The sequence below is a fragment of the Mixophyes fleayi genome, chromosome 11 (assembly GCF_038048845.1).
Source record: "Mixophyes fleayi isolate aMixFle1 chromosome 11, aMixFle1.hap1, whole genome shotgun sequence".
NCBI classification, from domain to species: Eukaryota; Metazoa; Chordata; class Amphibia; order Anura; family Limnodynastidae; genus Mixophyes; species Mixophyes fleayi.
Window position 1 is genome coordinate 29,809,991 of NC_134412.1, and position 72,089 is coordinate 29,882,079.

General features: G+C 42.7%; 1 protein-coding gene across 6 annotated transcripts; it reads left to right on the plus strand.

Moving 5' to 3' along the window:
• Nucleotides 1–12,077: 12,077 nt before the first annotated feature.
• KMT5C (lysine methyltransferase 5C) lies at nucleotides 12,078–49,881 on the plus strand. Of its 6 annotated transcripts, none has more exons than XM_075190934.1 (11): nucleotides 12,078–12,230; nucleotides 14,931–15,107; nucleotides 16,762–16,905; nucleotides 18,520–18,627; nucleotides 18,752–18,911; nucleotides 19,124–19,233; nucleotides 32,876–33,039; nucleotides 34,156–34,175; nucleotides 40,059–40,195; nucleotides 45,405–45,568; nucleotides 47,723–49,881. In XM_075190934.1, exons 3-11 carry the CDS (start codon nucleotides 16,796–16,798, stop codon nucleotides 49,336–49,338), a joined length of 2,589 nt encoding a protein of 862 aa, XP_075047035.1. In that variant the 5' UTR covers nucleotides 12,078–12,230; nucleotides 14,931–15,107; nucleotides 16,762–16,795; the 3' UTR covers nucleotides 49,339–49,881. The 6 variants fall into 6 exon arrangements, with proteins under 6 accessions (XP_075047035.1, XP_075047033.1, XP_075047038.1 ...); XM_075190933.1 differs by lacking the exon at nucleotides 12,078–12,230 and adding an exon at nucleotides 12,340–12,470; XM_075190932.1 differs by lacking the exon at nucleotides 14,931–15,107.
• Nucleotides 49,882–72,089: the final 22,208 nt, after the last annotated feature.

Below are 72,089 nucleotides of genomic sequence, written 5' to 3' on the forward strand. Positions count from 1 at the left end.
ATATATCACAGTCTCAGCTTATGTAACACTGCAGATGTGTCACTGTCTTAATGTTTCACGCAAGCATGAAGTGTTATTCACAATTTTGCCTAAGAACACAGCCATGAATAAAGAATGGTACCAAAACATCCTCCAAGAGCAACTTCTCCCAACCATCCAAGAACAGTTTGGTAATGAACAATGCCTTTCCAGCATGAGACCTTGGCATAAGGCAAAAGTGATAACTAAGTGGTTTGGGGAACAAAACATAAAAATTTTGGGTTCATGGCCAGGAAACTCGCCAGATCTTAATCCCATTGAGAACTTGTGGTCAATCCTTAAGAGGTGGGTGGACAAACAAAACCCCACAAATTCTGACACTCCAAACATTGATTAGGCAAGAATGGGCAGCCATCAGTCAGTATGTGGCCCAGAAGTTGATTGACAGCATGCCAGGGCGAATTGCAGAGGTCTTCAAAAAGAAGGGTCAACACTGCACATATTGACCCTGAGCTGCGAGCAAAAAGCTGGCGTTAGAACTACCGTAATAATGGTATTTACGCGCACTATTACCGTAATAACGGTAATAGTGCAGAGGCCGCAATACTTTTAACTTAATGCGGCCAATTGAATACCCCCCATTGACTTTGTAGATGCTGTCTATAAGGTGTATAAATTATACAAGACCAAACTTTCAAGTGTAAGGCTTGGCCGATATATATTGGCGGAACGATCAATTGTGCATTATATATATATATATATATATATATATATATATATATATATATATATATAAAAAGAACAGATGTGGTCATAAGGATTCTTAAGATCTATCTAAAGACGGGTATGATAATGGTATACGTTGGTGTTCTATATATCAACTGATGCAAAAAGTATGAGATACAGATGAAACGCGTTGAGACGCCCACAAGACACAGAACTTCCGGCATAGCACGTGCGTTCCACTGAAATGTTGACCTGAATTATATCTATCTATATCTATCTACATACATACACTCGCATTTGCTCTCAGAACACAGTTGCTGTAGATGTTTCGGCTGCACATTCGTGCTGCACATCTCCCTATCACATTTCATAGGTGCTCTATTGGATTGGGATCTGGTGACTGCGGCCATTGGAGTACACTGAATTGTCATGTTCATGGGACCAGCTTGAGATTTTGTGTGCTTTGTGACATGGAGTGTTATCCTGCTTGAATAACCCTAGAAGATGGGTAGACTGTGGCCATAAAGGAAAGCACATGACCAGCAACAATACTAATGTAGGCTGTAGCATTTTAACAATGCTCAATTAGTATTATAATATTGTAAACAATTCAGCAGTGCACCTGACATTATTATTAGTAGTATTAGAGACTATTTAATACAATCCAAACACACAGCTCCAAATCTTTCAAAGCACATGAAACAATCAGCTCACATTTGTAAGGTCCATTTACTGCATAATATCAGAGCTGCAAAGTTAGTATGAATGATGCATGGCCGCAGCCAAAAAAAGGTTTTCACATTGCCATATGTAACCTTTAATTCTGTGTATTACAGGAAAACATAGTAAATCAGCTATGGTGTTTTAAACAGCCTACAGAGACAGATGCATATTTGTTAGTTAACAATTTTCCAGACCGCCCTGGCCTGCTATATATATCTCTTTTATATGTCATCACATAGTGATGATCTGAGATTTGTGTTTGGACTAATTTATCTGTATTACTCAAGTATTTCCAGAATCATTTAGTGCAAAGATTGCAAGGTCTGAAGGTCAGGGATCTCAAGGTTATCTTTCTTGTTGGAATTGTTGCCAAGTTATATTCGTTTTTTATAACATTGGAAAGCATTGTGTATGTTGTGTGGAGCCAAATAAATACCTTGCTTTTTCATTTGCACCCAATTTTGGAGATAATGGGCCCGATAAGTCAAGGTACGTAATCTGAGAACAACTTGTGCTCAGTATTATATGCATGTAGGTCTTGTGCACAACCGAATTCATCAAGGCACGAATACGTTGGCAGATGAATTTGGTAGCAAAGCAAATTAGGGAACGCAAAAACTGGCATGGCGTACCACCGCGTCTTACTGTGGAAGTCTTCCGCTACAGACTACATGCCACCTGTACGTTTGAGTACACTAGGCATTTGGATTGCCTGCTTGTTATAAATAGGATGCTTGAACTTACTTTGCAGGGGAGCTCTTAGAAACTGATTTTGCATTATCTACAAGGAGTTTGGTATTATTTGAATCCCAAAATGTATTTCAGATGAAATACCCTTGAAGTAGGTGACCAATAAACATGGTCAAGGGTTGTGTAGGGGCACATTTATGGCATTCTTTGTGTTTTATTTACATGCTTCGTAGGCACACTACAGGTCCCAGCATAGGCTTGTAGCCATGAAGTATGCTTATGCTTGTAGTACTACACACCCCAGCATACCCAGATACTTAATGGCAGCCTGGTAATCCTGGAACCTGTAGTAAACCAAGGATAAAATACGTTGATGCATTATACTATTAATATTACCCCACACACCACCCAAGGCTGTGAGAAAAGCCAAGCTGCTTTGCCCTCTATTTTTGCTACTTGCTATCTAGGCTGGCAGCACTACAGTTGGTTAAGGTGTTTTGGGGGGCACAATTTTTAAAGTTTTATTTTTAAATTTGTCTGTAAAAATGTAATGATTTATGGCAATATTGTGACTGTATCCTAAATGATAACAGTGTATGTGGGAAGTAAATGATTACCTCATTCATTACAGTAATAGGGGATGATGTCAAAATTTTTGGAGCCCTGCTACCCTCTTCACAAACTTCCTTATGGGAGCTAATATTCAGTAGAAGGGGACAAATGTATATTAGATATTAGTTTATGTTCAAAATGTCCCTTCATTATGGTACCAATTTACATGAATACACATTTAAAATAAAAATAAAAACATGAACTATTTTTTTACTAGGAAACAGGAAACAAAAATTAACCACCATAACATTTTTCAAGTACTTTTACATTTTTCTTAATTTGTTTTTGGCATTTTTTTCATTTTTATTTGTATTTTTGATTTTTTTCCCCGCATTTTTAGATTTATTTTTTTTAAATATGAGGCATGGATGGGGGATTGTCAACTGGATGATGGGTATGGGAATCCAGGTCAAGGGGGTGGGAATCCAGGTCAGGGGGGCGGCCAATATGGCTGTCTTCTTGAGCTGTAAAAAAGAGAAGGGAAAAAAATTAGATTGGCAAGCTTATGTCATTTTGAGAACATATATTACTTCTATGGGTGTACTTTGTAAACCCATTTGCTGGGCTCAGCAGACGTCTGAAGTGTTAAATAACCTGAAACTCTATGAAAAGGTTCACAGTAGCAGCCAGAGGACTAATGCTTTTTCGAGCACATGCAGATATATCTGTGGGGTGGCCAGGAGGGGATGGGGAGGTCAGCGGGAGTTGATTGACAACAAACACTTATTTGGCCCATCATGTCAGACACCTGTGGAATGGCAAACATTGCCTAGGTCTATGTAAATGACATGTGTGAAATCAAGGCTTTTTGATGACTACACTTTAATGATGTCCGCCCAATCCCCAAAAATATTCAACATTATTACATGAAGATATTTACATTCTTCAAAAGCCTCCTCCTTCTGGCCCTTCTCAGACTCAATGGACTCCTCAGCCTCCCTCAGACTCAATGGCCTCCTGCTCCTGATCGGCCTCCGCTCTCGCCATATTTAGTCTGTGCCAGAGATCTATGTGGCGGAGCACGGTCAGGCCATCTGTTGGAATAAATTGCACATTAGCTGTTTTCAAAGGTTGTATGTTTCACACTTACATAGAGATGACAAGATAATGTTAGGTTGCATTGTGAAATATCCTCATTCACACATAGACAATTAAGCACATCTTAACACCACTTACAGCATTGACGAGAAGATTGTGCAAGGGCCGGGGCGCATAGACACAGGATGCAACCCACCCTTAATAGAACCGTTGTCCCCCATAGGTAAATTTTTTAAAAAATAATACATTGCTTCAGACAATAACATGTCTTTAGTTTTGATAACTACACTGAGGCCACACAACATTAATGTGCTTATTTGCAATTTCTATGTCTTTTTAGACTTAGCTATTGGCAATTGGAATACCCAAAAACAATCCTTGACACTGATCCTGCAACATAGTCATCCTAGTATACAATCAGACAATGTTGTTTAAGATAAATGATTATGTTCAAAATCAAACATATCTTTTTGGTCACATTGATGAAGTTAATGCAAATAGTTGTATGTTCTCAGATAAACTTACAGTTGTGTTTTTGATCTATTGACAGGTGAGGATGATGATCCAGATGTTTGTGATGAGGACCTGGTGTAGGAGGCCTGTGATGTGGAAGAGCCGCAGTTGCAAGAGGAAGCAGGGGTCATTTGGCAGAAGGCACTTCTAGATTTTCATCACAATCTGCACCAATCCAACTTCAGCAAACTACCCAGGAGATAAGCACTACCCTCACCTATATGTAAGTTTGACACCTCCCTCACGACACAGTATCACACTTTCCACAACATAAAAAATATCCTTTCCCAACTCAAGCTCCTAGTTTCCAAATATGTCCATTCAACCATTCCTGTCCAAATGTCATCAGTTTTATCTCCTTATCCAGTGCCACAATTCCTCACTACTGTCCATCAACCTAACTTTCCCCCACAAGACCCTCTGCCACATAAATCAGCACCATTTTCCCCTTGTTATAGTCCCCACTTTTCAAATGCTGCCCAGCCCACTCTGCCTAACCCCCAGCCACATCTATCTCCCAAGCCCACTCAGCCTACCACCCAGCCCATTCTGTACACCCTCCGTCACTCTCTTCTGCCCTAATGACCTTTGCTTCTTCTACACTAATGCCTTCCACAACATGGGTAACCAGAAGCTAGGCCCAAAAATGTATAAAAATACAGCCAAGGGCAAAGCGGGCCTGAAAAAGGAATCATTTTTATTTTAAAAATGCTTTGCCATCACGTGTGGTTTGTTCTGATTGCTTAATACACTAGTTTGAAAATGCAACAAACCAAGGGGTAAATGTATTAACGTCCGGGTTCTTCAACACCCGCGAGTTCGGCGTCTTCAGCGTTTAAATTTAAAGCGGCGCTGCCTTGTAAAGGGAAGTTTCCCTTTACAAGGCAGCGCCGCTTTAAATTTAAACGCTGAAGACACCGAATTCGCGGGTGTTGAAGAACCCGGACGTTAATACATTTACCCCAAGTGTCTGTTTTTTATCTAATCATCAACATTTATTTATATAGCGTCAGCAAATTCCGTAGCCGTTTAAAAGACTCTAATAGACTATTAGGGGCATATTCAATTACGATCCGCGTAATTGGTAAGCATTGGTAATGTGGAACATTGTTATAGCACAAATGGAACAAGCTCCCTCCCTCCATCAGAACTTCCCCTAATCTGTCCAGTTTCAAACGGGCCCTAAAAACCCACCTTTTTCTTAAAGCCTTTCTTTCTCCCACTTAACTTCCTACCTTATCTTCTGCCTCCGTCCCCCTACGTCTCTCTGTCCACCCCTCCCCTTAGATTGTATGCTCCTCTGAGCAGGGCCATCTCTCCTCCTGTTTCCACCACTTCTAACTCTGCTCTCCAGCTACTTAGCCCTCCTCCTCGAGGGTCCTCCACCCCACGTCCACTCTCGCTCCCTCCTCCCCCCTGGGGGTCTCCTTGTCTTCCGCGCCCTCCTTCTTGGGCCCCGTCGTTTGCGGATCCTCCCTCCCCCTTCCCCACCCTCTCTAGCTGTGCATTGAGCTTACCGAGTTGCTGTGCTTACTGTTTACTGTACTGTGCTGTCTCCCATTGTATTGTAATTCGTTTGTCTTTGTACGGCGCTGCGGACGCCTTGTGGCGCCTTATAAATAAAAATTAATAATAATAATAATAATAATGTATGAACACACAATTTGCCACAAATACCATTCACATTAGTATGCAGTGCATGACAGATATAAAAACATACCTCAAAAACCAAAAAAGAACTCTGGTGATCTCACAAACGCACAATCTCAAGTACTCAATAAGCTCCCCAAAAGACACCCACAATAGTAATTTTTCTCCACAGGTTACATATAATGGTATATAATGAGATGGGTAACTGCTGGAGGATGGTTCAAACTTGCATCACTTGAAGCTGTTATCAAGCTGTGTTTGTTTAGAGCTTTTAGCAAGGACTTAGACTAGACCCAGAGGAGGTGCAGGCCTTGCGTCTAAAGATGTGTGAATTTCTGCGCGCGCCAGAGTATGGATCGCTCATATGTGCAGGTAAACACCTTCTTTGAGTATTTCTTATGGGTGTCCGCCCCTTTCCCACCCGAAGTTGAATGCTGTCGTAAGTGCTCTTTGTGCTCGGAGCAAGACAGCGTTCACGGCTGTATCTTCTGGTTCTGGACATGCGTAAACTGATTTTGCGAACGATACGCCCAATAAAAACAATACAAAAACAACCTAGGCTGATTACCTGTCACGATCTGCCTACAGCTTATGCATTACATGCTGCTTTGCATGGGAGCTCCTGCCTTTTTGTCCTTATTATTGTATTTGTATTGGTAGTACCTCCATTCACCAGAGGTGCTGCTATTGTGCCTTATTGTGTGCATTAGGGGTTAACCTTCATGTTCACCAATTATCCCATGCACCTGGGTGTGGTTTTTCCTTTATATACCTGTCACTCCCAGCACACATTGCTGGTTATTGTTGTCCCATCCTGTGATGTCATATCCTGTGGTTACACCGTGATTCTTCCTCCTGCATTGTTCCTGTGATTCTACTGCATTAGGATCTCATCATTCATTCTGCTGATCTGTTTCATATGTGAACCTGGGACTTACCTGTGCATTTCCCTGTATATGCTGCCTGGAATCTTCCCTCACCTTCCATTTACCTGCAACTGCTGAATATCTGGTATTTCTGCAAACTTATGATTTCATCACCTGTTTATATTTGCCAGCAATAAACATTGTTTGTTTCTTCACCTATTCATGGCTCTTTAGCTGTATTTCTACGTTGTATCGTGACAGTATAACCAGCCCACAAGACAGCTTTGGAGTCAGGTGAAAGTTTTGTTTTATTCTGGGACCTTTTTTCTGCAATCAAGTTTTCATTTGTTTTTTGCAACATGTCTGTTTCACCAATCATGGAATTGCCACTGCTACAAACTTTACAGATGGACATTATATTGCTACGTTTTCAGCTTGCTAGATTTTCCTTTTTACTTGTGGACCCACTCAGGAGACTGTCAGATTCTGTCTCTCTTAATTCAGAAGCTGCTGAGCTGTCTTAATCCACCTTCTCTGCTGATGAACCTGTGCAAACAGCACCTCTTAAAAGTACTTCTACAAATTTGCTGTTTTCTATGAACTATGGGGTAACAAATTCCCAGTACACAGGTGGTCCACGCCCCCATTTGACCGAAGAGGAACGGCGGCGCAGGATAACATACAAGTTGTGTCTCTACTGTGCCAGCAATGCACAAATCTTGCAGGACTGTCCTGTCCGTAGACCACGTCAGCTTACTGAACCATCTCCTGTTATTTCCTCTCTGCATTCCAAAATTGTTTATGCTCCACCATTTCTGTTCTCTGGGAAGAGACCCAATCTGCCAGCTCCAGCCGCCTGTCCTGAGGCGCCAGCTCTAGCCGCCTGTCCTGAGGCGCCAGCACCAGCCGCCTGTGCCGAGGTGCCAGCCTCTGTCTCCTGTGCCGAGGTGCCAGCCTCTGTCTCCTGTGCCGAGGTGCCAGTCTGTCTCCTGTGCCGAGGTGCCAGTCTCTGTCTCCTGTGCCGAGGTGCCAGCCTCTGTCTCCTATGCCGAGGCGCCAGCCTCTGTCTCCTGTGCCGAGGCGCCAGCACCAGCCACCTGTGCCGAGGTGCCAGCCTCTGTCTCCTGTGCCGAGGTGCCAGCCTCTGTCTCCTGTGCCGAGGTGCCAGCCTCTGTCTCCTGTGCCGAGGTGCCAGCCTCTGTCTCCTGTGCCGAGGTGCCAGCCTCTGTCTCCTGTGCCGAGGTGTCAGCCTCTGCCTCCAGCTCTGAGGTCACATCATCTGCCTCCAGCTCTGAGGTCACATCATCTGCCTCCAGCTCTGAGGTCACATCATCTGCCTCCAGCTCTGAGGTCACATCATCTGCCTCCAGCTTGGAGCCTGCTGCCGCTGTGTCCGGTCCCGAGCCTGCTGCCGCTGTGTCCGGTCCCGAGCCTGCTGCCGCTGTGTCCGGTCCCGAGCCTGCTGCCGCTGTGTCCGGTCCCGAGCCTGCTGCCGCTGTGTCCGGTCCCGAGCCTGCTGCCGCTGTGTCCGGTCCCGAGCCTGCTGCCGCTGTCTCCGGTCCCGAGCCTGCTGCCGCTGTCTCCGGTCCCGAGCCTGCTGCCGCTGTCTCCGGTTCCGAGTCTCCAGCCGCTGTCTCCGGTTCCGAGTCTCCAGCCGCTGTCTCCGGTTCCGAGTCTCCAGCCGCTGTCTCCGGTTCCGAGTCTTCAGCCGCTGTCTCTGTTCCTGAGCTAAAGTCTGCTTCAGAGGGGGCGCTGCCCTTAAAGACTTCTCCAGAGTGGGCGCTGCCCTTAAAGACTTCTCCAGAGGGGGCGCTGCCCTTAAAGACTCTTCCAGAGGGGGCGCTGCCCCTCCAGAGTGGGCGCTGCCCTTAAAGACTTCTCCAGAGGGGGCGCTGCCCTTACAGTCTGCTCCAGAATAGTTGCCAGTCCATGCGGTCCAGCCCAAGTTGCCAGTCCATGCGGTCCAGCCCGAGTTGCCAGTCCATGCGGTCCAGCCCGAGTTGCCAGTCCCTGCGGTTCAGCCCGAGTTACCACTTGGTGCTGTCTGCCCTCAGGCTTCTCAAAGCGCTGTCTGCCCTCAGGCTTCTCAAAGCGCTGTCTTCCCTCAGGCTTCTCAAAGCGCTGTCTGCCCTCAGGCTTCTCAAAGTGCTGTCCCTGCCAAGCCTGCCGCCCAGTCCGGGCCCGCTGCCCAGCCTTCTGCCCAGTCCGGGCCCGCTGCCCAGCCTTCTGCCCAGTCTGGGCCTGCTCCCAAGTCTGCCGCCCAGTGCTCTACTGAGGTTTTGTGCTTATTTCCCCTCAGTACCTAGCCTTGTCAGTGACCCAAAGAGGCAAGTTTTGTTTTTGTTAACAAACTTTAGAGGAGAGGCTATGGAATGGGCGAACCCTTTGATTGAGACTAATCACCCCACCCTATCTGACTTACCACTATTTGTCGAGGCAGTGATCAACAAGTTTTCACCAACACCTCCCGCTATGCCATCTTACGGGGCCTCCGTATTGTCAGCAGTTCCACCCATCTCACCTGGCCTAGAGATTCCTTTGTGCTCCACCCAATTGGTTCAAACTGCTGTTCCAGGGAATTCTCGCAAGAAGAAAAAGCGAAAGAAGAGGGCAAGGTCTACGGAGCTTGAACTGGCAGCTGGTATAGTCTCCTTTGCCCGTCCACACATGGACGAGGACTTTTACGCCAGGCTCCCAATTCTGGCCTATGATTCCGATGAATTCAGACATTTTTGGTAATTGGGCGTCTGGAATCCACCCTTAAAGGAGGGGGTACTGTCACGATCTGCCTACAGCTTATGCATTACATGCTGCTTTGCATGGCAGCTCCTGCCTTTTTGTCCTTATTATTGTATTTGTATTGGCAGTACCTCCATTCACCAGAGGTGCTGCTATTGTGCCTTATTGTGTGCATTAGGGGTTAACCTTCATGTTCACCAATTATCCCATGCACCTGGATGTGGTTTTTCCTTTATATACCTGTCACTCCCAGCACACATTGCTGGTTATTGTTGTCCCATCCTGTGATGTCATATCCTGTGGTTACACCCTGTGATTCTACTGCATTAGGATCTCATCATTCATTCTGCTGATCTGGGACTTACCTGTGCATTTCCCTGTATATGCTGCCTGGAATCTTCCCTCACCTTCCATTTACCCAACGCCGGTGCTAGGGTTCATGGCGCCCTAGGCAAAATTTTGCCGCCCAAACCCCCCGAGAAAACACACTAAATTTTTTTTTACTTACCTTTTCTTTCTTTTCTCTAGCTGATCCGCGCCTTCTTCTCACAGAAGCGGAGTGATGCATGCTGGAAGGGGAGGGGGGCGTTGGGAGAAAATTTTATTCACACTGTCCGTCATTGACAGTGTGATACTTCACTGATGCGCCGCGGACACTGAAAAACAGCGGCGGCGCAACCCTTTCCTGAGCCGCTGACTAGATTAGAAAATCTAGTCAGCGGCGCCCTGCAGGTCCCGGCGCCCTAGGCAACTGCCTAAGGTTGTCTAATGGGAGCGCCGGGCCTGCATTTACTTGCAACTGCTGAATATCTGGTATTTCTGAAAACTTATGATTTCATCACCTGTTTATATTTGCCAGCAATAAACATCGTTTGTTTCTTCACCTATTCATGGCTCTTTAGCTGTATTTCTACGTTGTATCGTGACATTACCAACTGCCCATAAGAAAACGTCAGTGATGCTGTATGTCAAATGTGATATAAAGGGCAGATGCACATTTAAGGGGCATTTTCAATTAGCTTCCGGTATCACGAGGCCATGCACATAAAGTACAATTACGGTACCGCCACATCACAGATTTCTCTTTGAAACCCTATGGGGTGCGAAGAGAAATCTGCTGTGCAGTGGTATCGGGAAGGAGGCGGCCACGCGTAGCTGCGATCCATTGAATATGCCCCTAAGTGTTAGTTTACAGTTTCCCAGACCGCCCTGGCCTGCTTTACGTCTCCTTTATATGGAATGGGGATGAACCAGAGGTGGGTGGTAGTGCGAGTGAGTGGACCCTGAATTACCAGGGAGAAGAAGGGTGAAAAATGAACTGTGGTCAGTGAGAACATTAATTAAGCTAGGTACACTACAGAAAATATCCCCCGCTCTTTAACGATTTTACAAATGACTGAGAAACCCAATCAGCATGCCGATCCATCAGTACAGTTACACGATTTACCTTCAGATCTGTGCTCTTAATCTGTCATAACCATTTGTTGAAAAGATTGTGATTCTGTAAACTCTATGGAGATCTGCCTACACTGCTGGTTGTGAGCGCATACCATCATTTATGGAGATTTTTAGTACTGTTATAAAATCAAATTAACAATATGATAAGCTTTGGTACATGAGTACACACTCAGACCTAACAGGCGTTTATCGTGTAACTGACACAATAATCGGGTGAAAAACCTGTAGTGTGTACCCAGCTTTATACAGAAGATTGTGGTAAATGAAATACAGGGGAAGGGGAGAGATTTTTTTTACTCAGTCACACTGTACCACACAGGCAGGACCTTGTCCTGACACCAGGTAGGTACGCTCCTCTGCAATGCAGGATAACATATAGGGGCATATTCAATTACGATTCACGGCCACACGGGTCCCGGTACCGCAACATTGTGGATTCCTGAAATCTGCGATATTGCGCTACCGTAATGACGCTTTATATGCACAGCCGCGAATCGGAATTCAATATGCTCCAAAGAGCGAGCAACACGCAGTAAATGGGTTTATGCAACAGTATAAGGGAGAATGGAGGGGAATGGAAGAGGACTAGTAGCATTTGTTAAGTGAATCACACTGCTTCAACATTCTAACATTTGGAAATCATCACCTCTAGAAATCCTTAGCGTTCTGGTGACAACACCAAGATAAAGACATCATACTACAAACACCAATGGCTCTGCAGGCAGACATAGGACATACATGTGCTATAAAGACCAGACAAAATGCTAAATGGCAACTGTTACAGAACAAACTACACTGATATGTTCTATTAGGATAGTAATTCACTAATTTAAACTTATTTTTCAAAATGTGTAAACCTAGAATATTATGCGAAACACCTAAACCGTTAAGACCCTTCTGCAGCCGACAGTTAAACAAGTAAAATGTCATATCGCGAGAAGAGGGGTTTAAAATAACGAACACACCACCCTGCCTAGTGGGCGGGCCTCAAAAGATCACCCGTTGAGCGACTTCAGCTTCTACCAATGACACGTGTCCTATTGTTTTGAACGACGGCCGCTCTGGCCTATCAAGAAAGGAGTTCAGAAAGCTTAGCCCCAATGAAGAGAAGGGTTTAGCAAAAGTATCAGTGACGTATTCATAGAAAAAAAAAAGAAGAGGCCGTGGCAGCAGAGAAGGGCGGAAGTGGGAGAGCGAGTAACGGGTGGAAGAGCTTATAACGGACACAGTGGTTCGGTAAGATTGCCTGGCGCTTTGGGGAGTAACGGACATTTTTTTTTTTAATATGGTCCGGTCTAGTGGGCTGCAAATGTAGCTGGGGTCGGTTCAGGAAAAGCCCGCCTTGCAATGCATTCTGGGAGCGGAAACAAGGGGCAGCCAGGCGCGGGAGTGTACGGGGTTTCCTGCTAGCAGGGATCTCTCCATGTAGTGACTGAGCTCTAACCGGTCTCCAGCACAGCTGTGTGACAGGCTGAAGTAAGACAGAGTATAGGGCTGTAGTTGTACCCCAGCTAGCGCAGCACACAGCTGTCTACAGTCTGACACAATAACCACCCTTACAGCACTTTTTACAACCAGTCCTGCTTTGTGTTACATGGACACTAAACTTTTCCTTACTCCTCCTATCCTGCTTTGCATACCTCGACCCTAACGGCCAATAGATGCTCTGTATTGCTTTTGATTTGCATAACTCCTGGCACTAAACTGCTACTAGACCTAATGTGTTATTAGGTCAATATTTCATATATGATCTTAACTTTTCAACCAGATGCATTTTTAACAGGTTATAATATATATGTTTGTATATATGTCAACAATATTATAATCTAAAATGGTGCAGGTGGTACCAATTTCTAATAAGCTATCATCACCATTTATTTATATAGCTCCACAGGTTCCGCAGTGCTGTACAGAGAACTCATTCACATCAGTCCCTGCCCCATTGTACCTATACACAAATTTAACCATATATGAAGTTTGTCTTAACTAAACTGACAGTAAAAAGTCTCCCTTGACCATGCTAACTACTAAAATACTTCCATTTACTAAGGGACAAACAGATTTGAGATATGTGTGTGTTTGAGTAATACAGATAAATTGGTCAAATCATTAAGTACAAATATTGCAAGCTCTAAAGGTCCGGGATCTAAATCCTAATGCTTTCTTGTTTGATTTGTTGCCAAGTTATATTTGTTGTTGCAACGCTGGAACTCCCTGTTTATACTGTGTGCGGCCAAATAAATTCATACGATACTGTACTTTCCCTTTGTTACCAATATTGGAGAACATGCCTTTAGTAAAAAAAAAATAAACCCCCAACCATGTCTGGTTACCCACTGGCTTAAAGAAATGCCAATGATGCTATATGTCAAATGTAAGCCTAATATTATTTGGTAGGGGGAGGCAAGTGAACACAAATAAGTGAAACTTAATCATTTACATAATCTTACTAGTTTAAAGAAAAAACAAACAAACTGGTGTTTATTTTTAAAAGCCCTTGTTTATTTAGATTCAACTAAGTTGCACTTTCAAAGTAGCTTTTAAAATCCAAGTTATGTAGAATGGTAATGATGTATATTGCACTTCTTATTGAATTGCAGCCAAAAACACATTCAAACTGTTAATATATATCTTGATTATTGTACAAGACATTTAAACCTCGCAGGGGTGAGACAATGCCTACTGCTGCACATCTTTGCCAGATGTTTATTGAAGCTATTGGTCCTTAAACTGTGATCACTGTATATCACTTTAGGCCACATCATTCTAATACTGCCTGCTCATCAGAAGGTCACTCTGATTGCAGCATTCTTTAATGGCTATACTCAAAAACATCGTAAGTGGAGAAGTGAATAAACACTTGATTTATCGAGAATTGTGCATTTTAAATACATTGTCATTTGCAAACCTTGATCTGAACTAGAGAGAAAGATTGTCTGTAGTCTAATTGTATGTATGCACTATGCACGCCCCTGCATGTGTAGTACTGTTTTGATTCCTTGAGGAATGTAAATCGACAGCAGGTGTAATAATGGTTTATTAGTCCACAGAGTTATTTTTAATGAGACGTGTCTAACGAGATGCAGTGGGTGCTGAATTTAATTGAAACCCCAGAGTTTTAAAGGACAAGTAATAACAAAAAATACCCTCCTGCTCTCCACCAAATAAAATATCAGACTGCCTTTGTAATAATAGTGCGGTATGTTTAGATTGATATTTAGGGTGTACATATTAGACTTTGTGTATAAGATCACTCTTGCAGTGACGTAATACTGATGCACCTTGCATCAAACATGTAGTAACACTGCTACAAATTTGTTAGGTTTGAGAATGAGCATCAGGATCTGTGGTTGTGGCAACAATGGAAGTCAACGAGGTGACAGAATTCTATGCAGAGAACATCCACTGCCCAACTGAGACTTCAGGGCTAACGTGACACACAATACAGCTTCCCACGGCCACTTTTCCACTCTTACCTGGGTTCTAAGCAGTGTTACTGTATTGCTTTAATCAGTTTACTCACTACTCTGCTGAGACATGGCCCCATTGTGAATATGTTCAGTCAACATAGCTGTGTGTGTCAATTGGCAAAATGATTATTTTTAAAACTGTAACAATATGTTGTATTCTTTCTACCCAGACGATCAATGTCGGCATAGACTGCATCATTCTGTATTGTTTCCCTCATCTGAAAGTGCTCTGTGGCACCAATGTCTTTGTATTTAATTAAACTTGCTGTATAATTTGTATATTGTTTGCTATGTGGAGGAAGAAAGGTACAAAACTCATAATCTCTGTTGCCAATAGGTTAAACAAATTTGGCAGGAACTTTTCTGCACTGCGACAGAGCAGAGGAGTTAGGGCTTGTTTTCAACCTACAACTTTTTCCTTCTTTCTTTTGTTCAGTGAGTAAGACCTACCTTATTCTTGTTTCAGCGCCGTGCTGTTTGATGATTGCGCTACATTGATGATGCGTTCATGGTGTTGTGTGGCTCATTTGACTGTCTTCACTCTTTCATGACATTTTTCAATCCAGTTGAAGGAAAAACACACTTTAACTTGGATGTTTCATGTGAAATGATTACTCGACATGGTTTAAGTTGGAGATAGAAGGTTAGAAACCACTTTAAAAAGAACCTATTCTTAGTTTTAGTAGCGCTTCAAGATAATCATTACTTTTATCCTGTTTCTTAGAGTACACAGTAAAGTACAGGTAAGAAAATAGCAAAACACCAAATTGTTTGACCAATTGTTGGAGGGGATTTTGGAGTGACTTACATATGAGAGCACAGTCTCACAGTGCATGTCCTAAATATGGTTACTACACCAAAAACATTTTTGGGTTTGTTCACACCTGTTTCTAATGTGCTTTTCATGCCTTCATAGCAATGAAAATTGCATTACAATAGGAAAGTCCACCCATTTCTTATGTGTAATGGCAGTACATTTGATTGATTTGGTAAAAGCACATCACTTGGAAAATGGGTTAATAAATGCATAATAGTAGTTTTTGTGCATTTTTATTATTTTTTTTCCTAGTCATTATATTGGAATGAGCCTTCGCTGATCAGCTTTTCTGTGTAGATCATATTGATAAATATAGGAATACATTTTTTTGTATTTTTTTTTATGTAGGGATGGGTGCTACAGGTGTTGCGATTTGTCTGTAATTCCTTTATTACAGTAAATGTTTCCACTTTCGTATACTGGCAAGGTATTTTTGGTGTTGTAACTGCAGACTTGTGGTCTCTAAGTGTCCTTGCTCTTTTATATATGTGGGCAAAACAAAATGTCCATTTTAAAGCATTTTGTAAAACATAGATACACAGTTAAAATTAAGTCACAAAACACCTCTGGGAAATATTTGTTCGTGGTTCATTTTGCCTGTTGTAAGACAGCATATTAATGAATTAAATGGTATGTCAATTAAAATTATATGCCAGTTTATACCCCATTTACACTACCTATAAAACCCGGGTTTTTGTCGGAGTGAGCCCTGACTACCCGGGATGTGGCTCAGTGTGAAGGGGGGGTCAGTTCAAAATCCCAGGTCATCATTAGACCCTGGACTTTTGCGGGGTTATTCCTGTGTCAGGCCCGGGGCGCCTGCAGTGTAAACGGTGTGCCCCGGGTTTTTCAACCCAGGTCTCGCATAAAGAAGCTGATTGGGGGGATCTTAGGGATGCTGGAGGATGACGTCATTTCAATGCTGTATATAGGAGAAAGCATAGCACATTGACACCATAGAACATTTCCAATGAGTTGTGAGCTTTTCCCTGAAATTAGTCTGAAAAATCAGAAATACATTTAAAATAATAATTTTTCAATTAGTGCAAATATAGCTCCAAAGCAGCTAAATTGAGATTTTGTTTATTGGTAGCTATTGATAGCGCTAGTTAATTAGGGTTGTGTAAGCTGTTTAAAGGATAACTAAATTTAACCTTAAAGAGGGATGTGGTTGTTTTTGTAGCTGTGTCTCCTTTGGGATTCACAACACAATCTGTTAGAAGGGAAAATTAGTATATTTTAGAATGCATGCATGATTACATAGTTGAAAATACATTAATATATCAGTTTCAGCCTTTTATGAATGTTGATCCAGGGGAAGGTGTAGTTTTGTATTTTATTTTTTTTAACTAATGGCATTATCAATTTACATATTAGACAGTTCTTGAGGTTCTATCTATAACCTATGTAGACCCCAAAAGAAAAGTAATCTGTATATCCTGTGACTATGTAACTTTATATTGTTATTTCTAAATATTAGGTTAGAACAGCATGATCCAAAGCTTAATGAAACCATGGGTTCTAATCGGGTGACGGCAAAAGAGCTGTGTGAGAATGATGACTTGGCAACTAGCTTGGTGCTTGATCCATACCTTGGATTCAGAACACATAAAATGAACGTCAGGTGAGTTTAATTGTATTTTGCCTGTGATCTATTTATTTTTTTATTTATTTTTTTTGCTTACCCAGTGGTAAATGTTAAGGAATTCTGATACATACACACTACAATAATTAGCAATTGTGCATGTAAATGTTAAAAAAATAATAATAATAATTTTGTAAGCTACCATTAGATTCTCTAGTGCAATTATGGCTACAGAGGAGCACAACATTGTGCCAACCCACCTCTGAGTCATACCATTACTACTTTTTGCAGATGTAATAATATTTTGGGCACTGGGGTCCCACTATACATATACGGTTGGGTGGGTAATGCATTTTTTTTGTTAAACTCTTTAATAAGATGTGTGGGTGAAAGAGGCTTTGGGGGAAGGGGGGGGGGGGAGTTGTACTTCATCCACCTCCTGCAGGTCTCATTTGATCATAGTGCCCCCATACACAAGTCCAGGCTGCAAGCTGAGGTCCAGGACTTGCCGATATCTTCCTATGCTATTTTAATAAAGATGTTCCAGCATCCTATCCTCTGGTGACTTAAAGAGCCTTGCAGTGAATGCCCAATGTTTCTATATAATAGTTTTACATCCTGCCTGACTTGTGGGTGCTATGAGCAAGGGAGTATCCTTTATATCTTTAAAATTCACTTCACACACAGATTTTATTTAAGGATAATTTTGGCCAGAATTATTCTTTAAAACAATATTTCTGAGGAGATTTCCTTTAAGACAATAACCGCAGGTCAGTCTTTATTGGAGAATGCCTTTGTGGTTAATTTCTTTCTTTTTTGTTTTTGTTTTTGAAAGCTCAGCATGGGTGAGGTACCCTTTTCCGGCTGATAGAAAGTCAACAGCATTTAAACCAATAAGAAAATGCAGATTACTGTGACCCCGATATACACATCTATAATGTAATCTAACAGTTGGCTTTAGGTTTAGGATTAGGAGTTCCACATTATAGACGGGCCAGGTCCTGCCTTTTCCCCCTTTAAAACCAGCAATCTCAGTGTGGCCATTTTAACTGACAAAAATCCCACAAGCCGGATTCTTCTGTAGTCCCAATTAACATCAGCCGTCTTTAGGGTAAGCCTGTATTTCGTGTATGTCGGTGTAACAGTAATCTGCTTTTTGTTATTGGTTTAAATGCTTTCGGCATTATTTCAGCTGATATAATCACTACCATCGCCTCACATAATATTGAACTGTTTTCTTTACTGGAAACAAATGGTTTACTGATATAGGTCACTAATTGTTATTTAACGTCACATTTGATAGAATAGCTGGCACTTTAATAGGTTGACTTAACTGTGCTTCATGTAAAATTTGTTTAATAACTTGCATATGTAATATTTGTATTCTGCATTTTAAATTTATTTTATATCCGAAGTAAGGCAGTTAATTCCTAAAAATAACAGTTGCGAACTTTGTAAGCACAGGACACTGACAAAGTCTTCTCTATAAACTAATAACTATAAACTTGAGTAACATGTTTATAGCTGCGTTCCAAGTGCATACCTTTTTGTACAACAGCCTAGTTCTTTTACTTTATTAAACTTCTTCTGTACATAGGTATTTATATACTAACACATTGCAATTTTTCTCATTGCATTTCATGGCTGTTGAAGACTAAAGAGGCAGAAAGTTGAGCTAAGTGGTGTAAGGAAAGTGGAAGGAAAGGTTGCCTGTGTCATAAGCCAGGAATCTGCCCCAATAAATAACAAATATTTAAACAGGTAAATAAGGGAATTTCACAAGTTATGGTGATCTTCAAGGTATTGTGGGAAAAGTATAGGTAAAGAGGATGTGATGATGCAAGTATGAATGTGAGATTTGTTTAGAAGTGTCTTTGTGTTGCAGTCCTTTACCTTCCATAAGGAGACAACATCATTTGCGGGAGGCATTGCACACATTCCGTAAGAAGAGAGACTTTGAAGCAGCGTTCTGTTCACTCGTAATGGGGGCTAATCATTACCTCAGAAATCGCACACCACAACAGGAAGCTATGCTCAAGACACATGTAAGTAATAAGAGGACAGGACTGGCTTGATTGGTCATTTTAGTAAAGTGCCTTAAAGACCAAACAAAACAAAAAAATATATATATATTTTTGTTAGTAACAAGTGTATACAATAGCAGCTTTATAAATAAGATACATCTGTGCATCAAGGAAGGGTATCGGTAATCATGTCTCGCTTTAATGACCTGCTAACTTTTCTGGTTCACTCTTAGATATTCCGATATCTGCGAATTTTTCTGCCAGAAAGTGGCTTCACGATCCTCCCTTGCAATCGTTACTCCTTGGAAACCAATGGAGCCAAAGTGGTCACTACAAAACCCTGGTATGTAAATGAACAAGGGTTCAAAAAAGATCAATTATCAATATTTTTGCTAGATGTGTTACAAGAAGCATGAGGGTCTTTGGTTTAGAGTTTATTTTACATGTTATCAATATGTGAATAGATAACAAATCTAGTAGGATAGGGACTCTTGCCAGTTAAAGGGAATCTTGGTGTAGATGTCTTTATTTGTATTGATGTAATTGCTATTCGTAAACTTACATTTTTCCCATCACACTCATGGTGCAGGACTGTGTATGGTCCTTTTTGTTCTTCTCTCCCTCCATTTCTAAACAGAAATTATAGTATTTCTATCTGCAGTATGTGAGGATAGCAATGTAGTTTGGGCTGGGAATTTTTAGCACACTGTGGAAGAAACTATTATCTCTATAGATGCCCTTCCCCTAGGACAGGCATCTCAGTGAGCCCCTGATGCATTAGTGGCAACACTAGTATCTCCTTGGGTGCAGAATCTGGAGAAGTCAGATCAGGGACTGGTTAGACATTCTTCCTCCCTAGAAAAGATGTTGGAGACTTTTTCCTCTGGTAGGCAGTGTAAGCACCAGGTTCAGACCCAGGCACTGCTGGATTTGATACAGACTCCCTCCTTTCAGGTGGAGGGTGAAACTCAGGAACTCATAATGAGAACGAAAATAAATAGCAATAGACAGTGCAGAGACTAGTCAGATCAACACAATGCTGAAAACTAAACAATTTTATTAATAATTAATAATGTGACTTTGATATCACATCCATATTTATCAAAGAATTACATCCATATAATAACACAATAAAAATGATTTCTCTCTGAATCCAATGCCTGTAATGATTTATGATAATAGATATCTCTATAGTTAATTAATATAGCCCAAATGTTTAATGTCCCAATTGGGTTTTATTGCATAGAGTCCAGATGAGTCTTGTACTAACTCAAATATAATAGGTTACTCACAATAACCCTTCTGTATTAAAACATGGGCTATTCATTTGTATCTTATTGCAACACACGGGAAAGATCACCTTTTAGTTCTACCATGTGTCCACAAGAAGGAGCTCTAAGGAAACTGTTAAATGCAATAGTATTGTATGTAGATTTTACTGCAGTCCAGAAATCTGTGGCTGTTAATTTAGACTCCTCTTCAATAATGCCCATAAAATAAGATTACCTCAGCTCAGCATAGTGAGCATTGGGCTGACTGTGAGAAAAATGGGAAAACGGACCGTTGTTTGTAGGATCCACCAGCTGACCACATAAAGTGAAGATTCACAGCACAAATTCAGACAGAATCAAGGTAGTTTTCTGTGACTTCAAATCATACTGTTCCAGTCTCCTTTGTGCTGAGACACACTACCGAGTAAATAGTAAGTGATCTCTCCAATGTTTGTTCTTAATGCTTCCTGACGCGTTTCCTTGCCCTCCAGCAACTTCTTCAGTGAAACAGTTTGTAGCCGTTTATTTTGGCTATTGTCAGTATTCCTCATCATGAAGATGTTTATATAGCCATCTAATTGAATAATTGCAAACGTGTTGCTCACAAGTATCTTACATCAGGCTTACTAACTGAATTCAGCAACATAAAAGTAAAAATCATATAAATATAAATTACATCTCTTAACAATCATTTGTAATTATCACATAGTAAAAAACAAGTATAATAAAAACTTTATAGCATCGTGTTGATACATTTATTATCACATTCTAAAAACAATGTGTAGCTTATAATATAATATCAATGCGGGTCTCTTTGACTTGACACCTATTTATACTCATTTAATTCAAATAAAGATCAAAAGATTATGTATAGAACAATTGTAAAAGCTGCAAAAAAATATATAGCAAAAAATATTAATATAATATAAACCCCTTGTCAGGATGAGAGCATAAATCTGATATGCTGAAATAGAATATTGGATGTCAGGACCCAAAATAACTCTTTGCATGAATACCTAAATTAACCTGATCTTCAATTCAGATAAAGGTGTGACCAAATGAGCCCAGGAGCAGGTAATTGAATTAGGTAAACCCTTTGTGCAGAGACCAGCTTAAGATATGCAGATCACAGACATCCATTGTATTTGATCCTGTATTTCCCTAGCTAATTGACTTCCTTTCAATAGGTAGTGTAAACACAAGCTAACTCCTGGGTGTAAATTGGAGAGCCAGACGCCTAGGTGCAAATCTTGGAGACTCTGGTATGAAAATCTGCATGGTCTCTATGCAGGTATATAGAAATATGACCTTCAAAGGAAAATGTTGTCATAGTTCATATTTTGGGGAAATCTGGATTGCACTCCGTACTGAGGGGCAAAAACCACACAAGGGTTAAAACATAGATACTAACTACACAGGGAACAGCCATAATCACACGTATTTCCGGATGAGATTGAATATTGTTGTAATCTCATCATATTTGGTATTTAAACATGCGGGAGATTATGACCGGTTTATTGAGGGGGGTGTTATTTCTCTGAGATATATCTGTGAAGAATTACCAACAGGTCAAAACTTAGGAATAGTTTGACCAAACCTGAGGTAACACCCAGGGGACATTTCCGCCCCCCACATTAGCATTCACACTGCCCCTGTGAATGCCGTCCCATTTGAGTTTGCTTAAAAATCTGTGTGTGGAAAGGAGAATTTGTCAGCTTCTTGGGGATCAATCTAATTGAAGGACTGTCCATCTTTCCTGCCTGCCCCAGGCATACAGATTATTATTTGTAAGTAATGCTCTGTACTTTCATCCCAGTTGTTTTATAACTGTTTGCAATTTTTTATTTGTATGTCAAATCTTTATCCATTATTTTTATTATCTGTATGCCCTGTACTTTTTGTATATTAAATTTATAATTTAATAAGTTGCGTCCTTGATACTCTAAAGAATCCATTGCCTTGTTAGAAGAGGGATTGCTCGTCCAGGTTAACCATTGGAATGCCAGTGTGTGATTTGTTGATACATTTGATTAACAAGCTGTGTGTACTTGTATTTACATTTGTGTAACAGTCTGGAGGTGTGAAGCGTTAACCCTGTGTGTGCTGGTGTAAGTCTTGTTAGTTTGTGGATAATTAGAAGCCTGCGTGCCAGTGTGGGACAGTATGTTGGGGTCCTATTGCCCGTACCCAATAGGTGGTGGCTGAACCCTGAAGTGTCTGGGGTTGTGAGAGCGCTGTGTTTGGGGGCGATTCCGTAGGTCTATAACCTGTGTGATAGGTGAGAGAGACTGCGGGCTGAAATCATGTGTGACCTCATACAGCAAACACCCCAAAGTCACGGCGGCTGGGAGCGTGTTCGTGACACCCCTATATCATTGGGAGAATATCTGATGCAAACCCACAACTTCACCACTTATGTTCCCATTTCCCTATCTGACTCTTTACCAGTTAAGCCACAGGGTTTGGGATAGAGAATCTATTTAAGAAGACTAGTCTAAATATGGGAGAGTTTTTTTTCAAAGTATAAAGGCTTCTATATCTCACATTTGAGTATTATCTATATATAAATAACCAAAGACCGACATTCACATTCCTGACATCTGACAGTTTAAATATTCATAATGAGAATCTGTCAGCCTGGGAGGATGATTCCTCTAGTAGGCAGGGAGTGGAAGATCTTTTCCTAGTGGTTAGACAGACACTTAATATTATGGAGGTCTCTCTGTTTAAACAGAAATAGAAGCAAACTGTTTCTTTTTCATCTGCTCCACAATTGTCAGATTTGGAGGAGACCAGACTGAAACCAAATAGCAGATACCAAATTCCTCGAAGGTTTCGCCCCTCTTACCCTTTTCCGGACACGGAGGTTACGTCATGGGAAACTCGCTGGAGTGTGGAGGCTCCCATCTCACATTTGGCTACTATCATTCCCTTCCGAGTGCTGCTAGCCTGAGAGAGCATGGATGGAAATGTGAACAAATTTTGAAGTCCATTTATTTGGCTTCTGGTGCCTTCCTCTGCCCTGTAGCGACAGCACCATGGGTAATCAAAGCTGTGGAGAAATGGGCCATTTCTCTCAGTGATGGCATCCAATCGGGTGTGCCTAGAACCTAATTGTCCCCCTTGGTGCCCCATATTAAAGATGCGGCTGATTTCCTGGGAGACGCGGTTCTGGGCTCAGGTCAAGGATTGTTCCTGACTTCATCACTGGCAGGGGTGGCTGCACGCACACTTTGGCTTAGATCTTGGGAGGTGGAAGCCAAATCCAAGAAAACCTTGGAGGCCTTGCCTTATGATGGCTAAGTGTTATTTGGTCCGGCCTTGGGCAAGTTCATCTCTCAGGCCACTGAAGGGAAAAGCTTGTTTCTCCCAATTGCTGCACCTAAGTCCAAAAGGCAAAAGACCTTTTGCCTCGTTGGAAAACCTAGGGGTGCTGCCATGAGAAATCACTCCTTCTCCTCAGGGAGGGGCCCAAAGGGGCAGGCAAGCCTGGACGGGACGACTTATGCACACAAGCCAGTGGACAAACAGCCTTCATGACTTCCTCCTTCACCCACCCAGACTTTCTGTGGTGGGGGCTCCTCTCCTGCTGGGATTAATGGTTCAATTCTTCTAATGGCGCCTGGGTAAAAAGCATGGTGGACAGAGGTTACATGTTAGACCTTTTGGTGATACCTCTGTGGCATATCATGTCCACTCCCCTTCCAAGAGACAAGGCGATAGTGGCCCTTGAGGGGGCCATTCAGTCCCTGTTGGCTTCAGGTGTCGTTGTTCTGGTTCCAGAGGAGCAATGGGGTTTGGGTTAGTACTCAAACCTTTTCCTTGTACAAAAAAAATTGTGCTTCCGTACCATCCTGAACATAAAAACCCTCAACACCTACTTGAGGGTACCAAGCTTGCGGACGGTATCCGTCCGTTCTGTCATCAACTCCATGGAATGGAACAAGTTCCCGCTATCCTTGGATATCAAGGATACTTATTTTCACATACCCATATGGGACGGTCACCACAATCTTCTCAGGTTTGCAGTGAAGCGTCGTGCTTCCAATTCGGGGCATTACTCTTTGGTCTGGCAACAGCATCGCAGGTATTCACAAAGGTAGTGGAAGTTATGGCAACACGTTTATGTTGTCAAGGGATGCCAGTAGTGCCATACCTCAACAATCGCCTGATTAAAGCAAATCTGCCCCTCGCCTTCAGTCTCACCTGCGCAGTGCATGAAACGAAGGCGCACAGTGTCTTGTTTCAAGGCAATACAGTTTGCTCACTTCCATTTGCGAACCTTCCAGTGCAAAATCCTTTCCAAGTGGATGAGGTCAGATCCTTACTTGGCGACGCAACTATTCCAGCCATCGCCAGCGACCCGTCGGTTCCTATTGTGGTTGCTGCGGGCGAAGAATCTCAGTCTGGCATTGGTCCATAGTGACCACAGACACCAGCCTCTTAGGCTGGGGTGTGGTGATTCTTAACCTCCGTCTCCTGGGTATCTGGACCTGGCAGGAGGTGAGGCTTTCCCATCAGTGTCCTCAAGTTACGGGTTGTCTTCAGTGCTCTGGTTTAAGTGCTTGCTATGAAAGTGGCAGCCAAGATAATGCATTGAGCAGAACATCAAGTTATGCCATTGCAGTGCTCTTAACCCAGGTGTCCGGGATGTCCATTCCCTGATTTAATATATTCTCATATATTCAAACAGTCAAACAATATATCATCTCTATTGTGTCAGGAAACCTCTCCTTACTACCTTTAGTAGTCACAAACTGCATTCTGCGCACTTGTCACTTGGAAGTGTTTACTGTATGCGGTTACACACTATTCCAGCACTCAGTCTTTCCCTTGCCTATCACACAGGCTACAGATTTGCCGAATCGCCCCCAAACAGTGCTCGCACAACCATGCCCACTGTGGTTCCACAACCACCTATTCAATAAGGCAATAGGACCCCAATATTCTGTCCCACACTTGCACAATATGCTTTTTGTTGCACACAGGTTGGCAAGACACATCACAAATCAAAGGGTTAACGCTTAACACCTCCATACTCTATTACACAAATGTACATGCAGCCACACCCTAGGCTTGGTAGACAAATGTATTAACAATTCACACACCAGCATTCAAAGGGATAACATGTTAAAGCTATAAAAGGCTAATGGATTTGTTTACAGCAATATGGAGAACACTTATAAAATGTTAAATTTAATATACAAAAAAGTACAATGCTTACAGTTTATTAAAACAATTAATAAAGATGACAAAATATAAAGCAAAACAGATCTAAAAATAAAAAGGACAAAGTTTACAAAGATTATGGCGATAATGGCGGATTTTCTTCATGCCAGAGGGATGCAAATAGTGCCCTATCTGGACGATTTGTTAATAAAAGCTGCATCAGCGCAATTGTTGGAACAACATCTTCAATTTACCATTTAAGTTTTGGAGAGACATGGTTGGCCCCTGAACCGCCCGAAGTCGCAGTTGATGCCTTGTCAAAGGATGACATTCCTGGGGCTAATAATGAACATGGCATGTAAGAGGGTTTTTCTTCCAGAGGACAAGATAAGGTCCCTGCAAGATGTGACAAACGGGGTTCTGTCCTGCAGGAGGCCGTCGGTCCTTCTGTGCATGAAACTGTTAAGAAAGATGGTGGCGTATTTCGAGACTCTCCCTTACGGCAGAATCCACTCTGTGTTTTCAATGGGACATGTTGAAGAAATGGACCGGGTCCGATCTGAAGTTAGATCGTCAGCTGGTGTTATCCTGGAGGCGAGACAATCTCTCAGATGGTGGCTTGTGAGACAATCTGGCGGAAGGCAGGTCCTTTGCTCCGTGGTCTTGGATCTTGGTGTCCACGCACGCCAGTCTCAGAGTGTGGGGAGGGCAGTGGCCGTTCACCTGATACTACAGGGACTTTGGTCAATGCAAGAGTCTGCTCTTCACATAAATGTTCTAGAATTGATGGCCATGTTGAAGGCATTACAAGGAGCACAGTGTGTTCTGCAGGGAATGCTGATTCACATTCAGTCTGCCAATGCCACGGCAGTGTTGTACATAAACAGGCAATGAGGCACCAGGAGTGCAGGAGCAATGGAAGTGACATTTCAGATTTTAGCTTGGGCCGAAAAATACGTTCCTGCATTGTCAGCAGTATTTATTCCAGGAATTCAGAACTAGCAAGCGGACTATCTAAGCCTGCACAAAGTTTTGCCGGGAGAATGGGCTCTTCATCCGGAAGTTTTTCAGTTGTTGGTAGACAGATAAGAACTTCCGGATCGAGGTCTGATGGCGTCGTGTCTCAACAGGAAGGTTCTAGAGTTTTGCGCAAGGGCAAGAGATTCACTGGCAGTGGATGTGTTGACAATGCCATGGGACTTCAGGTTAGGTTACCGGTTTCCTCCCATATCAATGATTCCCAGGGTCCTTCGGAGAGTCAAGCAGGGAGGTCGGCAAGTCATTCTGGTGGCTCCAGCTTGGCTACGAAGAGTCTGGTTTCCAGAAATTCTTATGGCAGTAGGTCCGGGTCTTCGGTTACCTCTTCAGAAAGATCTGCTAATTCAGGGACCATTTTTACATCTGGATCTAGCCTGGCTGAATTTAACGGCATGGCGTTTGAGGCCAGTCTGTGGAAATCCAGAGGGTTCTGTTGGAAGGTAATTGATACTCCCATCAAAGCTAGGAAGCCAGTTTAGGTTCGAGGTTACCACCGTATCTGGCGTACATATATAAAATGTTGTAGGAATAAGGTCTGCAGTTAAGAGTAGTTTCATCTTGCTAGGTTTCTTGCTTTTCTACGATGGCTTGGGTGAAGGTCTTCGATTAGGATCTCTAAAGGTTCAAGTGTCGGCACTTTCTGTGTATTTTCACAGACGTTTGGCTGAGATTCCAGATGTTAAGACTTTCTTACAGGGAGTACTTCATATCCAGCCTCCCTATGTTCCACCAACAGCTCCTTGGGATCTTAATTTGGTCCTTAATATGCTGCAGGAGCCTCCGTTCGAACCATTACAGTCGGCAGAGTTACGGTTCTTAACTTAGAAGGTGGTTTTTCTACTTGCTATTGACTCGGCTCGGAGGGTGTCTGAGCTGGGGGCTTTGTCTTATCGTGGACCTTATCTGGTCTTTCATGATGGAGCGGTTCTAAGAACAATTCCATCATTCCTTCCTAAGGTGTTGTTTGGTTTCGATGTAAACCAGGAGAGAGTTGCTCCTGTATTCACAGAGGATCCTCAGGGATCCGGAACAGGGAACATGGGATTTGTGGATGTGGTCAGGGCTCTACGAATTTATGTCAAGAGAACTGAAAAGATTTGTAGGACAGATTCTTTATTTATCTTGTTTGATTTTTCTAGATGTGGTTGGCCAGCGTCTAAACAATCTATTGCTAGGTGGCTTGCCCTGACTATTAAGCAAGCTTATGTGAGTGCTAACTGTCCTGTGCCGGAGTGTATTGTTGCCCATTATAACTGTTCTGTGGGGGCATCTTGGGCTGCACGAAATGGGGCCTCAGCGGATCGGTTATGCAGAACAGCCACCTGGTCCTCGGTCCATACTTTAACAAAATTTTACCAATTCAATGTCTTTGCGCCATCCGATGCCTCATCTGGTCGTAGTGATCTACGTGCTGGGCTATTAGAGCGGTCCCACCCTTCAAGGGGGCTGCTTTAGTAGGTCCCCATGGTTAAGCAGTGTCCCCCAGATGGATGAAAGAGAAAAGAGGATTTATACTTACGATAAATCGGTTTCTCTGATTCCATACTGGGGACACTGTGATCCCTCCCTTCCGCTTTCTTCTGTGTGTTCTTGGTTGATTGGCCTATCTTCCTGGAGCTTTTTAATCAAACAGAGTTCCTGTGGGGGTTGGCAGGAGGAGGGGCCCGTCGGCTTCTTGGAATTAACTATATATAGGTGCCAAACTCCTCCCTACCCTACGCAAACCATGGTTAAGCAGTGTTTATCGTAAGTATAAATCCTCTTTCTCCCATCCCGATGTTGCCTTGGGTGTTGAAAAGAGAGAAAAGGTTCCAGGGATTCTTCTGGCTCCCGACTGGCCGAGAAGACCATGGTACGCAGATCTTCTTGCTGTGACAGTATATCCGCCCTGGAGACTTCCTCTCAGGGAAGATCTTCTCAGTCAGGGTCTGGTTTTCCATCAAGACCTAGCAATGTCTTGCTTTGACAGACTGGCGGTTAAAGCCTTGCTTCTCCTAGGTGGAAAGGCTTCTTGGACAAGATCATACTGATGATTAAAGCCAGGAAACTTATGTCATGTAATTACTATAGTACCTAGAAGAGATACAATGGTTGGTGTGAAAAGCAAGGGGGTTTCCACCTTTTTCTTCCGTTTTGCTATCTCTTGCCATTCCTCCAGGACGGTGTGGAGATCACCGTCACTTAAGATCCAAGTTTCGGCCTTGTCGATTTATTTTCAGAGGTGACTGGCTCTGTTACCATATGTCCACACCTTTCTTCAGAGGGTCCTCCATGTTCAGCCACCCTCTGTTCCTCCAGTGGTGCCATGGGACCTAAACTTGGTTCTCACGGCATTACAGAAGTCGCCGTTTGAACCATTGGATTTTTTCCTCGAAGCTTCTCACTTGAAATGTCTCCTTTTTACTGGCAATTTTCTCAGCTAGGCTTGTTGCTGAGTTGACTGCTCTGTCTTGTCTGTCTTCCCTTCGCATTTTTCACGCTAACTGGACAGTTTTATGTACTAAGCTTTCTTTTCAACCGAAAGGGGCCTTTAAATTTCATACTAGCCAGGATATTATAATTCCTGTGTTGCCTTAGGGCCTGCAATCCAGTAGTCAGGGTTCCCTTCTTTGGATGTCGTCGGAGCTTTGCGGATATACGTAGATTGCACAGCTTCAGTATGCAAGACAGTCTCCTAATAGCATGGTTGGCTGGCTTCTAAACAAACGGTGAAGAGATTGATTACTGCTACTATTAGTCAGACTTATATCTCCGAGGGATCTCCGGTTTCTGATGGTCTTACTGCTTATTCCACCAGGTTGGTTAGGGCCTCCTGGGCAGTACGGGGCCTTGCTTAAGCAGTTGTTGGTCAGCTACCTGGTCTGTCCCCACATTCAACGGATTCTACCACTTTCACGTCTTTGCTTCCAAAGACGCCAGTTTTGGCCATAAAGTTAAACATGCAGCTCAGTCTGAGCGTGCCCACCCATAATGGCATCTTTGGAATGTCCCCATGGTGAGCAGTGCTAATGGTAGTGTAAGAGAAAATGGTATTTTTCCCACCCCTTTTTCTGACTGTTTTGCTGAATAAGACTTTGCCCTCTCCTTGAAACTTCGATAGTTAAGTAACTGATGCTTTCCATCCAAGGGCACATGTGGGAGGTGGGTGGAGCAGGCTAGACAAGCGTTTAGTTTTTTTTAGTGCCTTGCTCCTGCACAGTGCCCTCTGTACCCTATTGTGAGCAATGTCCCCCAAATGGGTTAAGAGAATCGGATTTTACGGTAACTACAAAAAATTCCGTTATCTGTGTCATTAAATAGAGATTTAAAGAATAGTGTTAATGTGCATTTTCACCTCATTGATTCCATATTTGGACACTTCTCTTGGTATGCGGTAGATTAGGATCTTTTTGCTATTTATGCTTTCAGCCTAATGAAGATGTAGCAAAAATAATTCACAAATCTAACCTTTTTAAGTTCTGTTTCATTTTACCAGACCATGTACATTAAAGGACAAAAAGAGCCTGTTGCGTATACACAACCTTTAGAGTAAAACTAAAGAGAAAATTGTATAAAATCTTATTTATTTTTGTGGTTTATATAATGGGATTAAAGTGGTTTGCTGCACGATTAAAGCATAGTTTGCAATGCATTTTTATGCACTATTTTATACAGGAACTGCATTTTTGATGAGTAATCTTCTTACGTAATTATAAGCTCAAGTAAGTTGTAGCTGAGGTCTTCAATGTGATTACTACCCTAGTATACATTTCTTAACATTTAATTGCGCAGAAATTTAGTAGGATTGTATCAAAATTACTCTGCATTCACCAAATTCTGTCTTATCTCCAAGATACCAGTTCTCCCACATGTTGGTAGCATGTGGGGAAGTTGTGGAATATTTGTGGGGTGCATTTTTATATCAAGTGGTGATCTTGTGGAATTCTGGAGCAAGTGAGGGCTATTTGCGGACATTTTGGGACGAGTTTTAGAATTCTTGTAATTAAGGGTAATGCAGTTTGGAGGGCCGCACATGTGACCCTTGATGTATGTCAGATTACACATCACTGGACTGGAGAGAGCTCATATAACAACTTGTTCTGCTGGCATTACACTACATTGAGACAGGCAGAGAAAGTTTCCAACTCTGGCCCTCTACCCTCAGTGTTTCAAAGGTTGCACATATTAGAGCACTAATCTACCTAGTCATGATGCTCCTGGACACTTGGGGCAGGCAGAGGAATGCATTCCTTACCAGTTGTTAAGGAAAGGGTCAATTTAAATTTTTTCAATAACTCCCTTTTTCTGAATTTATTTCATCACGACATCTACCATATAAGCCTACACCCTTTATTTGAACAGGTGTTCTGTATTTTGAGTTAGTTCCAGTACTTGTCCGGTTGTCTTTCTTTGGATACGTATGTTGCCTATCCTGGCACCTTGTGACCATCTTGTCCATCACCACCTCTACTTTGTCCACAATCTCCTTTTTATCTCAATTGATCCTATACAATGCAAGTTCTCATGGGCAGGGTCCTCTACATATTGTCTGATGTCTTTCCACTCTCCATCTCCTGTGTCTTGTCTTTGCTACATTCTGTGTGAGTTCACACAGTTTTTTGCTCGCACTCATCTGTGCTACTTATGAATACATTTTTTTTTTATTTTTTTTTTAATAGAATAAAGTATTATTGAGATTTTTTTTAGTTACAATATGCAAATAACATATGTCGCGTCTAATCAAATCTCTCCGCCTATGTCGCTATAAACATAGTGATATCTAGTGAACTTTTTTAACTTATGCATAATTACCTCATGTACTTGTGATATTTGCTTACTGTTATGCCCTATTATTATTAATAATTAATAATATCTTTGACTTATAAGGCGCTCCAAAGGGTCCGCAGCGCCGTACATTACATATACAGAAAACAGAACCAAGACACAACATGATATACAAACACAGGTGACAGGTAAAGCAAATCAGATTATATCTGACAGATAGTGAAAGGGATAGTAGAAATCCGCAAGAAGAAGGCGGAAGATTAATAAAACGGGGAAAACAGGGCTAGCGAAGCAGGCCAAGAGGTACAGAGGGTGAATGAGCAGTAGAAGGAGCACACAAGGAAAGAGGGCCCTGCTCATGAGAGCTTACATCCTAAAGGGAAGGGGGAGACCCATAAAGGGAGGTACTAACTAGGGGAGAGCGCCAGGACAAGAAAGTTAAGGGCACGCTTGAAGCCAGAGTGAGGAGTTTAAATTTAATTCTGTAGGGTATGGGGAGCCAATGTAGTGATTGTTGGAGGGAGACCGCAGAGAGAGCGGCGGGAGAGAAAAATGTTTATACGATTGTCCATTTCTACGAAATCTGTGACACCTTTATAAATGGAGAAATAATATTTGGATAAGATGACTTAAAAGTTGTACAACTATATTATCAATTCCTTGTATAGCTTAATTTTTCACAATGTATGTAATCATATTTCTATACCAGAAACACTTTGTTTCAATGACTGTGTGTATTCCTCTCTACAAAATGTTATATTAAGCAAAAATGGTCTTCATCACATGCACTTTGCCAGTATTTCTCAATGGAGTTAAATCGAGAGAGAAGTGCTTTCCAGTTTATCCCCTTGTCTCTACACATTTGCTTCTTCTCGTGCTCCAAAGAAAGAATCAAAATTTTCATGCCCGTCCTCAAGCTCCTTTCTAATATTAATGGAAGTTCTCTGCCTCTCACAGTAGCCACTGTAAGCCTGAGATCAGTGCCAGAGAGGGGTTAGAAATGCTTGCACTTTGTTCCTAGCTATGTAAACAACTCTTATAAAGCCAAGAAGTCCTACACATCACAGTATGTAATCTAGCTGCATCGGGCCTGGGCAAATGACCTATATGTAAAATGTGGAGTGCAATGAAAAGTCAGGGGGGAAAAAAGAAAACAAACGTCTGGAGGGTGTACCTGGTCGTTACTGCCACCTGTGTCAGACTAAATTATCTCTGGGACAATAGGTTTCTATCAGTAATACATATAACCTTTATAGAAAGTTATCTGTTTGCCCAGATGCCCCCCTGACCCTCCTAGTTCATTCATTTAGTGCTGGTGCAACGGCAGGTTTTTGTTCTATTTTGTGTGTAGAGAAACCCACATCACCATGCTCAAAATATTTCTGGACCCCTTTCCCCCCCCCCCCTAAAGTAAAAAAGACAATTGCTGTCAAATATTGTTCTGTTACTTTAGTTCAAAACTTGCACTTTCCATTGTTCTTTAGCCACTCAAAATTCTGCTTAAGAGCTGCAGAACTTATCTAAGTAAACTGGGTGAGCTCTCTCCAGTAAGTAAGATAGTGAAAATATGGATGGAGAGATCAACAGCCACAGCCAGGTGTCACTTGTAAAGATCTATGAAATGTATATTTCAATAAACACATTTTTTTTTTCCAAATGGATGTGCAGGTATAGTGGAAAATAGTTGTTAAACATTGTATTTTTTTTCTTTTAAAGGTCCTCAATTGTTTTGTTTTTTTTCAGGGCCAAGAATGAAAAAATTGCACTGCTTGTGGGCTGCATAGCCGAGCTAACCAAAGCAGATGAGTCCCTCCTTCGCTTTGGTGAGAATGACTTCAGCGTTATGTACTCCACCAGGAAGAGGTGTGCTCAGCTTTGGCTGGGCCCTGCTGCTTTTATTAACCATGGTAAATGATCAGGGATACACAATATTTTTTTTTTCCCCTTTCCCCTCTTCTTCCTGCCATGCAATGGTTTGAAAATTTCAGACAAAATGTTTATCACATGTGAAAGACAAAAATAACAATTTCCATATATTGAGTTTTAGGATACAGTGTTTAACAGACTATATGATTAACTGGCTGATTGCATGCAATTTCTTTTTTCGCTACTTAAAATGCATACTTCTCAACTGTCCAGCCACCCTGATTGGGACAGCTTTGTCCCGTGGGTGGGAAATTTGGGAGCTTTTACTCATTTGCTGCATGGCAGAGTAGCGGTGACCAAGTGCGGCAATGGAGGTGTTTGGTTGAGAGGAGAGTACAAGGCAACCTAGCACTTTAAAAGTGCCACCCCACCCCTATCGTGACATGGCCCTTTCCAGATGCTGGATACCTAAATGTTGGGAGATAAAGAAATGGCTTCTGTACTATTATCGTTTGACTGCTGCCATGATGGGCAAGAGGCTTTTCTCTTACAGAGCTGAAATATTTGCAGAAATGCATGGTGTTAATCGTGCATAGAGGAAGTATTGTCAAAGTAACTCAGATGGCTGCATTCAGCTTTTTGACCAATATCAAATCCCATTAGAAAGCTGTTCGAGAGATGTAGGTAAAACTTCAGCTGTCTGCTAAAAAAATAATAAAAAAATACAGAAGTGCATCTCCAAGTCACCCCAGTGTTGCAGTGGATTGTCTGGTTAACAATGTATTTTAGCTTCATGGATCATATTTGAAAATTAAAAATGTTGAGGGTTTTGTTTTTTTTTGTGTGCAGCTTTTGTTTCACAGATGGCGAACAGCTGTAAAAGGTACAATAGAAGTAGTGTAGTCTCAGTTAGGGGTTGCAAAATAAACACAATTTCCAGGATGAACAGAGATTTCTTAACCAAGAAATAGTAAGATGGTACAATTAATTCACCATATGTATAATCTTTTTTCCCTGCTTATTTAAAGTTATCCAAGTTATCTTTTGAATGTAATATGTAACGTAGATATAATATCTTGGTGTTTTTTTTTTTTTTCCTCTTCCCCCCCCCCCCCCCCCCCACCTCTTTCTTCTAACTTCACTTCTCTGGACTTCAGACTGCCGGCCCAACTGCAAGGTATGTTTTTTGATGAGTTAGGTTTTGAATTTTTTGGCTGAACGTTGCTCTACTGCACAGAAAGCACTATAGCTAATGACATGAACTGATAAATGTTGACATTCTGAAGGAACAAGGGAGGAGTGCAAGAGTGATTATTGCAAGTAAAATAAATGTGTGGGGTTTTTTTTTGTTTTGTGTTTGGTTTTTTTTAAATCCCTTTTCCCCTTCTCTTGTAAGTCAATATTTATTTAGAATTCCCTATTTCTAGAATTGGCCAAATTACAATGGTTACAATTGGTGACAATTTAAGGAACACTAGTAATTGGTGGCTATAATATATTTATAACAGAAAAGTTAAACACTACATGGTTTTATTTTTATTAATGCCCATTTTAATAAATATTGAATTTTAAATTAAACTGGTGTGCTGCATTGCAGGGTTAAAGCCTCAATATATGTGAAATAACCTTCTTTATATGTGGACAATTTTTTATTTTTCCTGTTAGAACTAGTAGGTGTGGTTAATTTTCAATAGTCAATACAGCCGAGTATTGCAAGCTCTAATTAACAGGGTAAGCAAGCTCTAATTAACAGGGTAAGCAATTTCATTGGGCTTGAGATTTCAACTGCATTTTGTTTAAAGTGTGGTTATATCCAGTAAGGAGTTTAATCCAGGAAGGGGTTCAATCTTGCAAGGAGCTAGCAAAGTTTAGTACTTTTGAGACCACAGTAGGTTATAAGGAGTCAAGTTAGTCATAGTGGTAGCAGATTTGAAGATCCCCTTCAATGCATATCTTGTCATATGTATGCACACTTGCAGCAATTGTTCCATGGTATATACCTCTGAGCAATTGGTCTGTTTGGAAGCCCAGGTAACTGATCAAAGGCAGACCATTGCAACATTAAGGGATATTGCCAATCTGGAGCAAAATTTACAGCTCACCGTTGATGCATTAGCTGAGCAGGGTGGAGCAGAGACAGAGGAAGGGCGACAGGTAGGCAGCTTGATAAGTTACAAGGAGTAGCAGAGGGAGGAAGAGGCAGGCCAGTTCTGAGCTGAGCACTCACAGCAGATTTGCCAGATTGGATGAAGATACGGAGAAAGGCAGTTCAGAATTGGTAGAGTTGGGTGAGAGTGCTTCCACTAGCCACCAGGTGAACGGTCTCCCTAGCATAGAGGTGACCAAAGTTACTCAGGGATCTAGGCAGATTGCGGTGGTAGGGGGTTCAGTTATTAGGAAGGCAGATAGGGCAATCTGTTACTGGGACCGTGCATGCTGAACAGTGTGTTGTCTCCCAGGTGCTCGGGCTCGGCATATTGCGGATTGGGTGGACAGATTGTCGGGAGGGGCTGGTAATGTCCCGGTGGTTTTGGTGCATGTTGGCACAAATGACAGAATTAGAGGAAGTTAGGGTGTCCTAAAGAATGATTTCAGGGATCTGGATCGCATACTTAAGGCAAGGACATCAAAAGTATGATTTTCAGAAATACTTCCTGGGCCACGCGCTAGTCCAGGGAGGTAGTGGGAGATTAGGGAGGTTACTATGTGGCTAAGAAATTGGTGTTGGATGGAGGGTTTTGGATTTTTAGAGCACTGGGCTGATTTCTTGGTCAGATGCTATATTGATTGTCAAAACTGATTGCACCTGAATGAGGAGGGGTCTGCTGTAGTATGGGAGAGGATGGTTAGAAGGTTGGAGGAGATTTTAAACTAGGCTTTGGGAGGGTGGGAAAGCAATTATTGACGGGTTATACATTGAGAATAGTAAGGGGGGATTTAATAAGAGTCAAGGGATGGAAAGGGAAGTGTAGCCGATAAGGAAAGGCGCTTGTTTAATCTAATAAGAAAAACAGTCATGTCAAAGCAAAAAAGATTACTGAAAGGGGGCAGTAGACTTAAGTGTATGCTTGCCAATGCAAGAAGTCTGATAGGTAAATGGGGAAGTTAGAACTAGTAGCAACAAACGAGCAATATGATGATATAGGTATTACTGAGACATGGTGGGATGATGTACATGACTGGGCAGTCGACCTGGAGGGCTATACTCTTCAGGATAGGGTAAATAAGAGGAAAGGAGGAGTATGTCTTTATATTAAGCCAGTGTTAAAACAAAGTATATAGGAAGTTATTTATAAGAGTATTGGTGATAATATAGAGGCATTGTGGATGGAAATATCCAGTGGAGGAAAAAGTTCAGAGAAGTTACAGATAGGGATATGCTATAAACCATTAGATATTGGTATGAGTTAGGAAGCCCGACTTCTACAGCAAATTGAAAAGGCTACACAACTAGGTCAGGTTTTAATTATGGGGAATTTTAATTATCCAGTCGTTGATTTGAGTACTGAAACCTGTGGTACAGCTAGGGGCAACAGGTTTCTGTGCACGCTAAAAGACCATTACATGTCCCAAATAGTAGAGAAACCAACTAGAAACTGGACTATACTGGACCTAGTAATAACAAATAATGTGGACGTAATATCAAACATGCAAGTAAGGGAGCACAGCGATCATAATATGGTGTCATTTGAAATTTGTTTCCAGAAGCAACAGTATAAGGGATCAAGTAGGTCTTTAAACTTTAGAAAGGCAAATGTTAATAGGCTAAAGGAGTCTATAAAGGGCATAGACTGGGACGCAGTTTTTGAAGGAAAAAATACAGATGAAACATGGGCTGTTTTTAAATGCATGCTTCTTTTTTACATTTGCTTCCCATAGGGAAGTGTGTTTTAAATTGTTTGAAGTCTGAAGGAACTGAGGAGTCCTATATCTACAAGGAATGTAATTAAACATGCAAAAAGGAAATTAGATTGACTATATTGGTAAATAAATAACTTTTTAGGTTTTCTTTCTTTTGCAACTAGTTTTTCAAGTATATAAATGGCAAAAAGATTAAAAAAGACAATATAGGACCCCTAAGAAGTGAAATGGGTGGGTTGATTAATGATAAGGCAAAAGCAGAGATATTGAACACTCTTTTCTTCAGTATTGATTAGAGAAGAACAAATGGTAAGAATAATACATAAATGGAAATGGAACTATTCCATTAATTAATACTTGGCTGACAAAGGAAAAAGTCCAAAGGCGACTTAATAAAATTAAGATAAATAAAGCTCCAGGCCGGGATGGCATACAACCAAGGATTCTTAGGAAGCTAAACTCAGAAATACCTAGACCATGGTTGTCCAACCCGCATGCCTGTAAATGTGGCCCAGCAGGAGTTTTGGTTGTGGCAAGGGAGCAGAGCTGAAAAAAGAAATCCTGCAAAAAAAAATAAAAAAATACTTACCTTGAGGTCACGTCATCTGGCGCTCTGGCTCCCTCCCTGGTCTCCTCCTCTGTGTGGCGCTCGCAGTGAATGTCGGGGGTGACGTCATCACACCCGACATCCATTGCGTAGCGCAGCACAGAGGAGTCACCCGTGCAAACTATCAGCAGCAGTGAAAGATTATCCAGTATCTTATTGTTTGTTACTCTGAATTTGGACTTTCTGCACCATGCAATTATGAACTAGCTGTGTTCTCTGTATGTATGTAATATAAGTATTAAGAGATAATTGTATTTTTCATATTTTAAACCATTTTAAATGTGCAGTGCTGAGTACGGTGAAAATATCACCCACTGTTACCCTCATCGGAGGCTGCTCCATGAGCCGTTTTTCCCGCCACCCTATCTTTAAATCTCTGTAGATTTCTATTAGTCCTCCTGATGCTACCTATATTGGTGACCATTTCAAACTGGTCAATAAAAAAAATGATTTATGGGTGCAGAAAGAGAGGAAAAAAAAAAAGTTTTTGCCATTTAATTCCCCGAACCCCACTAAGGGGCAGATGCAGGTAAGTTAAATTGTAGCTGGTAATGGGACTACTGCTTTAATTATGATTCTGCAACAGGTTTCCTAACTCTTACTAACTTCATTTCCAAGTAAGTTTAATATGTTAACTATGTTTTCTATGGTTTTTTCGATGATCAGCTATCGTTGGTGTTAGTGTATTTTATGTGCGGCCCAAACCAACTCGTCGTCTTCCAATGTGGCCCAGGGAAGCTAAAAGGTTGGACACCCCTGACCTAGACCACTGTTCTTAATTTTCATAGCTTCAATTTCATCAGGCTCCGTACCAAGGGATTGGCAAATAGCAGATGTGGTTTCATTGTTTAAAAAGGGAATGAGATCACAACCAAGGAATTGGAGACCTGTAAGCCTGACATCAATAGTGGGGAAACTATTGGAAGTTATATTAAGGGATATTATTCAGGATTACTTTTTGCGCAATAAGATTATTAGTGGGAAACAGCATGGATTTGTGAGGGATAGGTCATGCCAAACTAATCTAATTAGTTTCTACAAGGAATTAGTGGAAACTTGGATCATAGTAGTACAGCAGTGTGGTCTACTTAGATTTTGCAAAGGTCTTTGATACAGTACCACACAAGGTACATTTACAAAATAAGGGAACTGGGTCTAGGAAACAACATTTGTACTTAGGTTGAAAACTGGTTTGAGAATAGGAAACAAAATTGTGATAAACATTTTCTAATATGTCAAAGTTTTGATTGGTGTACCTCAAGGTTTCCTGCTGGGGCCACTCCTTTTTAATATATTAATGGCCGTGGGGATAGTTTAGAGGGCAAAGTTTCCATTTTTTTGCACTAAACTTTGTAAAGTAATGAAATCAGAACAAGATATAGTTTCTCTACAGAAGGACTTGAATAAACTTGAGGATTGGGCGTTTAAATGGAAGATGAGGTTTAACATAGATAAATGTAAGGTTATGCATTTAGGGATCAAACACAATCATGCAATCTGTATAAATTAAATGGGATACATTTTAGGCGAATCTATAAAGGAAAAGGATTTGGGAGTGCTTGTAGACAGCAGACTTGGCAATAGTGCTCAATGTCAAGCAGCAGCTGCAATGGCCTTTAAAGTATTGGCATGCATAAAAAGGGGCATAGATGCAAGGGAAGACAGTGTAATTTTTCCACTATATAAATCGTTGGTAATACCTCATCTTGAATATGGAGTACAGTTCTGGGCACCACTCTATAAAGAAGATATTTTGTAACTAGGAAGGATTCAGAGAAGGACAACAACATTGATAAAGGGTATGGAGTCATTAAGTTATGAGAAAAGGTTAGCCAGTTTAAGCATGTTTACTTTAGAAAAGAGGTGTCTAAGAGGGGATATGATTGCTATGTACAAATACATTAAGTGTCAATTCGGAGAACTTTCATGGGAAAATTTTCTCCAAGGACTATACACAGGACATGCAGTCACCTGCTAAGGTTAGAGGAGAGGAAGTTTCACACCCAGCAAAGGAAGGGGTTCTTTACAGTAAGGGCAGTCAAGATATGGAAATAACTTCCAGGGAAGGTTGTGATGGCAGATTCAATTGATATCTTCAAGAAAGGGTTAGCCAAATTTTTTAGGGGAAAATGGTATCCAAGGTTACGATCGTTAATTAAAATGAAGGATAGTATTGGATCCAGGGAGAAATTGGCCTGCAATATTGGGTCAGGAGGGATTTTTCCAGAGTGAAACAGATTGGAGGTTGCTACATCTGGATCATTTTCAACCATAAGGGAGGGATCAAAGGAGATCCAAAATAGGTTGAACTTGATGGACTGGTGTGGTTTTTTTTTTTCTGGTTTTTTTTTCAACCCCGTCAACAATGTTGCTTTGTAATATTTTTTAGGGTCTCTTCCCCCCCCCCCCCCCCCCCCCCCCTCCCCCCCTGCTGACCTAATATAGCTCTCTTACTCTACTGAACTCTTGTTGGGGTTTCCTCCAACTTTTGTGGCAGTACTGGCCCTGTTGTAGCTTTGTGTGTTTCTGTTCTATACAGTATGTTTTCTCGTAATGATGCAACTAAAGTAAACTCCACTTTCCGCTGTTCAGTTTGTTCCAGCAGAAGGGAACTCTGCTTGTGTAAAAGTTCTCAGGGACATTAAAGCAGAAGAAGAAATAACATGCTTCTATGGAGACGGGTTTTTTGGAGAGAAAAACGAGATGTGCGAGTGCTGCACCTGTGAGAGGTGAGTTTTCATGAGTTGGTGTAACGGGAGAAACATGTGCTCTACATTTACTTTTATTTTTATAAAAGGTCTCTTTTAATTCTATAATAGTTCACTTTAACAAATGGTAAGTGGTCTGGCACAGACAGGCTTGGTCACCTATTTATATTTAAAATTAGTGAGTGCTGCTATATTGCTTTCTCTATTTTCCTTTGGGGGGACCCTGCGGACATTGGGGTATAGAATAGGGTTTGGCAATCTGGCATTATAAGAACTACTGTTAACTGAGCCCTAGTACCTCCCTCTATACCTCAATGCCTGCTAGCATCAGTTTATTTTAAGTGCCAGACGATCGGGCTGTGTTTGGCTGCAGCCCTTTTTTGTTTTCAGTTAATTTGAGCTTTGTTTCTTTTCAATCAGATGCTTCTGCCTCTGGTCATGTGTCAGCCGCTGCTGTCAATTGCTAATGCTATGTGTTCTCACAGCACACAGCACGGCTGGCTGCGCGTTGTCTGGAGAGGGGGAGCAGAGGTGCCTCCAATGCCAGTCCCCCTCTCCCAACTTTATTTTAGCCTTCCTAGGAGCCGGGCACAGTCACAGTAGACTGTGCATGTCCTCCATTGCTGTACATGCAGCTAAGAAGCTGCAGCCACTGAGTGAAAAAGAATGGCAGCAGTTAAGTGTTCCCTCACCCAGCACAGTGTTGGGTGGGGCAGAAATCGCAGTGTGTCCCCTAAGCAGGCTGCCCCTAATAGAGGCAGCCTTTGGGTTACATTAAAAATAGAAAAATATGCATGCTTAAAGCGGCTGGGACAGGCTAGCGTCACTAATATAGTGAGCCCTGCTAGGCACTATTGGTTGCAGGGGTTGCCCTGCTGGATGCTTGCCAATCCAGTGCTGGGCCCTGGGGGTAGGGGTTTTCCTTTTTTTTTTCTTTTTTTTTCTCTTCCTCCTTGGTGGTCTCACTTTTCTGTGTGCAGACACCAGAATATGCAGCCATTTTACAGCTCCAGCTTCTCCCTTTTTCTGTTCTGTAAGGTAACAGGTTGGGGGTGGTTGTTTCCCAGGGTTTTGTCTTTTAGACTGGGGGCTGTTTGGCTGTATTGCAGGCTCACTCTCTGTACTAGATTTGTGTGCTGCTTGTCTTATATACTGTGGTTTTTAGCACCGTTTATTTGACTGTTGTTTGTGTGTTTTGTCCCATCTTTTAACATGTCAGGGTAAAATCCATGCAGGTTAAGGCTGGGGGTATCTATGTTGAAGTTCACCTGTGCCACCTGTAATATTAAATTACCGTCCGGACAGTTAGGCGCGCATGCCTTGTGTGCATCCTGTCAGTCTCAAGATTGCATGCCATGGCACCAGCAGGTGCTGATTCTGACTTGACAGAGCCCGCTTGTGCTCAGTCTCTTTCCAATACTGTGGTTGAACTTGCCCAATTGGTGCTGACTCAGTCTGTGGGCCTTCTTCTAATCCCTCTTTCTCTGTGGCGAGTGAAGTGATTTCTGGTTCGCTAAGTCAGTCAGGCTGGACCTGTGGTGGTGGTTTCAATTGAACTGGCCTGGGTACATGGGCTTGCGTCCTCAGTACAAGCTTTGGTTTTGGTCTCTTCCTCTTTACAGCGGATGTTGCAATTTACTACACTGTCCTCCTCCAGTAAGCGCAAGCGGTTAGCAGCATCCCTGCAGAGAAATTAATCAGATTTGGACTGTTCTTCTCAGGAGGAGAGCAAATTAACGGTTGATTCTGACGGACGCTCCTCCTGTGGTGGTGGAGGTATATTCTGATAGTCGGTGTGGAGGAATTAATACAGGCTATGCGTCGGGTACTTTACATTCCTGAGGCAGCGGTCCCTGCAGTGGTTTCAGACTACCACAGATGCCTCTGTACGAGCAGTTGTGGACCAGGAGTTACAAGATTTACAAGATCGATCTGCTCTGTCATCCTCCGAGGCGGTTCTTTACAACAGGGCTTCCGAAATGTCCACGAAAGCGTTCCTATCCCTCATTCTTCAAGAGTGATTATTCTGGTGCGAGATTTTCAAAAAGGTTTGGGGCTTTATTCCAACATTTTTCTGGTGCCCATACCTGACAGCTTATTCAGACCAATTTTGATTCTTAAATCATTGAACACCCAGGTCAGAGTGCCCAGGTTCAAGATGGAGTCTTTGCGGTAGGTTATTCACGGCATGGAACGGAGAGAGTCCATGGTGGCTCTGAACATCAAGGATGCCTCTCCATGTTCCCAACTGGGTCATCAGTCCCTCCTTGAGGTTTGCGGTTCGGTCAGAGCACTTCCAATTTCAGTCTCTTCCCTTTAGTCTGGCCACGGCCCTGTGTGTCTTCACCAAGATCATGGTGGTCATGACTGCTCTGCTAAGGTTCAAGGGGATTACAATCATCCCTTACCTTGACTATCTTCTTTTGAAGGCAGAATCTCCAGAGGTAATTCAGTCTTATATCAAAGTAGTGATCCAGACTTTAGAATGCCACGGTTGGATTCTCAACTTCAAAGTCAAAGTTGATCCCATCCCAGCGGATGATGTTTTTGGGACTTTTATTCATCACCCGACAACAGTGGGTGTTCTTGCCTCCAGACAAGATTCTGGCCTTGCAGAAGATGGTGAAATCTCTGTTGGCGGCAAACAGACCTCTGCATTTCAGCATGATGGTTCGGGGCAAGACGGCATCTACTTTCGAGGCGGTCCAGTTTGCTCAGTTTCATACACGGGAGTTCCAGTTGGAACTTCTGTCGAAATGAAACAAATACCATCTGAATCTGTCGGGCCAGGTATTCCACCTGTGTCCGCATGTCCGTCCGTTGCTTCTTTGGTGGTTGCAGAAACAAAATCTCTGCAGGGGTCATACATTCTCCATCTGGGATTGTACTTCGATTACAACGGATGCCGGCCTTTGGGGTTGGGGGCAGTCTGTCTTCACGCTCACTTTCAGGGTCTTTTGACTCTGAAGGAATCCAAGCTTTCAATCAATGTATTGGAACTGCGGGCAGTGTTCTGTGCTCTAATAAGAGCGCAACATTGGCTGTGCTGAAGATTCATTCGGACAGTGCCACAGCGATGGCATACTTCAGTCACCAGGGCTGCACCAAGAGCCCCTTAGCCATGCAAGAGACACACTAGATCTTTCTAGTGTGCCTAAGCTCCCGTTCTGATGGTCAAGGCCATCTTTATTCCGGGAGTAGAAAATTGGGAAGCCAATTTCCTAAGCAGGCAGACTCTTCATCCAGGCGAATGACCCCTCCATCCGGAGATGTTTTGCCATCTGGCTGGCAGGCGGGGTTAGCTGGATGTCGACATGATGGCGTCTTGGTTGAACTACAAGGTCCACCTCTTCTGCTCCCGTGCAAGAGATCCTCTGGCTGTCTCAGTAGATACCATGTCTGTTTCTTGGAGGTTCTGCTTAGTGTACCTTTTCCCACCAGTAGCCATGCTTCCACGGGTGTTTAAAAAAAAAAAAAAGTACAGAGAGAGGGCGTTCCAGTCCTTCTAGTAGCGCCGGATTGGCCTCAGAGGGCTTGGTACACAGACATGTTCTCCATCGTGGGAATTTATGGCGTGGCGTCTGTCGCTACGTCCAGACCTATTAACTCAAGGACCATTTTGTCATATAGGTTTGGAATGTCTTGCTGTTGAAGCCAAGGTTTTTCCGAGCGTGTGGTGCAAACCATGCTTCGGGCTCGTAAACTGGGTTCAGCAAAAATGTATTGTCGAGTCTGAAGGACATAGATTTCCTGGTGTGAAAACAAGGGGTATCCTACCTCTTCTTTTTGTTTTTCCAGGTTACTTATGTTCTCAAAGGATGGGCTGGACGCGGGTTTGCGCCTTGGTTCTCTTAAAGGTCAGGTGTTGGCCCTTATCGTCCTTTAAAGAAGACTCGCTGTCATACCTTATGTGCACACTTGCATTCAGGTGGTGCTCCATGTCCAACCTCCATAGGGTCTTCCGATAGCACCATGGGATTTAAATTTGGGGTGTTGAATGCTTTACAGCATTCGCCTTTTGAACCCTTGAATATGGTGGAATTAAATTTTCTGACCTGGAAGACTATCTTCCTTTTGGCCATTTCTACGGGAAGAAGAGTTTCAGAGCGTGCTGCTTTATCTTGCAAATCTCTTCTTATTGTTTTTCATGAGGACAGAGCAGTTACAACCAAGCCTTCTTTCCACCCTAAAGTGGTGTCTAGATTTCATTTAAATCCAGTCATTCCTACCCTCATTACGTCTTGGTCTTTGAAAGAATAAGCTTCTTTTCATTCTCTCAATGTCGTCCGAGCCTTGCGCATTTGTGTGTAAGACTCAAGATGTGCGCAAGACTGAGTATCTTTTGATTCTCTGATGCACACGAGAGATTGGCCAGCTTCTAAGGTGACTATTGCAAGGTGAATTATGGCTGTAATTTGTCAGGTTTATAGTGGGACTGGGCACCCGTTTCCAGATAATCTTCGGGCGCACTCTTCAAGGTCTGGAAGTGTTTCCTGGGCAGCCCGCCATGCTGCCTCGAGTGAACAGCTGTGTCGGGTGGTCACATGGTCTTCTGTACACACAGTCACTCTGGTTTTTACAAGTTTAATGTGTTTGCATCCCAGGATGCAAGTTTTGGAAAAAAGGTGCTTTGTGCTGTTTCTTTGGAGCATTCCCTCCCGTGGTGACATTGGGGACATTCCAAAAGAGGACAGAGATAGGATTTTATACTTGCATAAAATCTGTTTCTCTTAGTCCATTGCGGGTTCCCGGGTACCCACCCTTAACACTCTGGTTTCTCCTACTGTTTGACATGCTTTGTTTTTAAGAGAATGTTTTTTTTCTCTCTTCCTGTTTTCTCTCTATCTCTGCTTTCTGTGGGCTTGTTTAAACATAAATTGAGGCTAGCAGGAATTGTGGTATAGAGAGGGAGGAGCTAGGGCTTAGTTAACTGAAGTTCTTAAAGTGCCCTGTCCCTACTCTATACCCCGGTGTCCCCCAATGGGCTAAGAGAAATGGATTTTATGTAAGTATAAAAATATTATTTTCCGTACAATGTTTAAATTTGGTACCAACCACACACTTCTCAATTGCCAATGAAATGAAACGAAACAAATGATTGTGAACTTATAAAATAAAATATCTAAATACTTCATGCACCAATTTTATGATTTGCTTTACTGTTGCCAGTTCTTGCAAACCTGTTGTACTTTTATTACTGGTTGTAAGATTACTGATCTCCTTTGTCTAGAAAAGGGGAGGGAGCTTTCAGGCTGCGGAGGAGAGAACCTTGTGAATCTACCTCATTAGAGAAATACCAGTTTAGAGAGACAGATGGACGTCTACAGCGGCTGAGAGATCAAAATGACAGACAAACCCAGCATGGTGCTACTCGGAAAAAGAAGCGTCTTTCAGGTAAGGTTACAAGGGGTTGTCCGTTTCTTATAAACAGTTCTCTTATTATTTTAACAGTATAGTTATAAAATCATTACTGTAAGCATGTTGTAGTTGCCTTTTTGTTTAAATTTTAATTACATTTTGAAATTCACCTAACTTCAACTGCTTGAATTCAAATACGGATGTTGGTTGGCTTAGAAAAATCTCAAAAGCCAAAAAAAATCCATGTTGCTTGTTTTCATAAAGTTACACTGTTGTCAAATTATATTTTATAGGCAATATGCTTTATTACAATCAGCCGTAACACATGGATGAAAGTCAGTCATTCTGCCCTGATCGTTCTATTTTGAATATGTAGCAATCATTGTCATGTGTGAGCTGCTATGGGTTACTTGACCAAATCAAAGTTAAATGTAGTATCAAAGTCTTAAATTGCCTTAGAGAATAATATATATATATATATATATATATATATATATCTCTCTTTCTAGATATATAGAGTGTTAGTATGTTCACATTGCTGCAAACATATCTACAGCACTAGTTTTGATATGACCCTGGTGTTGGATTTCTTATAAAATGACTAAGCTTTCCTTCTAGGTTACCCCCTATCCACAAGACCAGAGCTTGACAACTCTTGGTTGCCAGGCCTCAATAGAAACTAAAAAAGCAAACTGTTGACTGGATCACGTCTAGTGTTGCCTTGTGTTTTTGAAAATACTGCCTGGGGAATATTGGCTCTGAATACCAGATAAACATTTTTTTCAGATGGATTTTAATCAGGCTGATCACACTTTTGTCTTGGTATTGTGTCTATGTATAAATGGCAGCTGCCAACTTTGTTGTACCTGACTAGTGTGAAACTGATGAAATGTCCAGGTTTATTACTTCCACCCATGTTGTAATTTTTAAAATACACATGACTTATGCACAGTGGACCCTGCTGGATTTGAGTGAATTATTTACATAGTTAGTAAGGGGGGGTAGTGAACCCTGGTCCATACAGTCCAATTCTTTATAAATAGTTATAAACTCTGATCCAGGGAACGGCAAATCGAAAACCTCGGTGTGGCAGTTGCCAATTTCTGACCCCAAAAGGGGCAGTGTGATTCCCTAATTATCACCTCACCAATGTCCTCTACTAATTATAGTTACAGATACCATTTATTTATAGAAAGGCATCCAATCCATTTTCCCACAGCTTTCCACCATTAAACTAAAGAACACCTTCATATACTGATGGTAAAACTATTTTTTTTTTTCTCAAGTAGTAGACTTCAAGGTAGCGTTGTGCTTTGTGTTCGTTTTATTAAATAAAGTTCTATGCAACCCTTAGGGATAATACTCATGGGTAGTTATGCATCAAATGTTGCATGTAGCACTGAACCCCAAAATAACTAGCTATCACTATGAGGAATGCTTTGTCTATACTCGCTGAGCTACTGTATTGACCAAAAATTGAACATGTTGCATACTTGCGCCATCCAGTCATAGCTTTTTACTTTGAGGACCACTTAAAATGCATTCACCTTGACTGTCAACACAGTGCCACACACCATGGTAGGATGTATAACTGTTTGAGTCCACACCTTTAAAATGTTTCAGTATTTTTGTTTTCTAACTCCTACCCAACGGAGGTATGCACCTTCTCGAAATTCATTGTGTATTTTGAGCTTTCAGGATCATCAATTATTGCAATTGATTCTATTCGTATATCCCCAGCTTTTGCTGCTGTTAAGTTCATATTAAGTGTGGCTCGGTGTCCTGGTGGTTAGCACTTCTGCATCACAGCACTGGGGTCCGGACCATGGCCTTATCTGTGTGGACCTAGTATGTTCTCTCCGTGTTTGCGTGGGTTTCCTTCCATGCTCCAAATACATACTAGTGGGTTAATTGGCTGCTATTAAATTGACTTTAGTCTCTCTCGGGGTGTGTGTAAGTTAGGGAATTTAGACTGTAAGCTCCAATGGGGCAGGGACTGATGTGAGTGAGTGCTCTTTACAGCGCTGCAGAATTAGTGGCTCTATATAAGTACCTGACGATGATGATGATGATGTGTTAGGTTTTCTGTGCATGTTTTCTTTTTCTGTTCAGGATGGTGAAGTGTGTTGTATAATGATTGTGTCAGTTGAGAGAGGCTTCCTAATCTTTGGGTTTGTTTTGTTTTTTTAGGTTCAAGAACATCACCCAGCCCCAAAAAGAGCCCTGGAAACTGCAGAAATAGCACTTTCTCCCCAAGTCTCAGGTCACCACCTTCATCTCCATACAGTTGCTCTAGTTTTTTTAATGGAGTGCGACATCCTAAAATCAATAGATCGCAAATGTCTGTGAAGTTCACTCTGCCCCACGGGACCACTCTGAGGGATGTGCGTATTGTCCTGCATAAATTAAAAAAATGTAGAGAAGGCTCCTCTGTCCAGAGAACACAAGATGAAGGCCAGTGTTGCAAACTGTGGAAAGAACCAGTAGTGAAACTTAGACGCCAAAATTTCAGCCCTGAAGAGCTAAGATTTTATGTAGGATCTACTGCCCCTTTCACAGAACCCAATTCATCTCAACAGGCTAGAACTGTTGCTTTGGAAAAAGAGGCCAAAGGTTGTTCTATGAGTTGTGCACTTTTTAATGAAGCGAGTGTGGAAGAGGAACCTTTAGGTGCACATTGTCAAAGCATCTTTCCTAAAACTGTTCCACAACCTAACAGTCCTATTATGGATCACGCTAATGTTATTACCTCTGAACCTGAACCAGATGTCCCAGCTCATAAGCAAAATGTGGTTCAACTGCATGAAAGCTTTGTAACCAATCCCATTACAGAGTCTGACTTGCAACCAGACCGACAAAGCACTAATGGCACAGATACCTCAATGATTCATCCTCAGCCTGATTTTCTGGTGTCTCTTTTAGACTCTAACAGATTAGATTCAGATGTTTTGTCACAAATGCAGGAAGCAGAAAACTTCCCACCAGCTGGATCTGTACCTGAAAATACTGTGAACCTGAATGATGATACACGCTTTTTCCAATTAAAATCAAACTTTATGTCACCCCAACAGCTTGGATTAACTCGTTACATCACTGTAAACTTGAGCAAATCGAGAGTTGCAGTACCTGAAAACACAAGCACACAAAGCCCTTGCCAGTCATTTGCCAGAGAGATGTGTGAAGCCAGTTGTAATTCACATCCATCTGCTGAACTCCCATGTGATCAACTAAAGGCTAAAACAAATTTCGTCAGTGCCACATACAGTGCACCAGTTGAGCAAACCAATGAAAATGTGAAATCTAAAAGGGTAACCCAGCCATATGCAAACAAAGTGTTCTCATTAAGATCCCGACCACTACCTGCTAAAGATAAAGAAGAGCTAGCACAAAAGACAAGCTCCCTTAAAAAGCCACAGAAAACACCCCTGGACTTTAACAGGCATATGAAAGCCACAAATGAAGGTGTAAGTACAAGACCGAAAAACTGTATCGCTCCTCCACAGCAGCAGCTCAGTGTTGAAATGCAGTTAGATCCTAAGTTGTCTCTCAAGCCATATGTAGAACTGGGTTTAAACAACAATCTAAAACGAGGAATCTCTGTTACTGGAGCACATCAGTACTCAGTGCCAGTAAAAGATGGAACTGTTAAGAACATGTTCACGAAACAGGAATCTGACTTGTTGATGGATAACAAGAAAAACATGACTTTCAATCCTTTCACACCATCCAAAAGACTGCGTCTTGTAGTCACCAATGGGTCTATTAATCTAGACATTGCATCTGCGTCAAGTGATGAATCCAACTGAACACTCCAGATTCATATCATTCCCTGATTTATATTAATGATTCCAAAACATTGAGAACATAGAGGGATTAGAAGGTTTGCCTTGTCGGAGCCTTTGTTGTAGGTGCTACTGCTCCCTAACCCTTCTCTTGACTAGCATCCACTCAAGGATGATTTACACACCAGTTTGCCTTAGTCTTTAAAGCAGGTGAAAATACAAATACATGTAACATCAGTCTTCAACCCTTATTGTAAAGAAACAAAACAAAAAAAACACTTGTTCTCATAAAACAGTTGTGTTTCTTACCTGTTTCTTTTGAGTTTATAGGCACAGTTAACCTGTTTTTTCTTACTCTGTTATGGTGCTATGTCGTTTGTCTAAAAAGGTATTTCCTTCCAGGACACTTTTTGCCACTAAAATGTTTTGTTTATGTAATGGCAAAATTTCTGTATTGCTTTATGCATCTTTTGTTGTACAAGATGTGCAGAATGCACAGAAGCCTGGTACATCACGTTGTGTACTGTATGGTACCAGCAGGATTAAAGTAGTTATACAAGTTTTTAAGTTGTGTCACTGATACAGAACAAAGCCTTAAGCATGCTTTATGTTACAAATTCTTTTTTGTTTTTTTCTTTTATACCTAGTAAAAAAAAAAAAAAAAAAATCTAAAAACAAACTGAAGATGCAGTTGTCGATTTGTGTTAAAGGGTGTCTTTTGACTACCATACCCTTAAATATATGTATAGCTACTTTATTAGATACACCTTTCTAGTACTGGGTTGTATTTTCCTTTGCCTCCAAAACTGGAAACATCATTCCTTAGACTTTCTGGACCACGTAGACCTGATAACATCACACAGTTGCTGCCGATTTCGGCCGCACATTCATGCTGCAAATCTCCCATTCCACCACATCCCAATGGTGCTCTATTGGATTGAGTTCATAGCTGTGGAGTACATTGTCATGTTCCATGAAGCTGCTTGAGATGACGTGTTCTTTGTGACACGACACGTTGTCCTGCTAGAAATAGCTTTTATAAGATGGGTAGACTATAGTCAAAAAGGGATGCACATGGTTAGCAACAATACTTGGGTAGAGTGTGGCATTTAAATGATAATATGTTATCAATTCCCCACACCATTACACCATCAACACCAGGTTGCACCATTCACAAAAGGCAGATTGGATTATTGGATTCATGTTTACTCCAAGTGCTTGACCCTGACATTTGTTTGTCACAACAGGAATTGAGATTTTTACCAATTTTGGTAAGCCTGGGAGCACTTTAGTCTCAGCTGACTGTTCTTAGCTGGCAGTAGTGTGTATTCTAGTGTGGTCTTCTGCTCCTGAAGCCCATCCACTTCAAAGTTTGATGTTCTGTGCATTCAGAGATACTCTTCTGTATACCACTCTTGTAACACATGGGTATTTGATTTACTGTCTCTTTTCCTGTGAAAATTCCAGGATATCTGCAGTTTTTTCGATTTTCAAACCACCCTGTCTGGCATAAGTCATTCCACTGAGTGTATGTATGTATATATGTGTATATTTTGACTACTTTTTAGGAAAGAGCAGCAATTTTTGCAAAACTACTTGTAGAGTAAAAGATTTAGATTTTAGAAGACACATACAGATAAGCAAATGGTGCTAAAGCCCAGATTTAAAATGAGGAACCAGCATTGAAAAAAGTTCACAGCTAAACCAGTCTATAGGATCACCTCTGCTGCAACTGCATGGGTTTTTACATCAGTGGTTCACAAAGAGAGAAAATATATATATATATATATATATATATATATATATATATATATATATATATATATATATATATATATATATATATATATATATATATATATATATATATATATTAATTAGAATTTGTGGCAGGGGTCCTAATAAGCCAAATAAGGGGTTGATTCTTATGTTCATGAAAAGTCTGATTTTTATTCTATTTGTATCTCTCTTCTGGTATACATAAGTCCGTTAAACCTGTGCATTCAGTATTCTGAGAATGTTATGATAGGAAAAAAATGTGCAGTAAGATTAAAATTTGAGCACACAAGTTATATCTATTTATTGGAGTGTAAATTGGCTCTCCTCATTCTTTGTACACTATCTCACACTATTGTGTGTTTTTGTTAAAAAAAAAAATAAAAAAAAAAATGTTTTTGAGGATACACAATGAGAGCCCAATGGAAGGTAACATACACTGAAGAGGTATGTTTTATCACATTTGCATGTAATTTTTTTCTACTTAGGAGTGGTCTCTTCTAATCACTTCACTTATGGAGCACACATAATCGTTACTAATTGGAGGGATCATTGCTCTTGACAATGGTCTATTGCAGTGTTGGCTAACCTGTGACACTCCAGGTGTTGTGAAACTACAAGTCCCAGCATGCTTTGTCAATATGTAGCAGCTTATTGCTGGAAAGGTATGCTGGGACTTATAGTTTCACAACACCTGGAGTGTCACAGGTTAGCCAACACTGGTCTATTGAGTGGGGATTCTTGGTAACATGTATGAGCTTCTGGATGGAGCATGACAAAGTATCTTGCTTCAATTTGAACCTATAGACTTTTTTGTTTTGGGTTGTCAACTATATTCATGCTGGTTTCTTATTTTCAATCTGGGTGTCAACACCATTTGCTTATGTCTTGGTTTTGAGTTTTCTGTGGATGGAGCTCTTAAGCTTGAGCAAGCTGCAATTTTTCTAGGATCGCTTTAGATTGAGCCGTTCTATTTTTGAATAATGGTTTACACCTGTCATTTATGTAGATTTAATAATTTAAATTGAATAAAAAAAAGTGCAAACCTTTTTTGGGAGGTTATTTTGTGTCTGTTTAGCCAATTAAATGTAGACCCTCACATTGCAGGAGGTAATTATATACAGAACCACAATTCATTATTTCCTCTACAAATCTCCATGGCAGCCATTAAATGTGTTAGTCCATTTTAGCCTTAGGTGTAGACAGGAAGATTGAATCGCTCCCAATTGGTCTATAATGCAGGTAAACCTCTCCTCCTGTGTCACTCCTGTTTCTAGCCGAGGATAGATATGATGGTAGTAGGTTATTTTTTCTGTAATTGTTTCAAGTGGCTCTAGCAACACAACTCTGATGGTGCAAGCCGAGCATTGCCTAGCTATCTGGGGAACCACTAGTTGCCACATTTGGTATCAAAAATGGTGCATAAAAATAGAACCTAATTAAAAATTGAAACATGAGAGCCCCTACACGTCCAGGGTTAAAGGATGCCAATATAGAGGACCAGACAGAGGAGGACCATGGAACTATTACCAACATACGCTGTTCACTAGAAAACACGGCTCGACACAGAAGTTGGAAGCCTGGGCACAAAGAAACCCGATATTTGGGGTTGGATTTAGGATTAATCCAGCTGGCAAACGGCAGAATATCAACTGTCTTATGTTAGCCCCTAAGGTTAGGGATGCTTTGTGTTCTGGCTTTTTACTTGCCTATTTAATAATACCCTTCCATATCGGTACTTTTGTAGAGGCTGTGGAGGGGAAGAGCGTAAAGCCCAGCAGCATCAGGTCTGTGGAGACTAACAAAACTTTGCCTACTGATTGTGAAAGTGTGTTTTAGTGCAGCATGTATTTCTGAGCCCAAAGGAATCATTGCTAGGTCCTAAACAATTTAAGAAGTGATAGCCTGGATGATATAATTTGTGAATAAGGAACATATGTTTGCGCTGCAGTTGAAGATAGCAAGATTTCATCAAGGGTGGTCTTCGAGGGCAGGCTTTCCCAGTCAGAATTTGATTCTTTGGAAGCTATGGATGAATCCTGTAGAAGTGACTCTGGTGGGAAACTAATGAAGACTTCAGTTTAAAGTTTTGTGGGGGTAAATCTGTCTGTGTACTGCAGGATCAAAATGTGATCCTCCTCATGTTGCCAACATTTGTAAGAAGTTATAAGACGGGGACAATACCTCAGACCGGTGGTAGTCAGTTTAACGGTACTGAAGTAAAATTACAAGCATTTCATAAGTGTCAAAGGCTTTTATTGACAATTACATTAAGTTTATGCAAAGAGTCAATATTTGCAGTGTTGACCCTATGCATTTCTTTCTGACATGCTGTCAATATCTTCCAGGCTACATACTGACTGATGACCACCCATTCTTGCCTAATGCTTGGAGTTGTCAGAATTTGTGGGTTTTTGTTTGTCTACCCGCCTCTTTAGGATTGACCACAAGTTCTCAATGGGATTAAGGTCTGGGTAGTTTCCTGGCCATGGACCCAAAATTTCGATGTTTTGATACCCAAACCACTTAGTCATCACTTTTGCCTTATGGCAAGGTGCTTCATCATGCTGGAAAAGTTATTGTTCGTTGCCAAACTGTTCTTGGATGGTTGGGAGAAGTTGGTCTTGGAGGATGTTTTGGTACCATTCTTTATTCATGGTACCAAACAACCACGCATGAATGGTCTCCGGATTCTTTACTGTTGGCATGACACAGGACTGATGGTAGTGCTCACCTTTCCTTTTCTGGACAAGCGTTTTTCCAGATGCCCCAAACAACCTGAAAGGGGATTCATCAGAGAAAATTACGTTACCCCATTCTTCAGCAGTCCAATCCCTGCACCTTTTGCAGAATATCAGTATGTCCCTGATATTTTTCCTGGAGAGAAGTGGCTTCTTTGCTGGCCTTCTTGACACCAGGCCATCCTCCAAAATTCTTCGCCTCACTGTGCGTGCAGATGCACTCACACCTGCCTGCCATTCCTGAGCAAGCTCTGCACTGGTGGTGCCCTGATCCCGCAGTTGAATCAACTTTAGGAGACGTTCTTGGGCGCCCTGAAGTTCTTGATGATCCGATAAATGGTTGTTTTAGGTGCAATCTTACTAGCAACAATATCCTTGCCTTTGAAGCCCTTTTTGTGCAAAGCAATGATGGCTGCACGTTTTTCCTTGCAGCTTACCATGGTTAACAGGAAGCACAATGATTTCAAGCACCACCCTCCTTTTTAAAGGTTCCAGTCTGTTCTATCTCAATCGCTCAACACACTCGCCTGTCTTAATGAGAGAATCACTGACCTGATGTCAGCTGGTCCTTTAGTGGCAGGGCTGAAATGCAGTGGAATTGTTGTTTTTGGGATTAAGTTCATTGACCTGGCAAAGAGGGACTTTGAAATTAATTGTAATTCATCTGATCGCTCTTCCTGCCATTCTGTAGTATATGCAGATTGCCATCATAAAAACTGAGGCAGCAGACTTTGTGAAAAATATTTGTCAGTCTCAAAACTTTTGGCCATGACTGTAGTGTTTCCATGTGTTGACCCTGATGATTCGATGTTTAGCAGACCCTTGAGCAGTCCCTGATTTATGTTTGAGTTCTCTTATTCATTATTTTGTCTGTCATTGACTCAGTGTATGGTGGATCTTGAGACTTTGCCGCCAGAATTTACTAACTGTATCCAGCCCTGCTATTAGGGTTTTTGCTTATGCCATATTCCTTGGTTTGTGAATTGACAAGTACAGTTTACTATCTTCATATCTCATAGCACACTACTTACTGAAGTGTCAACACAATTTCTAGTGCTGACCTCCGTTTTGTTATGGACATTCAATACTTACTATACTTGAGCCTTAATTTTATCTTCTGTGATGATATTTTTATGTTTGTGCACTCATGTTTTGGACCCCTGCGCTGCCACTAGGGTTCATTCCTCAGAATACTCGCTGCACAGGGTTTTTACAGCATGCATTAGAGGCAGAATCCAGAACTGAGCGATCTAGGAGTGTCTTTTTCAGATCCAGATTGACCAATATTCATGACAGACTGCAGTACCACCGTCCGGCGGCTCATCTGTCAGAAATAGCATAGAATGCATGGTCACAGAACAAAAAAAAAATACATGCAAAATCTAGAAATGTGGCAGTCTGGAATGCACTTTAGTGCTCACACGGAAAGTGTCTAGGGATATTCTCAACAGGATGGTTTTCGCCTTCATAATTTGGAAAGAAGGTACCAGGAGCAGGACTATAATGGCAGAAGTTTTGGCCTCTCTCATGTTGACATAATGGAGACAAATGAGCACCAAATTGCCCAGATCTTTCTGTCTCCACAAAGTTGCAGGAACAGAGGGAATTGATGTTCTGACCATACCATGGTGATTTTAACTAGGGTATGTCTTCCCTCTGTTTCATCTCTTTGCTTGCACCCTGAATAAAGATTAAAAAAAAAACAGGTTGTAGCAATTCTTCCATTCTAGCAATGGCACCCATGGTTTACAGCAACTTTGGAGATGCTTCTATACCAACAGTGGCCTCTACCTCTTTGGCCAGATCTACTCCAAGGCCCATTTGTAATCCATATCTAGAAGAGCAATCTTTGATTTCATGGAGACTGAGTGAGTGGTTACAGATCATAAATAAATTTTAAAGCTGGTTTGATACATTTCTACAGCCAAGAAAAAAGGACTGCTTCCAAATTTCTCTTTCCTGCCATTGTTGGACACTGCAAGACATTGGGGTATAGTAGTGGGCTCAGGAGTTCTTGTCACTTTAACTGTTAAATCTTTGGACTCCTCCCCTGCTATGCCCCTCCTCTCCAGAGAGATCCTCAGTTTTTTGTAAGTGACTTAGAGTTAGGGTCACTGGAGTATAGGCTCCTGCCTATACTGTTTAGTATTTAGGTTGACATGTTTTTATTTTATTAACTCTTTAGGTGCAGCGCGGGATCCCATACAAAGACCCAGCTCTGCTCACTCTGGATCCCAGCGCAAGTAAGTGAAGCCGTGCGCTCATGTTACCTGCACCTCTGCCGGCATTTTTAAAGCCAATAGATAGGTAAGAGACTGTGTGAAGTAGCGACTGGGGAGTGAAGCTGTATCAGCTTCTCCTCCCTTGCCGCGGCCACTTGCCAGCAGGTCCCTGCTCTCCCCGGACAGTAACGAGCAGTTTGGGGGACAGATGCAGCGCTCACACTCGGGAGAGGTGAGTTAGCTGCAGGAAGGACGCGTGCGGTACTGGGCATATTGACTAGCTCGCGCCAGGCGCTCCTAGGCGGCCATTTGTGGATGGGGCCAGTGAGAGCTTCAGGAAGCAGAGCGGGCAGCGCCAGGAAGGGGAGGAGTATGGACATAACTTCCTGCCTCTTGTCTTCCCACACGGTGAACGGAGAAGTCACTGCTGAAAGCGTGCTGCGCTGCCCTGGATCCCTCAGCTCTGCCTCTCCTCCTGTGATAACCATAACTGCCTTAAAGTTTTACAGGCTTGTATGACTATAGGAACATTTGTGGAGGTGTTATATGTGAATATTCTGGTCTTGTGAATTATTTCATGTAATAGGAATTTTCACAGACAGTACTATACAGCCTTTTTGATATTTGGAGTGGTGCTCTTTACAGAGACTTCTATTTCTGTAGTCTCATTTTGTCTGCATTTCTTTTAATAATTATTTTAAGAAGCAGGACAATGGCTGAGAAGGGGACAGCTAAAAGCAAGGGTCACTCTGTGCCTTCTGCAATGTATTATACACAAAACTTTCTGTTGGACACACAGACCGAAACGCCCTTTGCGCAGCTTGTACTGCGGATGCTCATAGGCGAGACAGCTCAGCCCAGGAGGGGTCTTCCGCAGTGGTAGAACAGCCCCGGATGCAATTCTTTTCTTCGGCTGTGGAGAAACTGACGGCTTTGATGCTGCGGGTAACAGAGTTACGTGACAACACTACCCCACTTACACTTGCAGGCAGCCAGTCTGACGAGAATGCTTCCACATCACAGGCAGGGTCTACCCACAGGGAAGATAGGCTAGTATCTATTTCCCAGAGGGGTAAGAGAGCCATTACTGATGCAGGTCTAGACATAGATCAGCTCTCTGATCTCTCCTCAGCAGAGGAAGGTGAGGTAGATATAGACCCGGAAGGGGAGGCTCTCTGATTCTGACTCAGTCTCCACGAATGTGGATAGTCTTATTTTGGGAATCGGGCATACCTTAGGGTTGGCTGATCCGGAGCCCGCAGCACCTAAGGGTATCTCTTTATTTAAAAGACCTAAGGCACAGTTGTCAATATTCCCGCATTCTCCAGAAATGTTGGAGATTATTTCTGAAGCTTGGCAGAAGCCAAATAAGCCGTTTATGATGCCGGGAAAATTTAAGTCCCTTTATCCTCTACCACCTGAGGATACTGTAAAGTGGGAATCTTCGCCTAGGGTGGACACGCCGGTAGCCAGATTAGCTTCATCTTCGGCTATCCTTGTCCAAGAACGGATAACCCTTAAGGATTACACTGATAAGAAGTGTGATCTGGCTCTTCGCTCAGCTTACACCGCTGTGGGAAGTTTGTTTAGACCTAATATGGCTGTAGCCTGGGCTAACAAGGCTGTGCAGTTATGGATAGAGGCTTTGATTCAGAGCCTTAGAGATAACACTCCGCGTACAGAGCTTGTAAATCTAGCTGAACATGTACTAGAAACTTCGGAGTATGTAGCCAATGCTGCCATGGATGCAGTATCAGTGAACGCTAAGGCTTCGGCTCTTATTGTAGCAGCTCGTCGTAACCTATGGTTACGGACTTGGTCAGTGGATGCAGACTCTAAAAGAGCTTTAGAGAATTTACCGTTTGATGGATTAACTCTATTCGGGGCGGAGCTCGAAAGGGTTATTCAGGAGACTACGGGGGGAAAGAGTACTTCTCTACCCGCGGTTTCCAACAGGCCCCGTCAGGGTAGGTTTCGCTACTTTCGGAGTTTTTCCCGAGGGGAAGGTACCCTTAATAGAGGGCAGTTCTCATCGTCTAGGCCATCCGCTAATACAAACAGAGGAGGTAGAGGTGCAGCGAGGAGAGGTTCTGCTCGTCCAGCAGACAAGCCCTCCGCGTGACATAGTTCTCCGGGGGGGAGCATCAGGTGGGGGCACGACTTCAATTCAGGGATCAGTGGTGGAGGTCCACGATGGATCTCTGGGTTCGGGGAATTGTGTCCCGGGGTTATGTCATAGATCTAGCCCACTCCCCCCCGTCACAGATTCTTCGTCACTCCTCTCCCCTCTTGTCCCCTCAGATGTGTTGCACTTCAGGAAGCTATTCAAAAGCTCCTTACTGCACAGGTAATAGTTCAGGTTCCTCCTCTAGAAAGGGGTCTAGGTTTTTATTCAAACCTCTTCCTGGTGCCAAAGCTAGATGCATTCTTCCGGCCCAACCTGAATCTTCGGTCACTAAACAAGCAGCTGAAGATTCAAAAATTTTGCATGGAATCTACGCTCTGTGATAGCAGGGATAGACAAAGGGGAATTTTTGGCATCGTTAGATGTCAAGGATGCCTACTTGCATGTACCGATTTGGGAGGGACACCAGAGTCTCCTTCAGTTCGCAGTAGGAAAGGCGCAATTTCAGTTCAGGGCTCTCCCCTTCGGCCTGGCTACCGCCCCCAGAGTCTTTATCAAGATTATGGCAGTCATGGTCAGTCTTTTGCTCCAGAAAGGTATAACAATTATCACTTACCTAAACGACCTTCTGTTGAAGGCACTGTCTGCGGTTCTTCTATCCCAACAGATTCAGACTGTTATGCAGTTTCTTCAGAGTCACGGCTGGGTGTTGAATTTACCCAAGTCATCGCTTGTGCCAACTCAACAGATGCGCTTCTTGGATCTGCTTTTCGATACTCAGTGTCTGAGAGTTTATCTTCCAGCAGAAAAAGTCTTCGCTTTGCAGAAAAGGACCAGAGCCATGCTAATTAAAAAGAGAGTTTCGGTCCTCTGTTGCATGAAACTTCTGGGAATAATGGTCTCGGTATTCGAGGCAGTTCCTTTTGCTCAGTTTCACTACCGTCCACTTCAGGCAGAGATCTTGCGAAAGTGGTCAGGGTCTCAGAAGAATTTAGACAAACAGATTGTTTGTCTGTCCACACCCACAAGGCTATCTCTTGTCTGGTGGACGTCCCGATCCAACTTGGAGAGAGGCCAATCCTTACAGACCTGGTCTTGGACTCTAGTCACAACAGACGCCAGTCTGTTGGGGTGGGGGGGAGTAACAGGAACCCTGAGGCTTCAGGGTCTCTGGTCCCCTGAGGAATCCATTCTTCCGATAAATATTCTAGAGCTCAGAGCAGTGTACAATGCTCTGATAGGAGCCCAGGAATTTCTAAGAGGAAAACCTCTTCAGATTCCGTCCGACAACGCCACCACGGTAGCGTACATAAATCATCAGGGGGGCACTCGCAGCGCGGCTGCCATGCGAGAGGCCAGACGCATATTAGCGTGGGCAGAACATCAGGTCCCCAAGATTTCAGCCATCCACATTCCAGGGGTGAAGAATTGGGAAGCAGACTTCCTCAGCAGACATACCCTTCATCCCGGGAAATGGGCTCTAAACAGTCAGGTTATCTCCCTACTGGTGGAGCGTTGGGGCCGTCCGGAGATGGACCTGATGGCGTCCAGTCTGAACCATCAGGTTCCGCACTACGGCGCAAGAGCTCGCGACCCAGCGGCGGAAATAGTAGATGCCATGTCGGCCCCTTGGCAGTACCGGATGGTGTACATTTTCCCACCCATTCCAATGATTGCGCGGGTGCTAAAGAAGGTGAAGAGGGAGAGAGTTCCCGCTATTCTAATAGCTCCATTTTGGCCACGCAGAGCGTGGTTCTCAGATCTGCTGTTATTAGCAGGGGCTCCTCCATTCCGGCTTCCCATGCAGGCAGATCTTCTGGTTCAGGGTACATTCCTTTACCAAGGTTTAGATCAGCTGGCTTTGACGGCCTGGCTATTGAAACCCTAATACTTAAAGCTAAGGGTTTCTCTCAGGATGTTTAGGGCCAGAAAGCCTGCTTCATCTTTCATATATTACAGAGTGTGGAAGACTTATATTGCGTGGTGTGAGTCTAGGGGATTTCATTCAGATTTAGGATTTCCTACGTCCTGGATTTCCTTCAGGAAGGGGTTCAGAAGGGTTTACGTCTGGGTTCCCTCAAGGGTCAGATTTCCACCCTTTCGGTCTATTTTCAGAAAAAGATTGCTGATTATTCAGACATCTTGCAGGGGGTTTTGCGTATACAACCACCTTTTTGTCATCCTGTAGAGCCTTGGGACCTCAATCTGGTTCTTAGTGCTCTTTCTAAACCTCCGTTTGAACCTTTACAGTCTATTGATTTACGGTATCTTACGTGGAAGACTGTATTTTTATTGGCTATAGCTGCAGCACGGAGAGTGTCTGAGCTTGGGGCGCTTCGCTGTGACCCTCCTTTTCTTATATTTCACGCAGACAGGCAGTCCTTCGTACCAAGCCGTCTTTTGTTCCTAAGGTGGTTTCTAGATTCCACCTAAATCAGGAAATTGTTGTCCCTGCGTTCCAGACAAAGAAGGACTCTTTAGAAGGGTCTATGCAGTATTTGGATGTGGTACGAGCTCTACAGAGTTATGTAGACCGTACATCTCAGGTCAGAAAGACCAGAGATCTTTTTGTATTATATGACGCCAATAAAAGAGGCTGGCCTGCTTCAAAGCAGTCAATTTCTCGGTGGATCACGTCCGCGAATCGTGAGGCTTACATTTCAGTTTTTTTAGCCGTTCCGCTGAACTTAAGGGCACATTCTACTAGGGCAGTGGGTGCCTCCTGGGCGGCTAGGCACGGGGGCATCAGCGGAACAGTTGTGTAGAGCGGCGACTTGGTCTTCTGTCCACTTATTTACCAAATTTTATAGATTTCAAGGCTTTGCATCGGCTGATGCAAGCTTTGGTCGCAGGATTATGCGCGCAGCTGGTCCAGAGCATTCCCACCCTTAAGGAAGCTTTGGTATATCCCCAATGTCTCGCAGTGTCCCCCAATGGCAGGAAAGAGAAAATAAGATTTTTACTCACCGTAAAATCCATTTCTCTGACTCCATTGGGGGACACTGCGCACCCTCCCTTGCTCTGTATATAGTTCTGTGTGTGGAAACTTTGGTTATAGTTCTTTATAATTTAAGACCTGTCCAGGTTATATTACCTCCTTTACGTTCACTCTTGGTTATTAAAAAACTGAGGATCTCTCTGGAGAGGAGGGGCATAGCAGGGGAGGAGTCCAAAGATTTAAGAGTTAAAGTGGCAAGACTCCTGAGCCCACTACTATACCCCAATGTCTCGCAGTGTCCCCCAATGGAGTCAGAGAAATGGATTTTACGGTGAGTAAAAATCTTATTTTTGTAATGGCCCACTGAAGAAGTTCATCCTGTGGTGGAAGCCTAAAGTGGATTCAGCTTATTAACGTGTTTTTTTGTTTGTTCGTTTTTTGTTTTATTTTTTAAAGCAATGTAGAGAGTTTTGTCCTCATTAAGTTCTTTGTGGCAATTTTATTCTCAACACTAATGTCTGATCCCCTTTGAGCCTTTACTAAAGGTTTCCTAAAGGTGGCTTACACTTGGTTCTTTGCACAACAAATTCTATGGGTACAAGCAATTAACACCATTTCTGAATATCTACAAAGATCAGATAGTAATAAGGACTAAATCAGTTTTATTACCTACTTTCATTTTAATCAAAGAACCATATTGCCATCCTTTTGTTCACAACCAGATGATAAAGAAAGCTACACACATTGCATTTAGTCAGAGCAATATCTTATCCAGGACAGACAGATCTAGGAACACAGAACAACGATTTGTGATCTGGACGAGACCCAAGAAAGAGTATACCCAATTCAAACAGGCCACTTTGAATTTGATCAAATAATTACACCGCCATACAAGAGAAACAGATTTAAAGTGTGTGAAATCTTTAAAGTGACTGGCGCAACTTCTTGGACATGGAGGGCTCAGGGCTCAGCAGTTGATATCTTCAAATTTACTGGATGGTCAATCTATTTGAACTTTTACCAGACATCTACTAGAGGTAATGTCATGTGCAGATGCTGTTTGGGAGAGACGTTCTCCACACAGCTACTTGATTATGCAGCATACGTGGCTGATCTGGTGTTCGTTGTTTTCCCTACTACTATTGCTTAGGTACATCCCATTGCAATGGCTGCCATGGAGGATTGCAGAGGAAAGAAGCTAATTTACTGTTTGTTCCTTTTCTTCAAAATACTCAATGGCAGCCCAATATTTTGACCCATGTTGTTAGATATTTTAAGAACAGCTTAAAATCCTCCCACAATCCTCCTCAATATCCTCCCACCCCTGCCACTTCTCATGCCCCCACCTGGTCCCACCGGACTCCCCGTAACTCCTGACCCCTTGGACCCTCTGACTCTCGTGCTTCTCCTGGTCTGAACTCTGTACTGGACTGGTGATCTTGACCCTCCTGAACTCTGATCCATCCTGATCACGTAACCCCTCAAACTTTTCTGATCCTGCGCTTATCTCCTGATCGCTGCACCCCTTGGACCACCTCCTGATCGATCAACCCCCTGGTCTACTCCGACTCCTGCAACCACCGGAATCCTCCGGACTCCCCCGTTCCTGAGTTATCCTTCCAGCTTCCCGGTATGGGCTCTCGGTAGCCCTTCACTGCTGTTCTTGTGTTTATCTGATCTAACCATCAATTTTTATCTTTATCTTTAACTTAATGTGTTTATTATAATTTGAATCAAATTTATCTATTCCACCTTTATTTTATTCTCCTCCACTATACATTGTCCCCATTGATTTACCCCTGCTCTCCCCCACTTCGCATTGTTCATATTATTTTGCTACTGCCCTCCTGTTTCACTCCGCCCCTCTATCCTCTACTCTCCCACGTGCTGTCTTTCTTTGTTCCGTCAGTCCCTACTTGACCTAGCCCAATTTTTTCTCCTCCGGCCTCTGCTGCCTCGTGTCTCTCACTCCTGTCCCCCATATCTCACTATGCCGCCCCCGCTCCTTTCCTATACCTATCCTCTCCCTGGGCCACCTCCACCAGTCCCTCTCGCACGATCCCACCCCCCCCTCACTCCTTTAATCTCTCCCCCAGCCCCCCTCACCGGTCCGTGGCACCCCCCCCCCTCGCTCCAGCAACCCCCAACAATCTTATCCACATCTCCCCTCATCCTTCCCTCCCTTTCTCCTGTGCCCTCTGGAACTCAAGGTCCATCCGTAACAAACTGACCTCCATCCACAACCTCTTCGTCTCCAACTCTCTTAACCTCGCCATCACTGAAACCTGGCTCACTCCCTTTGACACCACCTCACCCGCCGCCCTCTTCTATGGTGGCCTCTCCTTCACCCACTCCACCAGACCGGATGAACGTCCTGGTGGTGAAGTGGGACTTCTCCTATCCCCCTGCTGTACTTTTCGGGTCATTCCCACTGTACCTTCCCTCTCTTTCTCCACCTTTTGAAGTTCACTCCATTTGTCTTTTCTCCCCATCCATCTCCGGGTCTCCGTCATCCACCGCCCCCCTGGCCCTACCTCCCTGTTCCTGGATAACTTCACCGCCTGGCTCCCCCACTACCTTTCCTCTGACCTTCCCTCCGTCATACTCAGTGACTTCAACATATCCCCATTGACAACTGCTCAGACCCTGCCACTATCAGACTTCTCTCCCTCTCCTCCTCCTTAGGTCTCACCCAGTGGACCTCCTCCCGCACCCACCATCTTGGTCACTCCCTCGACCTTGTCTTCTCGCATCTCTGCGATCGCTCAGACTTCTCCATCTTTCCCTTCCCACTCTCTGACCACATCTCCTCTCTTTCACTCTGTCCTGCTCCCCCCCCGCCTAAAGCCACCCTCACCAGACGCAACCTTGTAGCAATCGACCCCAACTCCTTCTCCACTCTCGATTCTCTCCTCTCTTCCCTTCCCTCCCTGGCTTGCCCTGACCAGGCGTCCTGTCTCTACAACCACTCCCTCACTACTGCCCTTGACGCTGTTGCCCCTGCCTCTCCTATCCGCCGACGCCGTCTCATCCCCTAACCATGGCACTCCAAACTCACCCGCTTCCTCAAAAAGTGCTCTCGCACTGCAGAACGTCTCTGGAGGAAATCTCGCTCCCTGGCTGACTTCCTTCACTTTAAATTTATCCTCTCCTCATTCTGCTCTGCCCTCTTCCTGGCTAAACAAACCTTCTTTAAATCCCTCATTTCCTTTCAGTCCTCTAATCCCCGTCATCTCTTCGCCACCTTTAACTCCCTCCCTTCTCCCCCCCTCCCCCCCCTCCGGTCCCTCTTTCCCTCTCAGCTGGTGACTTTGCCACTTTTTTCTCCTCCAAAATTGAAGCCATCAGACTTAACATCTCCTCCTCCAACCCCTCTCCCGCTGCCATTACTGCTTCACCCCCTCTAACAAACAACTCTGGTGCTCCTTCAGCCCCACATCAGGCGATGAAGTTCGCTCCCTTATTCTTTCCTCTCCTCCCTCCACTTGTCCTCTTGATCCAATCCCCTCTAACCTCCTTCGCTCTCTCTCCCACTGCCTGCTCCTACCTGCAACACCTCTTCAACCTATCACTCTCCTCTGGTGTTGTACCCTCCTCATTCAAACACGCTCTCATCTCTCCTATCCTCAAAAAACCCAACCTTGACCCCACCTCCGTCGCCAATTATCGCCCTATCTCTCTTCTCCCCTACGCCTCCAAACTTCTTGAGCGGTTAGTCTGCTGTCGTCTCACCAGATACCTCGGACAATTCCCTCCTCGACCCTCTCCAATCGGGTTACTGCCCCCTCCACTCCACTGAAACTGCCCTGACTAAAGTCACTAATGACCTTCTATCAGCCAAATCCAGGGGTCACTTCTTCTTGACCTCTACGCGGCCTTTGACACCGTGGACCACCCCCTCCTTCTGCAAACTCTTCTCTTTCTAGGCCTCTCTGGTTCTGTCCACGCCTGGTTCTGCTTTTACCTCACAAACCGCACCTTCTCTGTCTCCACGTCCGGCTCTTCAACCGCCCCCTCCCCTCTCCAAGTAGGAGTCCCCCAGGGCTCTGTTCTCGGCCCCCTTCTCTTTTCGCTCTACACTTCCTCCCTTGGTGCTCTCATCTCCTCCTTTGGTCTTCAGTATCACCTTTATGCTGACGACATTCAACTCTACATCTCCTCTCCTGATCTCTCGTCCACCATCCTCTCTCGTGTATCTGACTGCCTCTCCGCCATCTCCTCCTGGATGTCTTCACGCTTTCTCAAAATAAACATCTCCAAAACTGAACTCATTGTCTTTCCTCCCTCCAGACTCCCCTCTCACCACAACCTCTCTATCGTTGTTAACAACACAACCATCTCATCTGTCGCCCAACTCCATTGCCTGGGTGTTACCCTTGACTCCTCTCTCTCTTTTGCCCCCCACGTCCAATCCCTTGCTCAAGCCTGTCGCTTCCAACTGCGCAACATAGCCTGCATCCGACCCTTCCTCTCACAAGACGCCACCAAAACCATCATCCATGCACTCATCATCTCCCGCCTGGACTACTGCAACCTCCTCACTGGCCTCCCTCTCGCCCATCTCGCCCCGCCCCGATCTGTACTCAATGCAGCTGCTTGACTCATCTTTCTCTCATGCTGCTCCTCCTCTGTCTCCCCTCTCTACCAGACCTTACACTGGCTCCCTTTCCCTTACAGAATCCTCTTTAAACTCCTTACTACCACTTACAAAGCTCTCTCCCAGTCTACTGCTCCCTACAGCTCCAACCTCCGTACCATTCATACTCCCGCCCGCTCCCTGCGCTCGGCAAATGACCGTCGCCTCTCCACTCTTATTACCTCTTCCCACTCCCGAGTCCAAGACTTCTCCCGAGCTGCCTCCCTGCACTGGAATGACCTCCCTCGCTCCATCCATCTCGCTCCCAATCTGTGCTCCTTCAAACGGGCACTCAAAACTCACCTGTTCCTGAAAGCCTACCATCCATCCACTTAACCCCTCATCCACTAATTGTTCTCCCTAAGCCAAAATAAATACCAAGAAGTCCCCCACCTTGCTTACCACCGTCCCTGGCGATGGCACCCCTGTGAGATTGTGCCGCGGCGCAGTTTTGGAACTACTGAACTAATGTAATGATAGCCATGGAGTATTTTGAGGGAAAAGGTATTCATGGTAAACATCATTTTGCTTTTGCCATCATTACACTGTGCTGTACAGAGAACATTTATCATTCACATCCGTCCCTGCTCCATTGGCATTTACATTCTAAGTTCCCTAGTATTGTCGAATCTAAATCAGATTGTTCACCTGTAAGGGTCAGTTTATCAGTTATGAGCTCATCAGCTGGAGAGAATTAAATACACTGCATGGTTTGCGTGTACAATTAGCTCTGCTTTATTAGTTACAAGTACATATCTATATAGCACAAAATCATGTATTACAGAAAACTATGCCCCAAAAGGTTTTAACCACTCATGCTCCCTTTACACAGATGTTGCTATATTCTCTCATTTTCACACAGGAATACTCCCCAGGGGGTAGTTGTCTTATCTCCTGTGCTGCCATTTTCAAGGTCATGAGCACAGGCTCCTGCAAACAATGAATAACGCCTACAATCTAGCTGTATCTAATCTGTCTTTAAGCTATAAGAGAACAAAATGGCTTTAAGGCAGCCGATGGCGTCCGCTTAGCAAAATCACATTTCTCAGTATACTCTCAGACCAGAGACTGTTTTAGTCAGCAGCCAGTATTGTTTTTAGACTGTGGTAGAAAATTGTAGTATCTAATGTAAACTCACACTAACGGGAGAACATGCAAACTCTGCATACATAGGTCCCTCTTTGAAATCCAACTAATGATTCCAGGTGCCATGGAGCACCAACCAAAGTGCCACTGTGCCGCTATTATAAGGTCAGGTCATGTGGCTGTTTTTAAAATCGTTGTGGCTGTTTTATTCAAATTTAAAAGAAAGAGAGAAGAAAAAAATCATTGTTCACTAGGAAACTGCATTATAACACACAAAGCACCCCCTACTGTAAATTATTACTGATCTTTGAAGCTACCTTCAATTTCTGAGACCTGGATAAAATCACTCGCCTACAGTCTTGTGATTTCATATGTTCATAGAACTCGTCAGTGACTTCTGATATCTGTATAATTTACAACAAGGAATGGACGGTCTCATATTTTATAATATGGAAAGTATTTATACTGTAAATATGTATTTTCTTAAACAAAATGTGAGAGGATATTTCCTTTAAGTCCAATCCATTCAATTGATGGAATGATTTGCAAACAGGATTGAGTGCTTTGAAATAATTTTTTTTAGACTTCTTTTCAAATCAAATGTAACACGTGCAAACCACTCTTATAACACTGCAGACACGTGGGGGCACCCTGGTGTCTGCACAAATCTGTTGTTCACCAGGGTGGCAGTTGTATCTGTGGTTCATACTGCAATTATATTTTCTAACATTTTACTCTGACACAGTGATTACAGTGCTGCCTGTCATGCAAGCACTGTCATGCAAGCACTGGGAGCAATGTTCCCTATGTCAGCAGTAATTTCGGAGTGGTTTGCTTAGTTAGCCTTGTTTACGAAATGCACTGCAAAGCACTTTGGTTTTGCACTGATGCACCTGGATGGTCTGCCAAGTGCACAGCAATATGAACGCCTGCTTTGTGTTTCATTGCTTAGATTGTGCATAGAAACACACTGCTGAAATGCAACATGGAGATGCAAAATAAAGTCCAATAAATGTATAGAACACCCAAAGACTGCCAGCCCTGAGCTAGTATATAATTTGAGTCCTTCTGTGTCAAAAATGGCTGTGTCCCTTTCTGCACAGCAAGGAACACTCCTAAAAATGCTCCTTCCCACTCCTTTTTATTTAATTTATCTTGCGCAGAAAAATTAGGTATTTTTTTTTTTCTTTTTGTTTTTGAGCTGGTACAACTACATACACTTTGCAAGGAACACTCTCACTATAACAACCTCATACCATTGACCTGTGCAAACCTATGTGCTATTGCGGAAGTTTAGGTGGCATTACCAAAGCTGAGTTTGGCTTTATATATGACCTCTGTTGTGTTCTATGAAAACCTGTGTCTGAATGAACCCTAAAACTCTGCTAACGTATTAAGACGTTATCACTTTGCAGAATACAAAACAGTTTGTGTGTAATTTACTGTTTAATTAAAGATGGGGATAAATAAGTCTTCAAGAGCTGCGGACAAAAATATTGCCTTGAGGTTACTTTTTGGTTTTGTTCTCCTGGCATATGCATAGTGACTCATAATCTATGTAAACATTGTCTCATTTGTAGGAGTATCTGTCTTGTTAATCAGAGAACACCTTACACATTGCTTGGTCTATTATGATAAAATTATATCTGATACCAGTGCATTGCTGTCCAAGGACAGATGATGAAACCACTTCATACTATGTAAGTGTACAAGGTGGAATAGATGTCTTCTTATTTTGGTGTGTACATAAGATCAGGGCCATCTTTTCCATTGGGCACGATGGGCAGCTGCCCGGGGGCCCCACGGGCAAGGGGGCCCCATAGGCACGGCTGTTAATGAGAATAATTAATCCTGCAAAAGAAAAAAACCTGCAAAAAAAACCTACAAGGGTCACTGAGCAAGTACATCTATCTCTCTATCTCTATCTCTATATATCTATATCTCTATACATCTATATCTAGGGGCCCCGTTGCACTGCTTAGCCCGGGGGCCCATAATGTTGTTAAGATGGCCCTGCATAAGATGTCTTTACCATGGAAATCATTGATCTCTGATAATAGGCATTACCAGTGGACAAAGCTAACTACACCACAGGCAGCATACTTTTTTGGTTTGGTGCTTATTTCTAAGAAGTACGTCATACCTATAAAGTTATTCTCCCACCAAAAATCACATTTCTAGGAAACATATTTTGAGAAGAAATATCTATATAACAGGGTTTTTCTTATGCATTTATTGATTTTCAAACATTTATGTACATGGTAATAGGGAGCGAAAGGTAGGGAATAGGTCAGTAGGACAGAGACCCAGCATTAGAAACATGCTATGGTCATGTATAAAATGGATTTCAAGGAAACCATACTAAATCTAGAAGTGGCTTAAGAATGTTGCACACAATTTAAAAAATCAGTTTAAAATGAGTTTGTTGTAGGGGCGAGTGGAGGAGTGTAGGCAACAGCGGTAGTCATCAGATTCTTCAAACCTCTAGCTGTGAATATATTAGACTAAAGAGATTTGGTTCCCATTTGGATGGGTATGGTTTGGAGTACATATAATTTTCTAAGGAAAATAGCTAGCCAACCTTTTTAAGTTGGTTTGGTCTTAGATATTAGGGGGTAAAACTTGAGTTATACATGGAAAACTTGTTTTAACCCATGTATTTTAGAATTGGGGACTGTGATATTAAGGATAATGGATCCTGCTTTTGACACAGTTGATCACCCTCTTCTCCTACACACCCTTCACTCCATTGGCCTTTGTGACACAGTTCTTTCCTGGTTCACTTCCTACCTATTGAGCCACTCCTTTAGTGGCACATTCTCTCCTCCACTCCCATTATTTGTTGGAGTCCCAAAAGGCTTTGTTCTTGGCTCTTTACTTTTTTATCTCTTCAACTGGCATCTCCCCTTCTGTACTATCTCGAGTAACTAACTGTCTTTCTATTATTTCAATATGGATGTTCAAATGCTACTTAAAGCTCAACGTGTCCAAAGCAGAATTGATCTTCCCTCTTGCCAGAGTCGCCACCTGCCCTCAAATCTCCCTCACTGAGGAAACTGCCGTGTTATTGAGTCTCCCCAGCCTGCTGCCTTGGTGTCACCCTTGATTATGCGATCTGTTTATTCCTTACATACAGACTTTCTCTCAGTCCTGTCGACTCCACCATATAAATATTGCCAGAATACACCCTTTTCGTACCCAACATACTACCAAGACTCTTATTCATTCTCTCATCATCTTTGGCTACTGCTATGTATCCCCACTTCAATCCATCCTATATGCTGCTACAAGAATGATTTTCATCTCTCACTGCTCCACATCTGCTGCTCCTCTTTGCAAATTCTTACACTGGGTCCTTGTGTCCTCATTTAATTCAAATGACCTTTACCTACAAAGCCCTCAACAACACCACCTTTTCATACATCTCCTTTATCCCTTCTGCTCTCTTAGGTCTACCTCTGACCTGCACCCACCTTGTCTTGTCTCTGGTAACCACCTCTCACTCCTGCCTATCATCATCATCACCATTTATTTATATAGCACCACTAATTCTGCAGCTCTGTACAGAGAACTCGCATCAGTCCCTGCCCCACTGGAACTTACAGTCTAAATTCCCTGACACAGACAGACAAACAGACACACAGACTAGGGTCAATTTGTTACTAGCCAATTAATCTACCAGTATATTTTTTTTGCAGTGTGGGAGGAAACCGGAGCCCCTGGAGGAAACCCACGCAGTCACAGGGAGAACATACAAACTCCTCACAGATAAGGCCATAGTCAGGAATCAAACTCATGCCACCCAGTGCTGTGAGGCAGAAGTGCTAACCACTAAGCCACCGTGCCTACAAGACTTCTTCCATGCTGCTCCCTACTTATGGAATTCCCTACCACGCCCAATCAAGCTTTCCCACCATCTTCAAATCTTTAGGCTCTCTCTCTGAAATCCAATCTCTTTTTAGAGCTTGCCTTATCCCCGATGATACTATTCACACTAATGCACAATTACAAATGTCCCAATCTCCATTCTGAGCTACACTGTCTCCTCTTGATTCAACTGTTCCCTTTTCCACTTGTATGTAAGCTCTCTAATGAGCAGTCTTCCATACCCTCTGTTTTCATGTTCACATTCATTTTGTTTACCCTGTATTTCCCTGTTTTTTGTATGTACTATTTTCCCTACTGTACGCTCTGCAGAGCATTGTGGCATCTTCCAAATCTGCGATAATAAAGATTTGGAATAGTTCATCTTAATTAGATAAGTCACCAATTTTGTAAAAAATTATTTCATTGGATTTGGAAGAGAGACAATGGAGTTTGATACTGATGCTAAAAGATCATCTGCAAACAAGGCCAATTTGTACCCTACGTCACCTATAACTTTGGCATTGACCATGTACAAGGGTTGTTCAGTGGTAAAGCCTAATCACCATAAGTGTGACAGCTGGGGTTGAACTCTTTTTGTAGCTGTGATATAGCTAGATATGGTAGGTATATGCTTCAGGGTGTGGCTGCACACCTGGAACTGAATGGTCTGGGTAGTTGATGACTACAAGCACTGTGTAAGATCCTGCTTCCGGGCAGTTATTGATTTACTAGGCTCCTGGCTGAAGGTGGTTGGTGATTACAAGCATTTTTATATTTTACAGAACGAATAGCGCTAGGATTCTACTATGTGGCATGGTTTGGGTAGGACTGGAAACATTTTAAGCCCAAATTCTGGTGGCCAGACACAGAGAATTTTGTGCCCAGATGCAAAACAAGGTGTATTTTGCGGTAAACTTTAAATTCTATTAATCTCAAAGTCTGTCCTATGGTTATGAATACTAAAAAAATAAGTTTAAAGGGAAGAAAAGTTTTTATTAAACTCCCTTCAAGCCTCTGTACAGTATTATTCAAAACCGCACAGTAGGTGTGTAAATAAATGTGAAAAATAGGGGAACATCCACTCTGTCACGATACTACTGTTTGTGAAAATAAAGTGGTTTTACTATTTGTCTACCTTTTTTTAAAATGTATTTTGTTAGAATTCTATTTACTAGCACCACTCCCATAAGGCGGCCATACCTGTCACAAAAATAAACAATGGTTGTAATTTTTAAACCAAGACCTAGCCAAAATGGGTTTCAAAACTAGAAAGTACTCCAGGTCAAGAGTATCGCCCTTTAATCCCTGCTCAGCTTATTTTGGCTCTTTTTTTGGGCTAGTCGCAGTTCAGCATCTATAATTTGTTTGTGTGGTACCCATACAA

What these genes read in the sequence shown, in the direction of transcription:
- KMT5C (XM_075190934.1), top strand. Translation starts at nt 16,796, where the DNA reads ATGGGTTCTAATCGGGTGACGGCAAAAGAGCTGTGTGAGAATGATGAC. An exon ending in AATAACAAATATTTAAACAG is followed by an intron (nt 18,628 to 18,751) that starts GTAAATAAGGGA and finishes TTTGTGTTGCAG; the next exon opens with TCCTTTACCTTCCATAAGGA. An exon ending in TGCTGCTTTTATTAACCATG is followed by an intron (nt 33,040 to 34,155) that starts GTAAATGATCAG and finishes TCTGGACTTCAG; the next exon opens with ACTGCCGGCCCAACTGCAAG.